General features: G+C 45.5%; 1 long non-coding RNA gene across 1 annotated transcript; it reads right to left on the bottom strand.

Moving 5' to 3' along the window:
• Window positions 1–17715: 17715 nt before the first annotated feature.
• LOC139044078 (uncharacterized) lies at window positions 17716–39144 on the bottom strand. Its single transcript, XR_011501135.1, has 3 exons — window positions 38992–39144; window positions 37619–37744; window positions 17716–17865 (listed from the first exon to the last, which is right to left on the bottom strand). It is a non-coding gene; the product is annotated as an uncharacterized lncRNA (long non-coding RNA).
• Window positions 39145–72089: the final 32945 nt, after the last annotated feature.

Raw genomic sequence — 72089 nt, 5'->3', positions numbered from 1 at the left:
TTCAGATCATTACTCTTTTGTGCCACTTACCCTTCTAGTTAATATAAAAATAAAAAAGTAATTGTGGCCTGATTTTTTTTGGTCCATATATCCAAATTCTAGACTTCATAGGCTGGTGCTTCTGTCTCTCTTGTCCCTTTAATATTTACTTGTTAAATTTTTTGGCTTGGTTTTCCTGGTGTTGTGGGGTGTTTTTTTTTTAACCATTTCCATCAATATGTGTTTATTAAAGTACAGAAGCCTACCTCTTAAATGATAAAGGGAAGGTGAAGGATGAGATTTGGAAATCTCGTTGCCTGTAGAGCTGGGATGACCAGTGACAGGGAGGCCTGATCTGTGTTCACTCTAATAACAATCGTAATAATGGCATTTGGATAGCCCTTTACATTTTGTGCTATGCTTTTATTTTCTCATATCTCATTTGACTTTGTAACTAACTTTTTCAGATGAGGAAACTGAGGCTCAGAGGGGTTAAGGCTCTTGGCCATGGGCACAGCCTAGTAAGCGGCAGCATTATTACACTGTTCTGATACTGAGGCTCACGTTTTTCACTGCAGAAGTTTGCCTAAGTGTTTACACTCCATTATATCCAAAGTGATATCAAAGAAAAACTCTGCTAGGTAGAAAGTAATGGCTGGGTGCAGTCCTCTTACAATGCAAAAATTGTTTGTATATGTTTAAAATCCAACAGTTAATGAGATTAGATATTTATCTACCATCCACTGTGTTAGGTAATTCAAAGAACTCGGAAATGATTATGAAATTTAAACTGGTAGGGAAATAGATGGAAATGCAAGTCATTAAGAGACATTTCTTGGACCGTCTCCCACATACCTTATGTGCTTACACAATACCCTGAATTGACTAAATTCTATATGCAGAGGAGAATGCAGTACCAGTGACATAGCGGACTCTCAGTGAATATTTGTCAAATAAAAGAATGATAATAGTTAAACAAGCAATTACAGTAGTAAGGTGGATGCTGTGAGAAGGGGTAGATGCTATGATAAGGATGCATCCTGGGGGCCGGCCAGGTGGCATAATGCTTAAGTTTGCACACTCCCCTTCGGTGGCCTGGGGTTCACAAGTTCGGATCCCAGGCATGGACCTATACACTGCTCATCAAACCATGGTGTGGCAGCATCCCAGATACAAAATACAGGAAGACTGGCACAGATGTTAGCTCAGTGGCAATCTTCTTCAAGCAAAAAGAGGAAGATTGGCAACAGATATTGGCTCAGGGCCAATCTTCCTCACCCCCCCCAAAAAAAAAAAAAAGAATGCAAAGTGAAGAGAGCTTCCACAAGAAGGACTTCTTACACTGACATAGAGTTTGCTGAGCAAAAAGCAGGGGTGTGGGGTTAGAAGGCAGCATACAGAATGTAAAGTCTCAGAGATGTGATGCATGGCAAGTTTGAAGAACTGAAATTTCATATGCCTGAAGTTTAGAATGTCAAGTGAAGAATGAAGAGATAGGCAGGGACAAGGTTAGCCCTTATTACAGAGGGCTCTGTAAGCTATGTTTAAGGAATTTGGACATTTTTCTTCTATGGGAAGCCATTGATGAATATTAAGCAGGAAGTTCTCATAATTGCCCTACATTTTAGAAGATTACTCTGGATTGTGGAAATTCCACTGGGGAGGACCAAGACTGGAGGCCCTTATGGTGTTTTGGGGGAAAGGTGCTTATGGCCTGGACTGAAATAACGGCAATTTATATGGAGAGAGATGGACAAAGTTTTTAAATATTTAGGAGCCTGATTTAACATGATCGAGTAACTCAGTGGATGTCAGCAAGGAGGGGTAGTCCATAGAAGGAATGACTCCTCGGTTTCTAGTTTGAGCAACTAGGTAGATGGTGGCTCCAATCTCTAAGACAGGAAATTCTCTGAAGAAGGAATAGGTTTGGTGGGGAAAGGTCTTGAATTCAGTTGTGCGTATGTTGAGCTTAAGATACTTGTAAAGACAATCAGGTAGAGATATCCAATGAATAGTTAAATATGCTAGTCAGAATCTCAAGAGAGCTTCTCTAGGCCAGGCTCATTAGCATACTGGTCACCATTAGAGCCACAGGAGTGAAATACATTGCTTAAGAAATGTATGGAGAGCAAGAAGAGAAGACGGCATAGGGCAGAATGCCGAGGAAGTCTAACATTTCAGTGCGCATTGAGGAATGGACAGAGGAAAAGAAGCCTGTAAAGAAGACCAAGAAGGGACAAGCAGAGGGAGAAGGAAGACAGAGCAAGTGACAAAATGATATAAGAATTCCAAAGGGGAAGACGACTGCCAGTTTGGTGGTACACCTGCAGGAAGCTTTCCTTGGAGTGACCCTCAAGCGATAGACAGATATCATTTACAAAGAAGAGATGCGGTGGGAAGGTATTCTGAGCAAATAAAAGAAAACAAATAATGCGTGGGAGAACATGTAACAGTTTAATTGACTGAAATGCAGGGTCCAGAGAACTCAAGAGAAAGCTGACAAGATAGTTTGTGCCATGTTGTGGAAAACAGATTCTGGGTAAGTTGTTGGCAACTGTTCTATAGGTGAGAAAAACCAATGTGTTTGGTGCTAAGGGAAAGAGAATAATATAAAGCATACTCTGAACCGTGGAATGCCATTTTATTGTGGAAACAAGATCTAGGCACTTGAAAAGAATATAAATTCAAGATAATATCTGATTATTGAGAACAAACACCAAATACTATAGGAATTTTAACAGTAGCAAAGTCTATTTGAATTGGAATAGTAGTTTTGCCCAGAGTTGTATTTTTCTGATTGAACAATAATGCCAGCTAGTCATTATCTTAAAAAAGAAAAAATAGATCTAGTTTGAATGCTCTTTATAAAGAATATTCTGTTTGTGGGTATGACTCTCAAATTCATTTGTTAAAAGATTTATACTGTAGTTGTTTTTAGTTGATGACCTTTGATGTAAACTCAGACTTGTCTGAAAGACAGCAACAGTTCCAAAGACTTCAAAGGAATACAGCCTCACAAACACAGAATTGATGCACATTGATTTGATTTTGGAATGCTGATACAACCTTGCATACCTGAATAAATTTCCTCTTTGTCCTGGTGTATGATTGTTTTACATTGTTGGCTTCAGTTTTCTAATATTTGTAGAAGACAGTAATTGCTCATTTCTGAGACTTGCTGTTCTCAAGTTTTCCCTACTTTTAAACTCTAGTTTTGCTTTTAGGGTACTGCTGGGCTCATAAGATGAGTTGGAAAGTGTTGTCTCTGGTTATATTTTCTGGAACAGATTGTTGGGAGCACTAGGTTTCTGGAGGGAGACCTGGCTGAGGCCCTAAAAGCTGCATCCCACAGCTTTCCCCTTGGATAGGCAACAAGCAGGAAATGGTATTCGGAGTCAGGGACCAGAAGCCCAGGGGGATCCAGTCTAGGTCAGAGGTGAACAGGGAGCCCCTAGTGGGCCCGAGAAGGAAGAGTCCTGCCTGCCCATGGTCCATGTCCACAGGACCTTCCTCTGGCCTCGTCCTCCCTATGTGCACGTTTTGAGCTTTTGACGGTATTTTCCCCACTTAGAGCTGAAGCCATTGCGGAGACTGAATCAGAAAACAAGGTCCTAATCTGTGTGCAAGAGAAACCGGGAAAATGTTCCCTCTTCCGGCAGAGTGTCGAAAGGCAGCCACTGTCCTGGGCAGGACGTGTGCTAGGGACAGGCACGTGCTAGTTTGACAGACACGCCCAGCTTAGTGGTTGTGGCTCTGCCTGAGAAAACGCCTCCAACCGCTTAGTCCCAAGAGGTCGGAGGGGCCCTCTCTGCTCCTGGACAGGGTGAACCACACTGCAATGATCCTGTTCTCGGCGGGAGGGGCACTTGGGCACGTCCTTCAGTAGCCAGGGAGGGGACTGGCACTTCTCCCTTCTCCACATAAACTGAGCCGCTCACTCTGGGAGATTTCTAAATTCGAGGAGGAATGTGAGTTTCTGGATCTGGTTTCCATGAGCGCTGCGAGCGAAAGACTCACACCTCCACTCCCAGGATTAGAAAGAAGCAACAATTTAATATAATACTCAAACGGAGCATTTACCATTGACAACAAAATATGGCCCCGCCAAATAGGGAAATAGGTGCTGGGCAAAAGGGGGGAGGGGGAAGAGGGGTTGGTGCCTTCCCTCGTGGCCAACAGGGGACCCCAAGAAATGGATCACAAAGTTCTCCTCATCAGAATCAGGGGAGGTGGCCCTGTGCACCCTGAGTATCAACGCTGTGTCCCCGCTGTAGCTCAGCTGGTCTCAGGAGGGTCATCGACCACCACCACTGGGCCCTTGGTTGGGGGTCTGGTGTCTGGAGAAAGAGAGGCATTTCCTGAGCGGCCTGCCCTGGAACCACAGTGCACACCGCATCCCGGCCCCCACTGCGCTCTGTGCTCCAGCCCTGTGCTCAGTGCTCAGTCAGCCAACAGCACCCCATCTGTCCCTGACACAGGGGCTGATATTTAGCGTCACCCACTTCACAGAGGAGGAAACCAGTCCCAGAAACGTGAGTGCAATCGCCCAGGACGGGACTGCTCAGCAGTGGAGCTGGAACCCAGGGCCAGCTGTCTGCCTCCCCAGGCCCACGCTCAGCCTGAATGTTTCCTGAGCCCATGGTTTCAGCCACTGCCGGTCTGGACACTCACTCTGGACTGAGCGGTTCTTCTTGCCTTTGAAGAAGAGTCGAATCTTTCTGACCCAGTGGTATCGGGGCTCCAGCTGGCAGGACAGGCTGTAGCTACGGGACAGAGCGGAGCTGGGAGCTCTCAGGAGCCACACATCACATGTGCGTCCTGGAGCCTGCCAGCAGCTGGGGTCGAAGGGCCCCAGGGGTCGCCATGCAGTCAGATCAGGGGCTGACCATGGAGCAACGGCCATGGGCTCTGGAGCTGGTCAGCAGAGAGAGGCTGCCCTGCCCTCCCCCAACTCCTGACCCGACTCACCTCTCCTCCTTGCTCAGGGGCTCCACGGCCTGGAACCAGGCCCCAAAGTGCTCGTCGGGCTGCACGGTGTACAGATTTGCAGCCTCCTGGAGCAGCTCGATCTCGTCCATCAGTTTGAATTGCTAGGACAGAGCAAGCACAGGATGCCCACAGGGCCTGAGTGGGGGACCCTGCAGGGCTCGTGGAGGGGGTGAGGAAGGGGGCAAGGGGCCAGTCTGGGGCCTTTGCCCACTTGGGAGCCCTCCCTCCCTGCGATTCCAGTCAGAGCTTGCCTGCTCTCACACTTGGCCCAAAATAGCTCCTCCTCCAGGAAGGAGTCTTTGATGCCAGCCCTTCCCCCACCCGCCAATGCCATAGGATCCCTAGCTCTGTATATCGAAGTGGGCAAATAAATGTTCCACCCTGGGGATTGGGCCAGAGGGGGTCCTGCCCACTGCGGGGGGGGTCTCTGATTTCCAACCCCCACCCTCCCCACCGGGAGGCCGCAGCCGCTTACCTCATTCCATTTCCGACAGTTGAGCACATTGCCCTGGAAAGCAGACAGCCGCAGTCCATCAGAAACAGCCCCCTGGGGCCAGCACTAGCCCCCGTCCACACCTCTTGCAATGTTGCACTACTGCCAGTGGGCAGGCCCATCCAGAGCCCGGACTTGGACCTGGGCCAGTCTCTGGGCTCCAGAGCAGGGGGCGCAGAGCAACTGAGGCAACAGACCTTGTGACCCAACCCTCTCTGATGACACGTGGGGAGACTCAGGCCTCAGGCAGGAAGGGACAGCTCAGCGTCTGATGTGCTTCCTGACTGGGAGGGGCCCGACTTCTCTTCCCTCACTGGCAGGGCCAGAGGGAGACGCTGAATCCAGCTCAGACACCACCTCCTGCGGCCACACAGTCAGGCAGCTCTGAGCCTCAGCAGCCCAGGGAACCTGGACGGTGGCTTATGCAGAGCCTGCATCACCCACTGGGGAGATGGGCCTGACACCCCAACTCCCACACGAGGCTGGAGGCCCTGCTGAGAGGACCTTTGCCAAACGCAGAGAGCTCAGGGCTCAGGACAGGACTCTCTCCTCCCCACCCTCAGGAGCCTGAGCCCCCGGACCCACCTCCGGGCTCACTCACCTCCACATAATCCTCCATCGTAACGTCCAGCAGCTCCAGGGAATGGAAGAACGTCACCAGGGAGGGGACGACACCCTGTGCCGCCATCGGGATGGGCATGGTGATGAGCTCCCGCTCTCAGGTGCCCCCATGAACCTTCCCCTGAAACCCCTCAGCCCAGCCTCCTGCCCACCCCACGCTCCCACACAGAGCAGCCTAGGATCCTCGGGACACCCCAACACACACAATTCCCTCCCCCGCTCCCCGCCAGGAACACCAAACTCCATCAGTCAAGTCCCAGGGCTGGCTGTTGGCCCCTCCCAGGGGCAGTGGCCCCTGCCCTTCCCCACCCCAAATCTGCCCTGCTGCCAGCCCTTCCAGGCCTCCTCCTGCTCACTGCCACTGCAGGCCCGTCATGCTTGGCAGCCACAGCAGATTCGCCTGAGGAGGAAGGCCCCTCTCCTGAGGGAGGTCTCCAGCTGGGAGGGGGAGCCCCCTCTCCTCTGACTCCTAGGCCCCTCCCCCACAGTCACCCTCACCTGCTGCCGCTGCCTCTCCTGGGCTCCTTGGCGGGCCCTCTCTGCAGTCTTTAACACGGAGGTCGCCTCCTGTCGGGGCCGAGGACAGGGTCAGTGCGCCCATACTCCCCTCCGCATGTCCCCCAAGGCCCCTGATCTCAGACCCTGGCCATCGGCTCCAGTCCCCTGCTGCCTCTGCTGCTCCCACCTCCAGGGTGCTCTGATTCTAGACCAGTCCCAGCTCCAGGACTCAGCCCTGTGTGACCTTGGGCCTGCCCAGGCCTCCCTGGCCCTCTTTCCTCAGCTGAAAAGTGTGAGGAGAATGTCACCTGCTTCCAGGAGTCTCCTGAGCACTCAGAGTCATCTGTGTGTCATCACTGCTCTCCCCTCACCTCTCGAGGAGGAGCCGGCACAAATCTCCTTGCGTTCCTGTCCTCCCTTGGATGGTAGCACCTCGCTGGGAGGTCTGCACCACTGATCAGTTCCCTCCACTTCCCAGAGGAGGAGACGGAGGCCCCCAGAGGGGCAGTGACTGGCTCAAGGACCCACTGGGAGAGGCTGCTCCCCGTGCCAGCTACAGGCCCTGTCCCCGCTGCCTTCACCCCAGCCCTGGCTCCAAATCTGACCAAGGCCCCGACCTCTGGACTCCAGGGGTGCGTCCAGACCCCAGCTGAACAGACAGGGAGGGGGAGGGCAGGGTGTCTTGGGGGACCTGGCCGAGTGGCCCCGGCCTGCCCCACCCTCACAGGGCTGTCTGACACCCAGCCTGGGCCAAGCCTTGCCATAGCCTCACCTCCTAGGATCCCCTCAGGATGCTCCCCTCCCCTCTCCTTCTGGCCTCCTTCCAGATCTCCAGCCTCCAGGTTACCTGCACTAGCAGCTCCCTGCTCACGCGTTTCTCTCTCCTGACCCACTTCTTCCAGGTTCGAGAACTCTCCCTGCGGGGTGGGGAAAGAAAGAAAGCAAGCAAGCAAGAAAAACTGTGGGATGCTTGAAGGCAAATCCCATTTGTTTGAGAACCCAGCAGATCCAAACTGCCTGGGGCCTGGATGAGGGATTTCACTGGGGTGTTCTGAGCTCTAAGGTCCCCATGGGACTGCGGAGGGGCCTCTCCTCTTGTCCCTTGGGGCCTCCATTCCCAGATGTCCCAAACAGATCTCTTTGGAACAGTGTTGGTTTCAGCTGCATAGAGGCTTCTGTTGCTGCAAAGGAAACACCTGAGAATCTCCACCTGGGCTCAAGCCAGGATCTGGTCTGGAAGGAAATGAATCCCTGGGACGGAACTGCTGGCTTAAGGGCGCTGAGAGACTCAGAGACCCAGCACCCAGGTCAGTCCCTGTGCCCGGCGTTCGCTGTCTCCCAGGTGGTCTCACCTGACTTTGGGGGACATGCCGGCCCAAATCAGGCTGCCTGGGCCACCTCACCCTCATGGTGTTTGGCTGGAGAGCAGACCACCCACTACCCACCTGGAAACTTGTCCCCAGGTGTCTTGGAGACGGGCAATGGCAGGGCTCTGCAGGGCAGAAAGGATTGTGTGGAGGGAACAGAAGTTCCCGAGGCCTCGACACTCCTGGGGAAGCGAAGAGATGGAGCCGTGAGGGGGAGCTGAAGCTCTGCTGCCTCTGGTTTCTGTCCCCTCACGGACTTCCCCTGTCCTGGAGGAGACACATGCCCAGGGAAGCCAGGGAGGGCACACCTGCCACCCGATGAGTAACACTGCCAGGCACAAGGATTTGTAGCTCAACACAAGGGAGGAAGTGAGCTTGTCCCCACTGGGACCTCAAGTCAAGGTCAACGTGGCCCTGGCATGAGGGTCAAGGGACAGTCCAGGGACTAAGACCCCAGACTTCAATCCTGAGAGCTGAGAAACAAGAGGCAATTCCCACGCATCCAGACAGAGCGTGCCAAGGCTTACCTCAGCCACCCTGATCCACAGCTCAACCACCCTGGCCCTGTCCCGCGCTGTCATGCTGGGGTCCCCAAGGCAGGTGACGAGGATGCAATTGGCCACGGTGTTGTCGTGCATCACACTGTCACGGACAGTGGGTGCCAGGTACTCTCGTTCCCTGTTGTCGCACTCGGACCAGATGGAGCCGAGGCAGTGGGCGGGCACCAACGTCTTGAACAGCTCCTGCAGAAGATTCGGAGTGTCACCCGGTCCTGCCGCACCCCAGCTCGGCGTCCACATTCCCCCATAGGCCCAGCAGGCTGAGATCAGAACTGGAGCTCAGGAAGCAGAGCATGTGGCCTGAGGCTTGTGGGAGTCCCTGGGTTTTGTCTGTGTCCACTGAATGCACCCAGTCCAGGATGACCCCGGACACAGTACTGTGGGGAAGGGAGGGGACATTTGCTCCCAGCCCCGTCTCACTTCCTCCAAGCTCCAGAAGGCAGCCCACACATGCCCACCAGAAGGGCCATCATCCACCCATCCCAGTGCCCCTGAGGTCCCACTCCCCATTCCCATGCACATTCCCCCTGAGGCAGGGACAACCCCCGGCTTTGTTTGACTGTCTCCACTGGAGTCAATACACATCACCTTCCTGCTAAGTGCTGAGGCTGTCCGGGCCACCTGCACAGATGGGGGATCCACCCAAGGACCTGGCAGCACTTCAGTGAGTGCCCATCCCCCACCAAAGGGCCAGACTCTGCCCACCTTCCACTCTCTCCCACCTCATTCACCGGCACAGCCACCCTGTACAGCAGGTGCTCTGAGTGTCCATCTCTACTGTCCTCTGTTCTCTAGGGGACAGTGAAGGCTTGGGGAGAAAGAAAGCTGCCCAGGTCACAGTGTTGATAAGGGAGGGAGCAGGGATTTGGACCCAGATCATCGGAATCCCGAGCAGGGAATGGCAGGTGTGGGGCGGCTCATGGCACCGGGAAGGCAGGGGCCACCCGCCCCGTGAGCTCCTCTGCTCACCGCAGCCATCCTCGTCAGCTGCTCTGCCACCAGCTGGGGAGGGAAGTCCAAGATGTTCAGCTTCTCCTCCCGCAGCTGGTCCTCGGTGGTCACGGCCCGGGGGCAGCTGGGCTCTGGGGCTGCCTCTAATGGTGGCCCTTGCTCTGGTCCTGGAGTGGCCGACTCAGGGGCTGCTGGCTCCAGCTCTACCACACGTGGTGAGACTGGAGGTGCAGCTGGCTCCAGCCCGGGGGCTGGCACTGGCTCTGGCTTTGGAAGTGGCAGGAGCTTTGGAGCTGGCTCTGGAGCAGGATAAAGAGAAAGTTGCACCCACACACCTGACAGTTTCTGTGCCTTTCCAAAGATAGGAAGGGCTCCACTGCCTCTAAGGGAACGCTAGCCCATGAACCTCAACACAGACAGTCTTCCCAGACTCCAGTCCCCTCACCTTTCCGTTCGGCCTCAATGGCCTTGAGATGCTCCAGGTGGCCTGGCAGAAGGTAGGCATGGCCCTCCACGTGGGAGCCACCAAAGCTGATGTGCAGAGTGGCCAGCTGCAGGGTCCAAGAGGGAAACCGCAGGGGCTCCCTGCAATCCTGCCCTTGGCCCAGCCAAGTTCCCAGCAGGAAATAGATAGCACTGCGTGGAGGCAGATGGGCCAGAGAGTCAGTGGCCTGGCCTTTCCTTAAACACCGTCCTCCCAAGGCACTCTTGTTAGCATCTGCGCCCCTTTGCCAGACCCTCCCCCTCCAGAGGAGGGCCCCATCCCAGCCCTGAGCCCTGGCTGGCTGTCCTGGCTGTGGCAGGCCTGCTCATCCAGCAGGCTGAACACAGAGTCTGTGAGAGTCTCTTGTTCCCACCGATACTCTCCTCCCCAAGGGTCTGGACAGAGCCCACCCAAGCCCTGCATGAATGTGGGCCACTGGAATGAAGACTCCAGCAGATTTGGGAGCAGCTTGCTCACACACCTCCTACTATGGACCTGGCGGTGGTGCTCACAAGGTGTGGATGTGGAGAAAGGGAGGCAGGAGGGGCTGGGACTCTTCTGGGAGTGGGTCTCTTGGGGACAACGCAGCCCAGCCTCCCTTCCAATTCTCAAGGGGCCTGGGACCCATGCACAGCTCTCTTTGAGTCCAGTCCTGCCGGAGTGGAAGCCACCAGAACTCAGCCCTCCCATGGGAATCACAAGATGGGTGAGATGCAGGTTTCTCCCAGGCCTGACCCGGCCACAGCCTCCATCCTCTCCCCACACCCTGTTTGCTAGAGACAGGAGGCCCTCCTTCTCGACCCAAAGACCACTCACTTTGGGAGGTGGTCCTGTCCTCCAGCATCCCGCACGCAATGGGCCAAGCTGCCTCCATGTGTCCCAAAGGGGATGAGGGCATCGCCCGGGATGGAGGGTAGATGGGACCTGTGAATGCTGTCAAGTGTGACTGTCTGACTCTCAGATTAGAGGGGAGGGCCAGGGAGGCTGTCTGCTTCAGTCACTGAGTGACACTTAGTGTGTCCAGAAGTCCTGCTCAGAGTAGGTCCTTCATAGACATTGTTGAATGACCTCCAACCAGAACCACCCCGGGTGTCTGAGTGGGCCTGTGGCCCCTCTGTGGCCCTAGAGATCCCTAAGTGGCTACACCAAGGACAAGCACCAGGACCAGCTGGATGGCATCTCAAACTCCTTGACAGGGTGCTCTCCAGGTGCTTTTCCAAACTCAAAAAGCCACAAGCCAGTGAAGGGAGAGGAAGACTACTTTCCGTGGGGGACAGAGAAATAATCACCACCAGCAACCACAGCATGGCCCACCACCCTCTCTGCAGAGCCGGGCACCAGGGCAGCACCTGGAGGGCTGATCCCATTCATCCCTGGGAGAAGCCTAGCAAGTTCATCCTCTCCCACCCCACGTTTCAGAGGAGCCAACTCAGGCTCAGAGAGATGCGGTGACATTCCCAAGGCAAGACACACAGCTGGCAGTGGGCAGAGTCACCACTGTGCTGAGGAGGAGGCGGGCAGTCACCTGGGAAACAGCTGGTCCAGCACCTGGTGGGCTGTGCTGGAGCCTGAGTAGCTGCAGAGGGAGGTGATGACACTGCAGAGGACTCTGCTGGGGAAGGCTGGCAGCACAGTCTCTGAGAGCCTCTGCATCATGCCTGCCCGGAGGGCACGCATCCTGCAGGCCTCAGTGACAGACAGAGTGGACTCATCTTCACTCTGGGTGGGACGAGGAGGGACACAGAGTCAGGGTCACCACTGCCAACCACCAGCGTTATCAGGGTCTGCAGCTGACCCAGGAACTCCTAGCCCCTCCCAGACGTGTGCGACAGGAGAGACAGGGGTCCCAACTCAGCAAAGTTCTGGGTTCTCAAAGCACAATCTGACTTTGGTCCTGTGAAGGATTCCACATTGATCTCCCTCAAGGCCATTTGCTCGCTGAGGGACAACAGACCTCCGTCTGTGCAGAGCACCAGCCCAGTGAATCCTCAACAGACACCCCTCTCTAGAGAGGAGAACAGAGGCTTAGGCATGCCAAGTGGCTTCTCTAGGTCCTGTGGCTCAGAACTGAGAACCGCCCAAAGTGAGGGCTGAGGGACATCCCCTGTAACTGCCTGAGGCTTTATCAGACCCTGACCTGGAGGGAAATGTTATGTGGCCACCTCACCCCTCCCAGGTCTGGAAACAGTGTACAGGGCAGTGACACGTTCTGAGAATCCCTTTGACTTTCAAACACGCTGATGGTTATTTCTTTTACATTAAAGGGAGTTTGGAGACCCTTGTTATCGAGGTTTCATTTTCCAAAAAAGGCGAAATTCAAAGATACTCAGGGCCTATTGGGAAGTGACAACGACATCAACGTTTTCTCTAATCTTCCTAGGAAAATGCAAAGAGTGCCCTCCTACCCTCCTCCTATGCAGCTGGTGGGGAGGAGCGGAAGTCCAGATTCCTTTGGGAATGGGACTGTGGGACACTCATGGGGGACAGCCCTGTTAGGGTCCCAGGAGAACGGCAGTTTGAGGTTGGATTCTGGGCCGGCCCTGGTCATCTCAGGGGCCTGGGTGGGAAGACCCCTCCGTGCCCACTCTCACCTCAGAGCAGCCCTGGTTATTGATGGTGGCGCGGTGCAGCTGGTCCCTGTCCAGGGAGATGGAGTACCCGAAGCCATCCGTCAGCTCTTCCACCACCTCCTGCGTGCAGCTCTGCAAAGACAGTGCCCGAGAGCCGGGCCGGGAGGCCTGAGGGGCATGCCTCGACTTGGCCACAGGAGGAAACCCCAGCACAGATCAGGTACCGAGCAGCATCTGCATAGACCTCTAGCCAGGGAGGGAATGAGATGACACCTGGATGGCTCGGGACTAACCTATGGGTAGAGGAGCTTGGTTCCCAGCACCCACTCTCCCATCCTGCTAGCCACCACCTAGGCTGGGGACACGACACACTGCCAGGCTTCCAACACCGAGCAAATGGCTCCTGCCCAGTGTGGGTCCCCGCTCAGCACCGCCGCCCATCTCTCACTCCCCTCCGACACACAAGGAGGCTCAAATTGTTGTGCGGGTGGCATCCAGTTGTGGCCTAACCCGGTTGGCTTTCCCTGTGTTACCTGAGTGCTCCTCCTGCCAGTTGGACAGAGGCGGTGCAGGTGAGGGCCAAGCCAGTGTCTATAGTGACTGAAAAGGCTCTTTTTCTTGGCTTTCCTGAAGCCAGAGCCTCCACAACTCGGGAGACAGCAGGAGAACATCCTCTTGTCTTCAGTGTCGCCACTCAAGTGGGCTCAATAGGATGCTATGTCTAGAATGTGGGCGCCTGGAGACCAGTGTGCTAAGTTCTGTTGGGGTCTGTCTCCAAGGAAGTGAGGTCACTTCCTCAAGTTTCCCTTACCTGGGCGCCTTCTTCAATCACACCCACCGAAAACCTCTCTGGGATCTTGGCTGCTCACCCTCCTTGCCCATGTCACCTCCAGAACTGTACACAAATAGCCAGCACAGATCCCAACACAGGACCTTGAGATGGAACCAGGGTTCCAGCTTGAGGACATGCAGCTGAGTTCCGACCTCTTTTTTCCTACAAGCTCTGTGTCCTGGAAATGCCAATGGGCCTCCCAGGGCCTCCTCAATCACCCAACCTGCACAATGGGGACGAGGCCAGAAATATCTCCCTCGGGACGTCCTCAGGTGTAGAAGAGACAATAGCAACAACACCTGTGGTCTGGTTTGCATGTGTCTGATGCACACACTTAGAGATGAAAGAATGACAAGAAGGGGTGGGATGTAGTGTGGAGTACCCCTCAAAACAGGACTGGGTTCCAGCTCTGTGACCTTGAGAAAGTCACTGCCCCTCTGGGCCTCATTTCCAGGTCTGCACCTTTAAGAGGTGGAAATTAGGGGAAATTCAGATACTTCCATTCACTGGCATGAAACCTTGCAAGGTCTCCTGTTTGACTTAGAATCAGACCCAAGTGCCTCGTGTCGGCCTATGTAGTGGGCAGCCTCCACTATGGCTCCTGGTGCTCACTGTCTTCTGCTGTGCACGTCCTTGTGGAACCACAAGTGGTCAGGAACTGCCTTCTGAATAGAATGCAGCCAAGGTGATGGGATGGCCTGCAACCCAGGGTTAAGAACAAAAAGCCTGGCCCTTCCTTCTTACTCATTGGCTTTAGTCCCCTCCGTCTTTCCCTCCTTCTGTTTCCATCTCTCTCTCTCTCTGCATCTTATATCTCTGGAACTGGGGGAGCAAGTGTGCATGTTTTCAGTTGCCCTATGAAGATGTTCCATAGGAGAGAACGGAGGGAATGATTGGCCAACAGACAGGCAGGAACTCAGACTTTCAGTCCAAACAAACCCCGTCAGCATGCATGTGAGTGAACTTGGGAGCAAACCCTCCACAAGTCGAGCCGCAATATAGCCGCAGCCCCTGCTTCACAGAGACCTTGAGGCGGAGGCACCCAGCTAAGCTGTGCCCCATTCCTGGCACACAGAATTTGTGAGATGTTAAGGATTTGTATTTTCTAGGTGCAATGTCTTAGAGCAGTGTCATCAGAGAGCGACGGGAAAAGCACAGTCTGCCAGTTCCTGCCCTCTGGCCCTGCCTGTCCCCATCTACCCTCCTCTCTCTTCTCAGGCTCCTTCCAGCTACACTGCCCTCTTTCGGACATTGGTCAGACCCACTTCTTCCTGTGAGCCTCTGCGCCAGCGGTGCCTTCTCCCTGACACTCAAACTGTTCCCAGACACAAGCGGGCGTGCCTCTCATCTGGCACCCTGCTGACAGCAAATGTCACCCCTATGATGCCTTTCAGAGCCTCCCAGGCACAGGCTCCACTGTCACAGGTCTCCCACCTGCAAGGGCATCTCATGATGTCCTCCTTCTTGGTCTCATCTGGATAAAGTGAGTCCATGAAGGAGGGCTTTCTGCTTGGCGGACGAGGAGGCAGCTTCTTCTGGTTTCCTCAGGATCATGACTGTCTCTTCTGGGCTGAATGTTTCCCCTCCCAAGTCCATCGTGAAAGGAAATTCTCATTCCCTTGCTTTCAAGGGTCTGGTTTCCCCAAGAACACAGGGAGACTGGCCTCTCCCTGGAATGCGGCACCAGCCCCTACACCCAAAGCCAGAAAATTAGCACCCAGCTTGAAACACCACCAGATCCTGAAGTCAATTCCTGCTGAGGTCCCCCATCCATTTTGTAACCCCATAGTATCTCCTGATCTCACCTTTCCGCTAAGACACAGCTCCCAGCCTGCCCTTGGCTTCTTACAGGAACAGTGGGATTTCCCAGAAGCACTCCCAGCCTGGGCAAGAAATGTTTTGAAATGTTCTCTATGTATTTTCCAGGACATGGGATATGGGGAGAAGTCATTTTGGTTGTGTATGTGCAGCAGTTTTGATGCGAATAGCATCTTTTTCAGACAGAGATCAAAGAGTGGGGCTACCGGGTGTAACAAGAAAATGGATACACTGAGCCAACGTCTTCATGGTGTGAAGTCATAGGGAGCAAAGAACATGGTTAAGAGCAGAGAATATGGAGCCACAACTTATGTTCAAATTCCACCTCAATCACTTCCTAGATATTGGTAGAGGGCAAAGTACTTACCTCATTGGTGCCTCAGTTTCTTCATCTGTTGTTGGCAAGAAGGATAAGCGTACCTAATTTGTGAGGATATGGAGACTGCTAAAGGAGTTAATGTTTCAAAACACTTGCAACATCCAGCACATTGCATGCCCTGTACGCATACATTACAAATGAAATGTAAATGTTCTTCTGACGCTGTCTGTTTGCTCCAGACGGGAGACTAGGGGCTGGAAGGATGTAGACAGCACTCCCTGAGACAGGATGAATCGATGAATGAACAACCCTGTTGAAGGCATTACCAATGGCAAATCCGCCTCCCTATGGACATTCCCAAGGACAATCACACCCAAGCATCCCTCCTCCGTCCTGCATCGTCTTCTGGGATTCTATCCAGGAATCACGGGGGCTTCTTGAACCCTGGGACCCACACCCACCACAGGTTCTCTTCTGTCTGACAGCAAACCCCAGGCCTTGTCCTAATGGCTGCAGCCCACAGGCTCTGAACTCAGATCCTTTTCTTCACTTGAGGGAGACGTGTCATTCCCAGAGCTGGGCACACAGAGTGTCAGCCTTGGAGGAAATGCCTCCCTGGCCAGTGGCAGGTGGAAGAGCGCCGTGACGGAGTAGGATTTGTGGAGAGTCCTCCAGGTGTGGTCAGAAGGGGCCCAGCCAGGGCATTTGTCAGCAAGGTCTGGTTGGTGGACCTTGGTGGCAAAAGAGTGGTGGGGACAGCATGTTTTAGAGTTCCTGGCATGAGACAATCCACAGGATGGTCATGAAGTCAGAATCAGCCTAATGAGGTCCAGCGCAATGCACTGTCATTTGTTCCCTGACTGGCTCACTAATCCAGGAGTGATTTACAAGGGCGATATTCGTGTTCTACCATCTTTTCGTTGATTGGCAGGAGCTAGTATTCTTTACGAAACTTGTGTACTTTTACATAGGAAAGGATAGGTGAGTTCTGTAACAACGCTTCTTGCAAAGTTCTCGCTAATGTATTGAGTCTCTAACAGAATCCACTGCTGGGAACTTCACCAAAGATCCTGACCTTTACTCTCTGGTTTTAGATCTTCCTGGTTGGTAAATTTTCTTGACTCCTGGCTCCTTTCTTGAGGTTCGTCCACTTAGAACAATGTAGGACTGCAAGCTCTTGCCACATGAGAAGTAGTGGTTCAACTCTATGATGATGTTGGTCTTGCTTTCTAAGTGTGTGTGTGTGTGTATGTATGTGTGTATGAGACTGTTGTCTGCATCTTGCCACGTGGGTCAGATTGACTCCTTTCCTGGGAAAAATTGTCCCTAACCACTTTCTCTGGGCTTTATTTTCACGTCTTGAACAGTGCTGTCCAACAGTAGAATTTCACACTCTATCTAATGAAATTTAAACTTTTTTTAAATACTGACATTGAAAAAAGTAAAAATAAACAAGTGAAACTAATTTTTAATGGGATATTTAAACCCATTATAACCAAGATATTACCATTTGTCCAGGCAATCTATATGAAAATTAATAGTGAGATAGTTCACATTTTTTTTTTTATTGGGATCAACAAATCCATTTACATAGTCTCCGTTTGTAAGTTGAAACTTTTTACATATGTGGTTTCTGTGTCCCCCACTCAGAACCTGGGCTGACGTGTTAGAGAGGAAATAAAGCAGAACAGGCATAAGTAACGATCACTGTCAATCCAGCTCAGCACGAGCACTCACCACCGACAAAAAGGCTGTCCCTGACCAGGGAGTAGAGGCCCCTCGGGGTCACATGGTGGATCAGCTGGTTCCGCACCCAGGAATGCTGCTCTCTGTCACATGGGGTCTCTGTCACATTCTCCATCATGAGCCATGGGGTCAGGGTGGTAGGTGCAGACAGCTTCCATGCTGGAGGCTGCCCCTTCCTCCGCAGGCCCGGGGAGAGAGGAATGTGGGGACTCTAGAGAGATGTCCTGAATCCTCTGATAATGGGGGCCAGAGGGAGGGAGGAGCAAATTGGCAGTCAGTGGGAAGAGTGATAATTGGGGTGGTCACCAAAAGTGTTCATGACTCTCAAATGCTCAGAAAAGGGACTTCCCTGAGGGAGATCAGTCTACAGCCCAAGACAAGGGGCCCAGGCTGCTCTTCTTGAACAAGGATCCAAGCAGGGGAGGAGGCAGGAGGAGGACGAGCAGGAGAGACAGCAGGTGGGGTGCTCCTGGCTGGGACTCATCCTGCCGGGAGCTGCTGGCACCAGGGTCTCATCAGGTGCTGCAGGACTCTCTCAGTGGAGTTCAATGTGGCTGAGCTCTTGCTCATGTCTGTCAAATACTGGATGTTGGAGATGGTGGAGTTGAGTGTGAGGGCCTTCAGGTCGTGCCCCTTGGCTGCAAGAAGAGAGGGAGAGAGATGGCCATCACTGAGAGCTGGGCTGAGACCAGATCAGAAGCCTGAACTCAGTATCATCTGTTGCCTTTGCTCCCAGTGGAACCACCACTCAATGCTGCGCTCATCCAAGTTGAAGCCAGCATATCTCTCAGCTCCTCCTCCCTCCCCTGCCGGTAACACCAACTGCACCTACAGATTGCTCCTCAATGCATTCCTTCTGTTCATTCACGTCCCAGGTAGGTCTTATCTTTTCTCACCGGAACCAACACCCTAACATGCTCACTGGATGCATTGTCTAAAGGATGTTCTCTGCCTTGAACATTAGAAGCATTTTTCTGAAATGAAGATCTCACTAGAACACTCCTGCTCTAGCATCACCCATGGCTCCCTAAGGCCTTCAGGGTTAAGTTCAAACTTCTTGACCTGGCACTCAAAGCCCTTGCACATCTGGCTCCTGCTGACTCTTCAGCCTCATTGATGCATTCACTCTGAGTTAGGCTTTGTGCTTCAGGCAAACCAAATTCCTGTCACTTCTCCCGTACACTATGCTGTTTTTGCCTACAGGGCCATTGCTCATGCAATTTCCTCTGCCAGGAACACGCTCCACACCTTATTTCCCTATATAATTCCTACTCCTTCTTAAAGACCCCAATTGGGCAAAACTCCCTCCAGAGAGCTCTTCCCACCCAAAGGATGCCAGGTGCTTCTCCTCAAAACATCCCACCTTGTATTAGAATTTTCTGTGACTTTCACAAGACCAGGGGCTCTCTGAGGGCTGCGTCAGATTGAAATATTGGTATAATCCTTGTGATCAGCATGCTTGCCCTCAAAGCAGAATTGCACACCTCGGCTTCCCAGCTGCCCAGTAAGAATTGGTCAGTTGAGGTGTGGGGCTAGAGAGCTCCTCTGGGGAAGGAAGAGGGGCCCCCTAGGCCTGTGGTGGCTTCTGGTTGCTCAAGCAATGAGGAAGTAGGCAGGAACATGCTGCCCAGCTCAGGAGCTGTGGAAAGGGCTGTCGTCTGGGAGACACAGAGACCCCACACAGTGGGTGAAGCCCCACAGGCTCATCTGCACTCCAACAGTGGCTGTCCCAGGACAACCATTCACAGGTGAGCCATAAATGTGAGTGACAGAAGGAGGGATTGTGTGAGTAGCGGGATGTTCGAGCCTGTGAGTGAGATGAACCCAAGAGAGACAGTGTGCTTGAAGAAGAGAGAGACGCAACAAAGAGACAGGTAGAGGCACAGATAGAGGGGATACCTGGATGGACAGAGGAAGAGCGGACAAATGGAGGGTCACAGGGAAAGCAGGAAGAACAAAGACAAGGAAGAGAAGTTGAGACATGGGAGGAAAGAGGATGGAAGGAGAGAAGAAGGACAAACCGGCGAACAGGCAGGAGGACAGTTGGACAGATTGATACCTGGACAGATGCTCGGGTGGATAGATGGAAGGAAGGAAGGAAAGAATGGAGGGAGCGAGGGAGGGAGGAATGAAGGATAGGAGGAAGAGAGGAAGGAAGGAGTCTGAGAGGAGGGAGAACTGGGAAAGTCACCTGCCCACGTTCAGAGGGTGCTTTAAAGGGAGGGTAAGGCTGAGAATACAGGACCCCTAACTCCCAGGCTTGTGTCCACCTGTCCCAATGCTGCCTGTTATTACTCGTAGAGACGGGCATATGGATGTAAAGGAAACCTTGAGCCCTACCCTCACAACACACAAAACTCAATTCCTGGACACTTTGACCTAAAGGGGAAAGGTAAAATAATGAAACTTCTAGAAGACAACATAAGAAAACATCCTCGGGACCACAGGGTAGAAAAAACTTCTCAAAGAAGACACACACACACTCTCCATACAAGAAATATCGGTAAACTGGGATTCACTAAAATTTAGGCTTTCGGTTCATCATAAGACACATTACAAGAGGGAATTTGCAAGTCACAGGATGCGAAGAGATTGTCCCAGTTCCAATATTCAACAAAGGATTCACATGCAGAATACAGAAAATCTTCAGCATATTTATTAGATAAAATGCCGTGAAAGAGATACATATTAATGCTGCTTATTTTAATGAGCCACATTTATTTGACAAGGACAGTGAACAAAGCAATCTGAAAAGCAGGGGGTGAAAAACGAACAGTAGATAAACAGAATCCCAGGAGGGTTTGGAAAAAGCAAGAGAAGCCCCTTACATAACAGTTCATTGGCCTTAGAAAAGGAAAGTACTACTGGATTCTGTTAGGAAGTCAGAAAGATTGAAATATCTAGTGGCTTCAGCGGAAAAATAAGATAGGAAAAAATAACTATGATAGTTATTTGATTTTCCTCCAAATGACTTTATCCCTTAGAGAGCAAGGCACTTTCCTTTTCAATCATCAACACATCAAAGTTTAATTTCCCTCCATTTAGCCTTTTTCGTGGCCATAGGTTAGAAGCAGCAAAGGGGCTCAGCAGGCTGAACCAGTCTGCAGACATACTCTGTCCTGTTCCACACTGGCTCACACATGTGCAAAGTGGTCGCTTCTCACAAGGGAAAAGCCTGCAGGGCTGAGGGGCAGCCACCCCTTGGACCCTGTTTGTTAGTACCATTGGAAATTTCTCCTGAGTCCCTACTCAAAAAGGAAGTGGGTGGGGGGTAGAATAAGAAGGCCATATATTTGAAGGAAATAGGAGAAAATATTTCATTGTGAAAGTAATAAATGTTGCTTTTCAGAAGTCATGTGTATGTTGAAAGTCTATGTCTTAAGGTACCATAATGAAACAACGTACACCTCATCTTCTCCCTCTTTTATCTGAGCATTAGGTTAAAATCCATGAAATTCCTAAGCTTAAAAAAACACACAAAAATCACAAGGAAAGTTTTGGAGGTCATGGATGTGTTCAGCACTTGGTTGTGGGGATGATATGATGGGTGTATGCATATGTCCAAACTAATCAATACACATATAGAAAACGTGTGCATTTTTTGTCTATTACTCATACCTCAACAGAGCTAAAAATTCAAATAAATTCCTAATTACTTTTTGAGGGTGCATAAAAGTCAAAATTTCTAATAAAATTCAGATTGTTAATTTCTCAACATAAATAGCATTCCTGCTTTGATGGGTGACCCCACAACTCTCAAAAAAAATCAAGAGCAGTTGCTACTGTCAATCTCAGTGGAAGTTATTTTCAACACCTCACCCCCTCCTTTACACCTCATTATTTAAAAACCAAGGAAATAGTCTTCAGCTTTTAAAATGAAGGAGTAAATGAGTCAGCTTGACATTATACTTTATTCAAGATTTAATGTTAAGTAAAGGAAATAACTGAGCATGAGCAGAATCCCTTCCATAACTCATCTTTTCTCCTATGCTGATAATAAAAATGACACTCTACTGAAACATAGTTTGCATCATATATTCTCAAGTAAATATATTTCACTGCTGGAGATTTGATTTCGTTTTTTTTCTTTTTTTAATCAATAATTTACACAAAAAAATCAATTTAGGAGATAAAACGTATTGCTATTTAGAATTACTTCCTGATTGTAAATTACTAGAAGTGTAAACATGAAGTCAACGCTAAGGACGTTTTAATTCCTTCAATTCATTTTGCCAAATTTCTTTTTTAGAAAATAATGTTAATATAGGACTTTGAGAAACCTGTTTCATGACACCCTAATCTGTTGAAGGATAATTTTGAGATTCTCATTCAATTTCTTCATATTCATCTATAAAACTTATTTGGCATCTTTCATCTTTTTAACATTTTCATCTTTTTAACTTTCGAAGGTTTAACTTTCCAAGAGACTATTTTTTAATGACGAGCTAACTGATGAATTTGTGCACCAACTGTTTTTTTGAGACTGAATATACAAATGGACAAAGGACAGATCATATATGACAGTATAACTCTGACCCCCCAACGTGGGAAGCAAACATCCCAAGAAGCCAAGTCACAGCCCCTGCAGCATTCAGCACAGAACAGTCAGCACTTGGTCAGTAACTGCCAGTTTCCAAAACTCTCGTTCTGCTTTCAACACAGGACCGCCAGAGAAAGCCACATGTGCTCCCTAAACCATCACATAGGATGCCTGCCTTCTATTTAGTGAGCTCCAGCTTCCCCGTGTCAACAAATTCCAATCAGGCCACCCCTCCCCCACTCCCCTGACCTCTGCCACCCTCTCCCCTCCCTTTCCCTTCTCTCCTCTTCTTGTGCATGCGACAATCCTCTCCTGTCGCATTACAGTCTCTGCAATATTTTTAACGTGTGATAGACCAGCTCCTCCCTCAGAGTTCTTCCTGGTCCATATTTTCCTAGCTTAGCTTATGCGTTTATTTTTTCCATGTAGGATCATTTATCTAACTCAACAGAAAAGCTCGTTAAAATTTTTATTGGCATTGTATTCAATTTATAAAGTAATGGGACTGACCATTTAATGAAACTTCCTAACTTAAAACATAGACTGACTTTCCATTTGCCAACTATTTTTAATTGAAATTTATAGTGTGATCATTGTAGATTCTACACTGCTGTAAGGAATAACTCCAAAAGTTCCAGTGTACACTTTACCCAGTTCCTTACAATGATAACATTCTGCAAAACTATAGGACGATACCACAGCCAGCTTGTTGGCATTGATGCAATCCACTATCTTATTCAGATTTCTCCAGTTTCACTTGTACTAATTTGTTCCTGTGTATTTAGTTCTGTACAATTTTATCAGATGTGCAAGTTTCTGTATCCATCACAGCTAAAATAATGACCAGTTTTATCACTACAAGGTATTCTTGCATTGCCTATTAAAAAATCAATGGATGTTATTTTTTAGAGCAGTTTTACGTTTACAGCAAAATTTAATGAAATACACAGTGTTCTCATATAGTCCCTGCCCCCACATATGCATAACCTTTCTGTTGTCAATACCCCTCATCAGAGTAGTATACTTTTCACAATTGATGAACATACATAGGCACATCATTATCACTCAAAGTCCATAATTTACATTAAGGTTCACTCTTGGTGTCAGAGATCACTAGGGTATAACTCTGTGGTCCATTTCTGGATTCTCTACTCTGTTCCATTGATTTATGTAGCTGTCCTACAATGAAAATGATGATGCTGTGATTACAGTATGTACAAGGCAATACTAAATATTGTTAAAGTGTTTACTGCTGCATTATTCTTCCTGTCATGATTGTTTTAGCTACTCTCAGCTATGTGCCTTTCTATATAAATTTTAGAAAAAGGTGTCTCTGTCTACAAACTGTGGTGGAATTTTTATTAGAATAATATTAGACCTATAGATCAATTTGGGGATAATTGAGACCTGTCCTCATTATTCTATCCAGTAACATGGTGAGGACTGCAGAATTCTCAGCACATAACAACTCCTTCCAAACCCCCACACCAGGAGGAGACTCAACCAAACTCTGGCGTGGCTTCTAGCTGCATAAGTCTGTGTAACCGGAATGACTCCAGCCCACCATTAAAATGCCTTCCTGAGAGCTCAAAGCTGACAGAAAAATTTTCTATTTATTTTAGTCAACACCCAATTATAGGCCTCTGATCCCCCTTCTTAGAGTATTTACTAAAGAGGGCTTACAACTGTAGATATGTATCTCTCACAATTCTCTAAAGGACCTAAGAGCCACTCCTTTGAAATACGATCATTAAGACAGATAGAGCCTCTTTCTCTCAACTTCTGAGTGAGGATAGAATCCTAACTTTGATAACTGCAAAGTAACGAACACAGTGGGTCTAATCACAGTTACACTGACCAACCTTTGTACTTTTTTACTTCTTTGACTCTACTGAGCCCCTGAACCCTGCTCCTTCATTCCGTCTTTAAAATTCTAGATTCACCTCCGTACAAATCTGAGCGCAGCTCAGCTTCTGTCAGCTGTTACTGAATAAAATCTGCTTTCACCACTTTAACTAATTTCTGCTGCATTTGTCTTTGACAATAGTAAGGCTCTCAATTTATTTGCATCTTCTTTAATCACTGTAATCGGTATTTTATAATTTTCAGCATCAGATCCTGTACACATGTTCTTGAATTTATGCCTGAATATTTCATGTTCTTCGGAGTGGTTCTAAATAATACAGCATTTTCAAGTTTATCATCTGCAGGTTCATCATTAGTTGTAGAAATAAAATGGTCTTTTGTGTGTTGATCTTGTACTTGGTGAACTTTTTGTACTCATGTATTAGTTCTGATTTTTTTTTTTTTTGTAGATTCCCAGAGTTTTTTTACACAGACAACAATGAAACTAGGAATGGTTACATTTTTTCCTTTCTAAACTCTATGGCTTTTATTTCCTTTACTTCTGTTATTGCCAGAAGCTTCAGTATTTTGTTGAATAAGAGTAGTGAAAGTGGTATTCCTTTCCGTGTTCCTTATTGTGGGGAGAATCATTTAGTCTTTCCCTGTTAAGCATGAAGTCAACTGTGCATTTTCTGTAGACGACCTTCAACAAGTGAAAGTAGTTTCCATCTATTTCAAACTTGCTAGAAAATTTTATGACAAACAGGAGTTGGATTGTATCAAATGTTTTCTCTACATCTCTTGCCTATTAACAAGTCTTGCCCTTAAACAAATAGACAGCCAGTTATTTCTCTGGCAAAAATTGGTTTATCTGGGATTAGCAAAGAATAGCCATTTGGAGTGTGCAACCATGGCAAGCCATGCAGGAGCACCCAGCAAGGAAGAGAGGAGAAGCTCTTTTATCTCAGAGTGGGGAAAACTGTGGGGGCTATTGGACACAGTCTTGAGGGCAGTGGCTTTTCATCGGCAGAGTTGTGACAGTCTCTCCTTGGGTTAGTTTCTGACTGGTCAGGAAGAGGATGTCTTTATTCTTCCTGTTGCACTGCGCCTTTGACATAGGGCATGAGAACTCCCTCTATTAGCCTTCCAACACTATTTCAACTACGTTTCCGTTTATTAACTTTCACATGTCCCCATTTTGATTGCCATCTTTCTCTGAAAGCACTGTTGATCTGCAGTCAGATTTTTCCACTTTCAGTAGCCTCTCGTCCCTCGAGGCCAGGAAGGAGCTTCTCTGGGAGTCATGTCCCAGGTTGGAGGAAAAACACACAGATTGGAAACCTATTGTGGCCACATTTGAGGAACACGGAGTGAGAGGAGGGAGAACTCTCTGGCACTTTTTACCTGAAGTTTGCATGTTATCAAGATCATAGGCATTGGAGATGATCTGAAGTGTCATGTCATCCTCAAAGGTTTGGCAGACAAACTTCCAACAGACCTGGTCCAGACACCTTGGAAACCTTCGCATCAGATACTGTCTGCTTCCATTTGGAGAAATCTTTATTTTTAAGTCACCAAATGATGTGCAGTTCCCCCCAGAGTTTGTGCTTTCTTCAGGTGTGTCCCATGAATCCAAGTCTTGAGTTTTGTGGCAAAAAGCTTGGCTAGCAGCGCCCGATTGAGGAAAATACTATCATCTTGGTTGAGTTTTGTTAGTTTGAAATTTTTGGTAAGTTGTTCCTTGTTTTCAAGTTGTTAAATTTATGAGAATGGAACTGTTTATATTATTTTCAATGGCTGAAGAACCTGCAGTGATCTATCCCTCTCGTGTGTCTCAGGCCTTTGAGGGTGAAGAGGCTTCCCCAAAGCTTCTTGAGGCAGAACCCTGTTTGCTGTTGGCCTCTAACAGCTTGAGTGCATCTGGGTTGGGGAGGAGACAGAGACTTCCAAGAACAAGTTGTTTCTTCTTGAAGGAATGCTGAAGATGCCCAAAGTATGGTACTTTGACATACAAATTATTTGGAGCCAAAAGCAATCGAGAGCCCGCAGATGCAGGAAAAACTCTTGATCTCCACCTTGACTGCTTTAAATGAAGGATAGACTTCCTCTTTGGAAAGGAAATTTATGTTTCTAAAGGAAATTTCCATTAGTAAAAGCATCTGCACCAGAAAGAGAATGACTCTTAGAGAATTTTTTTTGGAGGAAGATTAGCCCTGAGCTAACATTCCCCACCAACCCTCCTCTTTTTGCTTAAAAAGATTGGCCCTGAGCTAACATCCGTGCCCATCCTCCTCTACTTTATACGTGGGATGCCTGCCACAGCATGGCTCAATAAGTGTTGTGTAGGTCCGCACCTGGGATCTGAACTGGTGAACCCCAGGCCATCAAAGCAGAATGTGTGAATTTAACCCGTGTGCCACCAGGCCAGCCCCTACAGAATTTTTTTTTTTTTTTTTAGGAAGATTAGCCCTGAGCTAACTGCTGCCAATCCTCCTCTTTTTGCTGAGGAAGACTGGCCCTGAGCTAGCATCCACGCCCATCTTCCTCTGCTTTATATGTGGGACACCTGCCACAGCCTGGCGTGCCAAGTAGTGCCATGTCTGCACCTGGGATCAGAACCGGCAAACCCCAGGCCACCAAAGTGGAACGTGCGCACTTAACCAGTGAACCACCAGGCCAACCCCTAGAGAATTTTTTTAACTGAGAGATTTATCTGCATAACAAGGCAAGCTTTATTTATTATACATTTTCTCCCTTCATCTTCCCATAATTTTCCTTCATCCACTTCCTGCTGCTGCTCACCCAGATGGCTGCCTGCTTCCAAGCTCCCCCATGTGCACCCAGTGTGGACTGGACTTGCAACTGGCAGCTGGTGTGGAGCTGCCTGCTCGAGGGCTGCAGAGCCCCATCCTAAGTCTCATCCCCAGCATGACCTACCTGGCCAGCAATACTCAGGATCTGCCACCACTGCACAGGATTGGGGCCGCGGCACTGATGGTTCAGATTGTGGGCAGTACCCAGCCCAATTCCCACTCACTTTTGTTGACCACACGCCTGTGCTGTTTGCAGATGGTACAGATTTAAAAGAGAAGTCATATCCTGCTGTTAAAGTGGAACTGTTGGACTGACTTGAGGGATTTTTCAACACCTGTAAAACTAAAGAGAAGCTGGGAGAATTATCAGAAGAGTTCTACAAAAATGAACTACTATCGATTGAAATGTTGAATATACATGTCCCTGCAGTTGCTAAATTGAGACGTCTTTTAGACAGTTCTCCTAGGGAAGATTTACTAGACATTCTGACATCACTTATCCAAACAAGCAACAGAAATGCTCCAAATTTTAGATACTGTGACTCTGGAGGAAACTGTCCAAGATGATGATACCACTGCTGGTGAAACAAATGCAAGAATTGAAATTGCTTTAAAAAAACAGAAAACTTGGGGCCGGCCTGGTTGCACAGTGGTTAGGTTTGCGTGTTCTCCTTCAGTGGCCTGGAGTTTGCCGGTTCAGATCCTGGGTGCAGACCTATGCACCATTCATCAAGCCATTTTGTGGCAGGAGTCCCACATATAATGTAGAGGAAGATGGGCATGGATGTTAGCACAGGGCCAGTCTTCCTCAGCAAAAAGAGGAGGATTGGTGGTAGATGTTAGTCAGGGCTAATCTTCCTCAAAAAAAAAAAATTATAACAATAAAACAGAAAAAGTGAGAAAGATGATAATAAATGCATTATATGAATATGCCTCAATAGGATTTCACACATCCTAGGTACTTTATTTTCTGGCACATTGTTATGGGATATCATGCAGGTGATTTCGACATATCCTGTGTGTTTTCCATGCGTGTCCGACACCTGATTCTGGCGTGTCCGGCAGGTAGTTTCAGTGAATCAGGCACCTGGTTCCGGCGTATCCAACAGGTGGTCCCGGCATGTCTGGTAGGCGATTCCAGCACATGTGACATGTGGTTCCGGCGTATCCGGCAGGGGATTTCGACGTCTCCGGCAGGTGGTTCCAGCATGTCCAGCACCTGGTTCTGGCATGTTTTGCAGGTGGTTCCGTCATGTCGGCACCTGGTTTTGGCATGTGCGACACCTGTGTCTGGTGTATCTGGCAGGTGGTACTCACAAGACTGGCAGGTGGTTCAGATGTGTCTGGCACCTGGTTTTGGCATGTGCGACACCTGCGTCTGGTGTATCCGGCAAGTGGTTCTCACAAGACTGACAGGTGGTTCAGCTGTGTCAAGCAGGTGGTTCTGGCATTTCAGGCACCTGGTTCTGGCTTCTGCTGTACCTGTTTCTGGTGTATCCATCACATGGTTCCAGCGTGGCTGGCACATGGTTCTGGCATATTCGGCAGGTGGCTTCAGCGTACTGGGTGCCTGGTTCCGGCGTATCTGACAGTGGGTTCCATGGTTTCTGGCAGGTGGTTCCTGCGTGTCTGGCATGTGGTTCCGGTACGCTCTGAATGTGGTTCCAGCATGTCCGTCTGGCGGCTACCATGTGTCCAGGACCTGATTCCATCGTGTGCGGTTGGTACTTTCAGAGTGTCCAGGTGTTGGTTCCAGCATGTCTGGCCGTTGGTTCCCGCATGTCCAGGGGTGATTCCGGTGTGTCCAGCAGGTTGTTCCCGCCTTTTCCAGAAATTGCTTCTGGTGTACCCAGGACCTGGTTCTGGTGTATCCGGCAGGAGATTTTGGCGTGTCCAGCAGGTTGTTCCAATGTGTTACGCTGATGGTTCCGGCCTCCGTGGCAGGTGTTTGTGGCATGTCTGGCACCTGATTCTGGCGTATACGGCAGGTGGTTTCAGAGTATCTGGTACCTGGGTGCGGCACATCCAACAGGTGGTTCCGAAGTGTCTGGCAGGTGGTTCCGAAGTGTCTAGCATGTGGTTCTAGTACGTTCGGAAGATGGCTCAGGCGTGACCGTTGGGTGCTTCAGGCATGTGCGGGAGTTGGTTCTGGCGTGTCAGAGTCATGGTCCCAGCATGTCCGTCATTTGGTTCCAGGTGGTTCTGGCTTGTCTGGTGGGTGCTTCTAGTGTGTCTGGCGGGTCGTTCTGGCATGTCTGTGTGGTGGTTCCAGAGTGTGTGGCGGGTGGTTACGGCATGTCTACCAGGTTTTTCCAGCACCCAAGGTGCCTGGTTCCAGCGTATCGGGCAGGTGATTTTGGCGTGTCCAGCAGGTGGTTCAGGTCTGTCCGGGAGATGGTTCCGGCGTGTCCAACATGTGGTTCTGGCATATCTGAGAGGTGGCTCCGGTGTGTCCGGCAGGTGGTCCCATTCTCTCTGGCACATGGTTACGGGGTATCATGCAGGTGATTTCAACGTGCCCTGTCGGTTGTCGAGGCCTGTCTGACACCTGGTTCTTGTGTGCCCGGCAGGTAGTTTCAGTGAATCAGGCACCTGGTTCTGGCATATCCAACAGGTGGTCCCGGCATGTCTGGTACGTGATTCCCGCCTGTGCAGCACATGGTTCTGGCGTATCCGGCAGGTGATTTCGACGTGAGCGGCAGGTGGTTCCAGCATGTCAGGCACCTGGTTCTGGCATGTCTTGCAGGTGACTCACTCGTGTCTGGGACTTGGTTCTGGCATTTCTTTAAGGTGGTTCATTCATGTCCAGCACCTGGTTTTGACGTGTACAACACCTGTTTCTGGAGTTCTTGGCAGGTGGTTCTCACAAGACTGGCAGGTGCTTCAGGCGTGTCCAGCAGGTGGTTCTGGCATGTCGGGCACCTGATTCTGGTGTGCCCAGCATGTGGTTCCAGACTGTCTGTCAAGTGGTTCAAGCTGGTCTAGCAGGTGTTTCAGGTGTGTCCAGCAGCTGTTTCAGGCGTGTCCGGCACCTGGTTCTGGCCTGTGCTGGACCTGTTTCTGGTGTATCCGTCACATGGTTCCAGCGTGTCTGGCACATGGTTCTGGCATATTCGGTAGGTGGCTTCAGCATACTGGGAGCCTGGTTCCGGTGTATCTCACAGTTGGTTCCATGGTGTCTGGCAGGTGGTTCCTGTGTGTCTGGCATATGGTTCTGGTACATTCGAAAGGTGGTTCCGGCATGTTCAGCAGGTTGCAACAGTGTGTCTGGGACCTGATTCCATCCTGTCCGGTTGATGCTTTCAGAGTGTCCTGGCTTTGGTTCCGGCCTGTCTTGCAATTAGTTCCCACATGTCCGGTGGGTGATTCTGGCGTGTCTGGCAGATTTTCCAGCCTTTTCCAGAAATTGGTACTGGCGTATCCAGGACCTGGTTCCGGTGTATCTGGCAGGTGATTTTGGCGTATCCAGCCTGTTGTTCTGGCGTGTTAGGATGGTGGTTCCAGCTTGTGTGGCAGGTGTTTGTGGCGTGTCTGGCACCTGGTTCTGGCATATTTGGGAGGTGGTTTCAGTGTATCTGGTACTTGGTTCTGGGATATCCAACAGGTGGTTCCGAAGTGTGTGGCATGTGGTTCTGGTAGGTTCAGAAGATGGTTCCGGCCTGTCCGTTAGGTGCTTCCAGCATGTCTGGAAGTTGGTTCTGGTGTGTCAGACTCATGTTTCCAGTGTGTCCAGTGGGTGGTTCCAGGTGGATCTGGTGTGTCCGGTGGGTGCTTCCGGTGAGTCTGCTGGGTCATTATGGGATGTCTGTGTGGTGGTTCCAGAGTGTTTGGCGGGTGCTTTCGGCATGCCTGTCGGGTTTTTCCAGCCTCTAAGGTGCCTGGTTCAAGCATATCCAGCAGGTGAGTTCTTTCTCAGCTTCCTAAAGAGCTGGAAGCAAGACAGTTTGTGGCTTGTCTCCGCTTGAGGGATGGAGGCAGTGCTTTGTGCCATCCACCTCTCGAGCAATATAGGGCATGGTTGAGAGCAAATGGGCCTTTCTGACATAGGGGCTTTCTGACACTCTCTCCACGAATGCACAAGGACAGTTGGTTAAAAGCCTCTTGTCTCTATCCTCCTAAGCTTGTGGAATCACAATCATTCGGGCCTTGGCCCCCTTGCTTAAGGGGAAGATGTAGCCATTACCCCTGAGCCGGGTTGGCAAGAGGGAAATGTGGCAGAAGCAGAAGTTCTAAAGCAGCGAGTTAAGGGCTGGGAGGAAATGGCGTTCAGCTGCCTGTGTATGAGAGGTTCCCAATATGCTATAAGAGCACTGTGGAAAGCGACTTCTTTCTCAGCTTCCTAAAGAGCTGGAAGCAAGATGGTTTGTGTCTTGTCTCCCCTTGAGGGATGGAGGCAGTGCTTTGTGCCTTCCACCTCTAGAGCAATGTAGGGCACTGCTGAGAGCAAAGGGGCCTTTCTTCCATAGGTGCTTTCTGACACTCTCTCCTCCAGTGCACAAAAGCAGTTGGTTAAAAGCCTATTGTCTCTCTCCTCCTAAGCATGTGGATGCACAATCATTCGGGCCTCAGCCTCCTTGCTTAAGGAGAAGATGTAGGCATTTTGTCTGAGCCGGGTTGGCAAGATGGAAATGCCCCAAAAGCAGAAGTTCTAAAGCAATGAGTTAAGGGCTCCAAATAAACAGCATTTCAGGTGCCTTTGTATGAGATGTTCAAGGTACACTATAAGAACAGTGTGGCAAGTGAGTTCTTTCTCAGCTTCCTAAAGAGCTGGAAGCAAGATGGATTATTGCTCATCTCCCCTTGAGGGTTGGAGGCAGTGTTTCGTGCCTTGCAATTTTAGGGCAATGTAGGACTCTGCTGAGCAAACTTGGCCTTTCTTCCATAGCTGCTTTGTGAACACTCTCTCCACCCATGCACAAGGGCGGCATGAGAGGTTGCCAGTATGCTGTAAGAGCACTGTGGAAAGCGAGTTTTTCTTAACTTCCAAAGAGTGGTTGGTTAAAATCCTATTGTCTCTCTCCTCCTAAGCATGTGGAAGGACAATCATTCGTGCCTCAGCCGAATGATTCGGGCGGGACTTGTGTGACCCACCTGCCTTAAATGCTGGAACCAACTGTTGGACACTTCAGAAGCATCATCTGGAAACGGTGGAACCACCCATCGCAGATGTGAGAATCAGGTCCAAAACGTGCCAGAAGCACCTGCAGGACACACCAGAACCATCTGACTCAAACGCCAAAATCACCTGCCGGATACACAAGAACCACTTGATGGACACTCCAGAATCACATGACGGGCATGAAAGAACCATCTCTCAGAGTGCCAGAACCATGTGCTGGAAATGCCGGAACCACATCACTGACAGACATGAACCACCTGCTGGACACGCCTGAACCACCTGCTTCACTCGCTGGAACCACCTTCTGGACAAGCCAAAATCACCTGCCGGATACACTGGAACCAGGCCCCTTAGAAGCCGGAAAAAGCCAACAGACATGCCAGAAGCACCTGCCGCACACTCTGGAACCACCATACAGACATGCCTGAATGACCCGCCATACACACCAGAAGCACCCACCAGACACGCCAGAACCACCTGGAACCACCCACCGGACACACTGGAACCATGACACTGACACGCCAGAACCACCTTGCAGACATGTCAGAAGCACCCAAAGGACATGCTGGAACCATCTTCCGAACGTACCAGAACCACATGCCAGACACACAGGAACCACCTGTCACACACTTCGCAACCACCTGTTGGATATGCCGAGACCATGTGCCAGATACACTGAAACCACCTCCCGAATACGCCAGAACCAGGTGCTGGCCATGCCACAAACACCTGCCAGACAAGCCGGAACCACCAGCCTAACACGCCAGCACAACCTGCCGGACATGCCAAAATCACCTGCTGGATAAACCGGAACCAGGTCCTGGATACGCCAGAACCAATTTCCAGAAAAGGCCAGAGCAGCCTGCCAGACAGCCTGGAATCCCCCGCCAGGCATGCGGGAACCAACTGTCAAACACGCCGGAACCAACACCTGGACACACTGAACGCACCAACCACACACAAAGGAATCAGGTTCCGGACACATGGTAGCCACCAGTCGGACACGCCGGAACCACCTTCAGAACATACTGGAACCATATGCCAGACACACAGGAACTACCTGCCAGACACCACGGAACCAACGGTCAGATACGATGGAACCAGGCGCCCAGTACGCTGAAGCCACCTGCTGAACACGCCCAAACACTGTGCTGGACATGCCAGATCCATATGATGGATACACCAGAAACAGGTCCAGCACAGGCCAGAACCAGGTTCCAGAAACAGCTGAAACAGCGGCTGGACACACCTGAACCACCTGTTAGACCAGCCTGAACCACTAGATGGAGAATCCTGAACCACATGCCAGGCACACTGTAACCAGGTGCCCGACACGCGAGAACCACCTTCTGGACACGTCTGAACCACCTACAAGTCTTGTGAGAAACACCTGCCGGATACACCAGATACAGGTGTCGCACACACCGAAACCAGGTGATGGACATGACTGACCACCTGCAAGACATGCCAGAACCAGACATGCCAGATGGGGAAGAGGTGATTTTGGGGGAGAGGAGCTTTGTAGATTTCTCACTTGGGCACTTACCTGTTTTGTTCTCCATCCAGGGTTTCTCCTGGGAGCAAGTTCTTGAGAAATCTATAATGAAAAGTATGAGCTATCTACATAGGGAGAACTCAGACTTCGTTCAGCAATTTCCTGGGCGTCTGGAGACTCGATAGAATACTTTTTTCTTTTTCCATTGCCAACACCCATGCCCATTCAGGCCTATGTGAGTTTTTACAATGCTCCTCCAACTGGTCTCCAGGCCTCCAGCGTGCCTCATTTCTCTTCATCGTAGAGGACAATAGCAGATCAATGTTTCTGAGGCATGGCTCCACCAGTGCCCTCTCTGATGCGGAAACCTTCCTCTCACTGCCTACCTGATAGACTCCAACTCTCTGCCTTAGCACTCAAGGGCCCCTCCGCCTTTCATGTATCCCACAGTCCTGCCAAACCGAACAGTACCCACTACCCAAAAACACACATTGCATTCTTCTCTTTCACCTCTGCCTGATCAGATGATGGACTTGAAACAAAGCCATCATTTGCTAGTTAAGTGACTTTTGCACAGGTCATTTCACCTCCCTGACCCTCAGTTTCTGCATATATAAGTGATGAATAGTAAGAGTCACCTCATATTGTTCTTATAAAGAATTAAAATTGACTTAGAGAGCATATGCAAAAACAGCTGGCTCCCTGCCTGACATGCTGCAGTCACCAATAATTATTCGGATCTAAATATTGGCTCATGCCATGCCCTGCTTCTTTTCCTATTAAAACCTTATCCTTCAAAAATCGGTGTGTACCCTTTCTTGAAGACCAGCCCAAGGTGTAAACTGAAGTTCATTTTCCTAAGCTGCTCAGTAACATTTATAACGCAAAGTCTAATGCGTTAGACCGTTGTTTTTTTTTTTTAAGCAAAAGAAGCTAACTCTGGCTAACTTCAGTTTTCTTATTAAAGAAATTGACTAGAAGGATTTACGGTAACTCACATAACTGAAGGGAATTTTTGAAAAAATCAACAAACAAAAAGCAAAAATAAGCTTTGGAAGACACAATAGAGCACAGTGTATAGTTATTATTACTGCCGTTCACCAAATATTGTCGGCTCTTCTCTGGCACACAGAAGGGATGTATCTTCTTGGCCCCTTAAAGTCAAATGTGACTTTGTGAGCCTTTGGCAAATGAAACTTGAGCAAAAATGAGGCTGTCTCTTCCAGACAAACCTTTGGCAAACAGTAGGAGTGTGTTTTTCCTGCCTGGCAGTTGTGCAAGAAGTTGGATCGAGCATCTTTTAGCTGCCATCTACTCAATCCTCCAGACTGAGCAAGGATAATACAGAGCCAGCTCCTGATGACATGGAGCATGTTCGAGAAATAAACCTTGGTTATTTTTAGCTGAGACTTAGGAGTTTGTTGTGAATACAGCACAACATGGACTATCTGACTGGTGAAAACATATGTAGGGGAGGAAGACATTTCCTCTTCCCAAATGTGGGTTCGTCTGGCTGGAGAACGAATTAAATTCACATGAGACAGAAAAGCAAGAGAAAATTGGACAAAGCTTTATGAGGAACCGTGGCCCGGTGCCTTTCTTCCCGAAGGAAGAAAGGGCACCAAAGAAGTGGGGTGCACATAGTGGTTATATACCGCCAAATGGGGTGTTTCACATGTGATTGAAATGTCCCTCCCACAATAGTCACAAGATTGCCCTGTCGGCACTTGATGGACACAGCAGGTAGTGGGTCTGCTATCTCAGTGGGCATAGCAGGACTCAAGTCGATTGTCTGGAGCTGGGCGGTCACAGGTGAGCTCAGCAATCAGTTCCTAGCCTAAGGAAAGATGCTTAATCCTTAAGAAATGCCAACGTTGGGAGGGGGAGGAAAGTCAGTTACAGGAGGTTACCAGACTAGCACAATAAAATGCAGATTTAAGTCCTTGCCTTTGGTATTGATTAAGAGTTTTTAGAGAGAAGGTCATCTCCTTTCTTCTTCCTGGTACAGGGAGGGAGGCAACTTTTACAGATAGAGATTTACCTTACAAATGTAAATGTGCCCTAACAAAGGGCAAGTTCCATTCCTCCTTCCCTGTCCCAGTTTCTCAAAAGCAATCAGCCTCAAATAATCCTGATGCCAAAGAGACATATCTTGGGGTGGCCATTTCCAGGTCCCCACACATACATATTACCAATTTCCTGTGCTGTTGACCAAAATGACTTCAGTGAGCCAATATTAGAATTCCTTTTCACAAAGGTGGATAAGTGACAGATTAGAAGTCTACACTGTCCCAGGAGTGTAGACAGATACCATGCTTATATATAGCAAAAATATTTCCTCATTTTGTCCTTTACCTGTCAATAAAAAAGCATATCTATAGAAATCTGGAGGTAAAGCTCCAGACAAAACCAACATGGTGACAAGGAGGAACATTACATACTTGTAAAAGGAGCGACAGATGAGAAAATAATAATAATGGCTGGGAACTTATAGAACCTTGCATTGAAAGGGATCTCATATGGAACTCAGGAAATATTTATAGCTGAAAGCACTACATGACAAAATCTGGTGGATGGAATTAAACAATACTTAGAAGAAAGATACCTTCAACATACGTATCTAAAAAGAAAAATTAGAAACCAATGAGCTACTTGTTCAAGAAGCTAGACAAAGAGCAAGACAGTAAAGTCAGGAAGAAAGGAAATGAGAAAGAGAAATGCCAAACCTTTGTTTCTATTTATTTGCTCTTTATTTATTGCTATGGACTGAATTCTCTCTCCCCACCATTCATATATGGAAGCCCTGACCCCCCCTTGTGACCATGTCCAGACACAAGGTCTTTAGGAAGTAATTATGGTGAAAATGAAGTCATAATGGTGGAACCTAAATCAGATAGGACTGCGGCCTCATCAGAAGTGGAAGAGATCTCTCTTTCTGTTTCTTCACACGCATACACACACCCCACCATCTGAGGACTCAGTGAGAAGGGGACCTTATGCAAGCTGAGGAGAGAGCCCTCGCCAGAACCTGACCATGCTGGCATCCTGCTCTCAGGCTTCCAGCCCCCAGAATGGTGAGAAAATAAATTTCTGTTGTTTAAGTCACCCACGCTATGGCATTTTGTTATGGGAACCCAAGCTAAGATGCTTATCTTTCACAGTTTGTTCCTAGGTTCTGGTACCAATTCCAATGTGTGTGGGGTTGTGGGTCGGGGGAGTCCCCCCCACCAACAAGCAATTCTTGGGACACCAGCTGGGTGTCCTACAACTCAACTCGATTCTGACACTATGTACCCAGAGACAGCATCACACCCCACAGGTTAAGGGTTCAGCCCCACAAGACTGCCCCCACTGCAGGTGCCAACAGCAAGTCTAGGTTGTCGCCTATGCTTCTGAGCAACTGGCTGTCAGTAGGAGGTTCCCAAGACTCTCTACTCCGGTTCGACGAATTTGCTAGGGTGGCTCACAGAACTCAGAGAAACCTCTTACTTACTAGATTACCTGTTTATTAGAAAAGGATATGACTCGGGAATAGCTCGATGGAACAGACGCACAGGGCAAGACATGGGGAAAGGGCACTGAGCTTCCACGCCCTCTCCAGGTAACCACTCTCCCAGAACCTGCACGTGGTCACCAACCTGGATGCTCTTGGAAATCTGTCCTTTTGGGTTTTTATGCATAAGCCGTTTATTTATTCTCTTACCCTCGGCTGCTGTTTTTCCTTCCCCATTTATAGCCCAAAGCCAATCAAAGAAGGACATGTGCAGTGTGATGCTGTTCCTGCACATTTTTTAAGTGCATAACAATGTAAGAATTTGTTAACGGAGACATACACATGTATGTCTTGACTCTGCATAAAAATGTAATCTTTTGTTAATGGAGCCATGCACATGGATATTCTTGGAATCATAAAGAATGTAATTAATTTTAGGATATTGATACCTATGATGAGGGAGGGAGGAGAACGGGATGGAAATGTGAATTTTAGGTGTGACGGCAACATTTTGCTTCTTAAAAACAGAGATATCGTTGTGGGCTGAATCATGTCCCTGAAAATTCATATGTTGAAGTCCTAACTCCAGGACCTAAAAATAGGGCTGTATTTGGAGAGAGGGCCTCTAAAGAGGTAATTAAGGTAAAGTGAGGTCACATGGGTAGGCTCCAATCCAATGTGACTGATAGTCACGTAAGAAGAGAAGATTAGAACTCAGACACACACAGAGGGAAGACCGTCTGAGGACACAGGGAGAAGCGGCCGGGGAGAGAGGCCTCAGAAGAGACTATACCGGCCAACGCCTTGATCTTGAACTTCAGCCTCCAGAACCGTGAGAAAATAAATTTCTATTGTTTAAGCCACCCTACGTGTGGTATTTTGTCATGGCAGCCCCAGCAAATGAATGCAACATCGGAAGCAAATAGGGCAGAATTTAACGTCTGTTCTTTCTGGGTATTGGGGCCGGAGATAGAGGTCATACTATGTACTCTTCTGCATATTTGAAATATTTCCATAATAGTTAAGAAAATAACAAGCAGATCCCGAAAAAGAATAACCAGAGAGTAGAAATTTATGTGTGATTACCTTACAGGCCAAGGTGGGTTTCGTGTTGGGCAGGTGGTTCTCTTCCACAGGGTGTGTCAGTCACCCATGAATTCCCGTCTCTTGGCTCTGCCATTCCTGATGCCTGTATCATTGTCTGCAACCAATCTGCACAAGGAGAAAGAAGGAACACGGAGAAGACACACCTGCTTTCAAAAGTTCCAACCTGGAAATGGCACACACCACTTCCACTCCCATTGCATTGGCTGAAACATAGTCACACGCCACACCTCACTGCAAGTTGCTGGGTGACTGCCTTCCTGGGCACCCAGGACAAGGATGTGGACAAACAGCCAGTAGTCCCACCCACAATGTCATCAGGTTGACCCTGGTCTTCATGCTGCTGCTCAGTCTACAGCGTGTCTGCCAGCTCTATGGTTAGGGTTTAGATATTTTACAAAGTCGCGGGGTTGGGGGTCATGGTTTGGGACTTCAAAGAGGAGGAAGCCGATTCACAAGGAGACAGGAAACCAAATGTTTGCTGGGCCATCTCTAAACAAATGAGAGAGAACTTGTGTAAAATGGGCCCGGCTAGGTACCTTCTTCTCTACCACATCTAGAGTTCCCTACGTTGACAGCTCCTTCCTGGAACAGGCCTTCTGTCTTAAATTCTTTTAGGCAGTTAGGGGCGAGGCCAAAGTTTCTTTTATATATAAATTTTATGTGTATATATGTAATTTATAGAACTAAATAAATGAATTTAAATATAGATACAATGGATTATATATTCTATTATATATCAATATTAATATATATTATATATATATAGATAATCTCCTTGGTTCTCCAGAGAACCCTGACAAATACAGGAGGAGTTAATATTCTTTTCTCGATGGCATTTACATTTAATCATTTGAAATTCTTAGTTATGACATTGTTATGGCTTGCAAGGAAGTGTCCTTTTCAGTGTTTCATTTAGAGGCCTCAAGATACCAATTTTAAAAAGTTTCCCATTTTATTTGTTTGGTTTGATAGGCTTTTTCCAATTGAGTGCACAGATAAACCAATTTAGGTATTTCAAAGGAGCCCCATTTAGGCCAGCGAAGCTTTAAATCACCCTGAGTAATCTGAGCCCAGTGGGACAGAAATCTACATGTAGAAGGTCTGTATTCTTTAAAGACAAAACCAGCAGGAGTCCCAGAGTGGGGCTGTTCTTCGGTGGTCCTCTTAGAAAATGGACTTCTCATTTGTATGAACTTACCAAAGGATCAAAGGCCCAGAAAAGGAGTGAAAGAAACAGAAGTTTCTAACAAAGCTGACAATGGAAGGATGGCCAGAACCAGTATCAAAGGACGCCTACATAAAGAGTCTGGACCTCTACCAAAAATGGGTGGTCCAGGCCCAGGAGGACTTACCACCAGGAACCAGAGCCACCAGGAGGAGACGACAGAGCACAAAAGATTCTTTGCAGGCACCTTGCTTGTGTCTGTGAAGTGGCACCAGAATTGAAGGTCAGTAGCTAGGGATCCCACTTCTGTCACCACGTAAAGTCAGCAAATAAGAGGCATAAACTGCAAAAGAACCAAAAAGTTTATTTGGGGTCTCAAGAATTGCAATTCAGGAGATGTAGATTCGAGTAGAAGCTCAAATGTGCTCCTAGGAAGACAAAGGAGGCAGGGGTATATAAAAGGAAAGGACACAGGCTTACAAAGCTCTACAGTGAACAGTTAATGACTGGTTCTGGCATGGGGTGAGCTGACTTGCCAGAACATAGTTGGTCCTAGGCAGACTGCCCCTTCTTGGAATGAGGAAATACTTCAAGATGTGACCTCTGCTGTCAGGTAAAGCTCAAAAGTTCAGTTAACGTCTGGTGGTGGATGTGGTGTACAAGCATAAGCCCCACTTCCTTAATGGCCTCCCAGCTCCATTTTAGAAGCCTTGAAAATGGTACTCCATTTTGTCATTGTCATCCACCACAGTCACGCACCATGTAACAATATTAACGATGTTTCGGTCACTAATGGACCACATACATGAGAGTGGTCCCATACGGGTAGCACCACATAGCCTGGGTGTGTAGTAGGCTCTACCACTTAGGTTTGTGTAAGTACACTGTGTGATGTTCACACAACAGTGAAAGTGCCTAATGATGCATTTCTCAAAACATGTCCCTTTCATTAAGTGAGGTATGCCCGTACTGATTTTAGTCTTGTGAATGTTGAATAATGAATTATTCATTTCAATTATTTGAGCCAGCCCCACTGGCTGAAGACGGTAAAGGCTGACTGAAGCAAGAAACTAAAATTTGTTATTCAACATTCACAAAACCAAATGAGTAAAGAACTTTAAGTTCTATATCAGGGTTCATGTAAGGCAAAAACATTCTAAAGGAAAGATGGATTTGAGGACATATATGATTCTGAGTATAAATGTCTGGGTACTAGCAAAAATTCCAGGGAGCATTTCAGACTTTCGAGGCAGTGGAATTGGTGAAACCAAAGTCAAGCTCTCCAAACAGTCAAGGGGGCCCAGGCAATATCTGGAGTACAGGTGGAACAGGCAGAAAATTCCATTAATGTAATTGTATGATATGATGAACGGACAGAGTTGGAAAATAGGATGGCAGGGTAGGGCAGAGGGACCTGGAGGGCCCAGGATGGATGGAGAGATCAGCTGGGCTGGTGGGGGGAAGGGGCCATGGGCACACCCTCTTCATGTCCCCTCCCCCACCCTCTGAAACCCTTTGTGACTCTTCAGTGCTCTGTGATGCAGGCCTGGGATTATAGGCAAGTGTGGACACTCTCAGAGCTCAGTTGCCTCAGGCAGCCTTGCGATTCAGAAAATGGAGTTCAGTCAATGGAATGTTCTCTCATTTCTGAATAGCCATATTGAGTTGTTGTTGAGCATCTGCTCAACATTCTTAGATAGTGACCACAACCTCACCATCGTGTGTGGGTTGTGGTTGCTTCTTCTGTTCCTGTGCTTCCTGGTGGGGATTCCATCTTTACCAACCTTCTGGAAAACCAAAATCTACCAAAAGGTAAGGATCCCTGGGCAAGCCACCAACAGGGATTTTTTATTGTTGTTTCCATTTCTAGTCCCACATTTTTAAATGAGTTGGTCCAGAGAGACTCCTAAGATGGCAAGTCTGAATAGAGGATAGAACATCATCCTTCTAGGGGAATAGGCCAGGCAGGACTAGGGGTTCAGCTGGGACTGTTTCCCATTTAAAACTCACAGACCATCTGGGTGTGGTGGAGGATTCCTGGATAAAATCCCATCACTGATTTCACGGCCCTGCATTAGGTTATTTAGAGAGTTTGGGATCTGTGTAGGAGAACACTGTTCCCAACACTGGATCATGAGTCACGTTCCCATGTCGGGCGTCATTCGACCAAACTGTCCTTTGTATTGGGCAGATCAGGAGAGCAGGGCTGAGCCTCTGAGCAGACACTGGAGTGTGAGCTCTGTCCCAGGATACAGGGTCCTATCTGAGGAAGCACAGATGTGACTGTGGGCCTCAGAGTCTATGCCTTCCTTGAGCAGAGGACTTCTGACTGAGAATATCAAGTGTGGACTCTAGCCAAAAATCCTCCTTCGAGTTTTTCAAAGAAGGAAAAATTGAAAGTATCTTATCACCTTTAGAAATTCAGAAAGGGAAAGAACACAAAGTGCTAGTAATAAAAATGGAGAGTGACATTAATCTTGGATGAATATCTGAGTTTCCTAGAGAGAGGAGCAAGCCAACTAAGTCCTCGCTCCTCATTCTTTTCTTTTTGTTCTCAGCGTCAGGGCAGAGCCAAGAGGAGAAGAAGAGGTGGAACATCAAGTGGTAAGGTTCCACCTATCCCACCTGAGCTCTCCAAGGGTGACCCTTCCTGTCCTCTCCATGAGGTCCCAGGTCCATGGTCTCTGAGGATGTCAGTCGCTAGATAGAGTCCCTCTCAGAAGATAGAGGCCTCAGAGGAAAGGCTCATGGGAAGGTAGTCAGAACCCGAGACATTTCTCAGATTCCTGCTCTGCCCAGCTCTGGGCATGAAGCAGTGATGGGCCTGGACAATGGGTGTTGCCCAGTGGGTGGCCGTGGGAGACGTCAAGAGTCAGAACTTCTGTCTCCTGACCTTGTAGAAACTACGTTGACTTCCTGGATGATCAGACTCCTCGAGGTAACCATTGACCTATGTTCCTCACATGGTGGTTTTGAACATCCCATGGGATAATGTATGTGACAGTACTTTATAAATGAAGCAACAAACACATGTGAACCTTATTAATATTATCATTGACCGTTTGACCACATCTACTGGTTCTTGGGGCTTTCAGAGTTAACAGCCCGTTAATATCCCAAGGGTCTCCCCTAAAGGGACTCCTGTGTAACACCTATGCTTCTGCCTTTATTACATGTAATTCACTCTTCTGGTTTCCCAGGTTGGAGAAATTACCAGAGGGAAACAGAGGAGAAAAGGAGGCTAATTTCTATTCTGAAAAGGTGACTAGTCTTTTCTTTCCTGATCCCTCTTTGACATGTTCTCTGCAATTCCAGGGATTCAGTACAGCCTGCAGTAGTCATGGGAGGGGTTTGCCATAGGAGTGGGTATGTGAATGAAGGCCTTGGGGTGAGGGCTGCTGAGTGTATGGTGAAGTCATAGACGTGGGGCATTGTGAAGGGGCAGCAGGCTTCAGGTGGCCCCTCCCCTGACAGGCCAGCAGGTCCTCCTTTCCTTGTTCTGGTCCGGGCTACAGTTTTCTACTTCCTGTCTCCCGCAGGCCCCTAGGCCGGCCTCTCGATACCACCCGCTTTCGTCAACTATTATGCCCAGACCCCTCCTGTGAGGTGTGTAATAGCACAACTGCTGAGATCAATCGGCTCCTGGAGGACCTGGAAGATGATAACGCCTCTGTGTCCTCTCTGGCTTCCACAGCTTCTGGGACTGAGTCATCATTCACTCTGTCCTCTGCCTTCTCAGAAGTCCCTCCAGGAGACCTAACACCATCCCCTCCACCTGACCCTTCCCCACCGCCCCCCTCCGTCCTCTCACTTAACCCAATGACACCCTTAGCTGACTTTCTTTCACCCTCACCACCGGGTCACTCTATGCCACCAGAGCCTTTTCCTCCCTTGGAGTCCAAATTCCCAGCAGACCGTTCCCCACCCCAACCCCTTGCCCTTCCCCCTCTGCCACCACATGACACCCAGGCAACGGGTCCTATTCTCCAACCAGAGGCCACTCTGTCTCTGAATACGATCTTCTCTCTTGACCGCACCCTTTCCCAAGATATTAACCCCTTACCAAATTTGTCCCAGATAATCAATCCCACTGATTCACTGGCTTGTCATCACACACCACCAAGGCTGTCTGTCTCACCACCGACAGACCACCCTTTAACTGTGACTCAATCTAAATCGGTTTCCATCTTATTGAAGTCTGTTCCAGAGAACTCATCTCCAGATAGCCCTGGTGGGTTGTCCACTTATGTCCCAACAGTCAGAGGCACTGACCATTCAAGCCTGTCAATTTCAGAATTATCCTGGTGGCAAGCTTCTGCCAAAGACTTGTTCTTAGCACCTTCCACCTTGGCACCATGTGATTTTAATCGAGAGTTTCTTGCCCTCCATTCTTCAGAGTCCTCTCTGGAGAGACACCCTACAGCTAACCTTATAGAGCCTGGTAACCTCTCATTTCTCAGCCCTCATGTCCTGGCACTCCTGGAGAGACAAGTCTGAAAGAGGAGGGATTTCCTGATGTGGAAGGAAAAGGAGAAGGAGAAGGGTTCTTTTCCAAAAAAGATTAGGCCAGACTACCAACTAAATCCTTCGGGGAAAATGCTAGAGTCAAATGCTGATGAGTGTGACTCAGCATTCTCCCTTCCTTTTTGGAGCAGTGCAGGCAAACCAAAGGAGCTGCACATGCATGAGCAGCCCCCATATCCTAAAATCTGGGAGGACCATTTACAGGAAAAATGTATGCAGCTCTTCTGGGGTCTCCCATCTCTGCACAGCGAGTCCTTGCCCTCTGCTATCCGTGACTCAAGTGACTGCACCACAATCTTCCTTTTCAATACCATCTCAAATGCCTCCATGGGCCAAGAATCCCCAGTACCTCTCCAGCGCCCACCTCCATCCTTGCCTGAGATCCAGCCCCAACCCTTGCCTCAAACCCTGCCCCAATCCCAGCCCCTACCTCTCACTCAGGTCAAGTCCCAGGCCCACCTTAAATCCCCACTCCCAATCCTACCATCTGGTCCTCTACCCCAGATAAGGATCTGTGGAGTGTGTCACCATAGACCCCAGGATGAATCAGAGTCTCTCACCTCATCTGAAATTCAACAGCTGGAATGGAAAGTGTTGCAGAAGCAACAGGAAAGTTTGTGGGGTTCCCCCTCTGTAGTCCAAAGATCTCAGGAAGAATTTTGTTCTTCAGCTCCCAACTTTCCTTACCATCGGGCCTCCCAGGCCCATGCCTCCATCTCCATCCTTCCCGTAGAGTTTCCTCTCAGTGATGAGCTGAGGAAGAAACTGGAACATCACCTTCGAAAGAGGCTCATCCAACACCGGTGGGGCCTGCCCCGCAGGATCTGTGAGTGTCTGTCACTGATGATGCCTCCAAGAGATTTCTCAGAGATAGCTAAGGCAGAGAGCAATCGTGGACTCTCACGGATCTCGGTGAACAAAGATCTAAATGTTGGATTGAGCCAGTCCAAAAGCTTCCATGAGAGGGGTTCAGAACTGCTTCAGGTAGAGAAGGAGATGGGGAAGGATCAGGGGCATGGCCCAGAGAACGGCCCAAAAGCTCATCTGTTGAGTGACCCAGAGAGCTCTTCAGATAAGGATCCGGCATATGACTCTGAGAAAGACCTAAATAGTCACGTGGCAAGTCTGTCAGGGAAAAATTCAAGGGCCTTGGAGGAAAGTCTAGATCAGAAACAACTTGAAAATGTCCTGAAAGCACATTTGAGCAAGAAGTTTGAGGAAATCAGTGAGGCTCGGCTCCCTGGGACGGTGCGCAGTTCATGGCATGCCAGCAAGCAGACATTGCTGCTTTCTGACAAATCCCGCACCCAAATAACACAGAGGAGTTTGCCTCCTTCAGTGGGTGGGGACTCCTCCCTGAATACCTTCCAGGAGCTTTGCTTCATTGATTCCAGTGCGCAACAGATGATGGAAACCCATATTAAAAGCTTTCGTATGAGAATGGAGTGGGGCCTTCCCTGCAGGGTCCTTGAATCCATACAGGCGTTTAAATTGGAAGATGCTGCATCCCAGTCCTTGACCTATTTCTACTGTCCCCCCTCAAATAACCCAACTTTGGAAGTGGACTCCAAATCCGAGGGCTTCGAGCCCCATAGAGGAAGCTCTAAATCTGTTCTTCAAGAAAAAGCAGAAACAACAAATTCAGCCCTGGTCCTGGATCGTCTTTGCCCTGCTACTTCACCTATGGGCAGGCAAGGACAAGGGGTGCCGAGACAATCACCCTCTGGTATCAACCAAGAGATTGCAGAGGTTGTTCAGAGGAGTAAGGGTGCCAGGCAGACTCATCTGCCTGTCACGTGTGGCATCACAGGCAAAGCGAGTCAGAAATTTACTCAGCTAGGCAACAGATGCCCCCCAGAGCTGCCTGCAAGGCAAGCTGGTGCCAAACATGAGACAAAGGATGAGAGAGTGAGTCCCAGTGATAGAAGAGAAGGGCGACAGGACAAAAAGATGAAGTCGGAACCCTTTTCCGTGCACAGCACGGCCAGGGACATATTCAGGGCCAAGGAGCTCAACGCTCTGCAGTCAAAAACTGCTAATGTGTTGACAACCAGCAAGCCAGGAAGCTCCCAAAGGATACGTGAGAATCACAGTAAAATAGAAATTACTGGGACCATTGAAAGCCCTGCACCAAAAAGACAAGCTCCCCAAGACCCGAAGTCATCGGATCTTAAGGAACATCTGTTTAGGGAATTAAAGTCGAAACTAGAGAAGAGGAATCAGAGCCAGGTCCAAGGCCAACACACTGACAGGTCCCCTGCCTCAGAGAGCTTGACTTACAAGGCCTCACTGACTCATGCCCACGGTGTCTCCAGTGGGGACATGGGAGCTTCCCAGGTGCTGCATGTCCATCTGGAGGACACTGGGATCAGCAGGCAGCAGCGGCAGGAGCCTTGGGTCCCTAAGAAAGACCGAAAGAGGTACGAGGATAAGAAATTCCCACCAGCTACAATGAGAGTGAGCCCTCCGGGCAGCAACAAAGAAGAGCTTGGTGGAGGGGATGCAGGGTTGGGGACATCCCAACCTACAAGAAAGAGTTTCCCTACTCAGATCACAGCATCAGAGGAGACGCTTGGGAGCAAGTCTTCCCAGACCTCATCACAGAAAGCACAGCCGCCTCCTGAAAGTCTGTTCAGAAAAAAGATGAACCACATTTTTCAATGGCTTCGTCCTGGGACAAAAGGCAAAAACCAAGAACATCCCCAGGAAAAGGGCAGCCCCATATCATCTGCACAGAGCAGAGGCCTGGTTAAAGGGAGAGCTGCCGTTACTGGGACCACCACGGCTCAGAAGACCAGGACGGTCCCTGGGAAGTTCCCAGTGGAGAAACTGGGGCAGCGGTGTGCAGCAGAGGTCACCCGCCCTCAAGAGCCCCTTCCTTCCCTGAGGAAGTTTGTGAAAACTGACCAGAAGGCAGAAGAGCAGGCCCAGGCAGAGCCCGTCCAGGGACATCCTTCCAACTACAGGGCTCCCTCCTGTAAAGTGCCAAGCACCAAGTCCCGCCACCAAGAAGTTGTCTTTGCTGGCCAGAATTATCCTACATGTTCTAGACGGATCAGGGACCAGAACAGACACCCTCAGAAAGTCATGGCGTTTAAAGATCAGCTATTGGATCAGAAGCGTCCCTTATCTGTGCCCCGCAGGGAGCATGTGCCCCATCCAAGCTCCACCTGCAGGCGTCAAGCCGGCCCAGGGGCCTCCAGCTGTTCTCACCACTGCTAAAGGCACTATGTTTAGGGATCCGTCTCTATGTCAACAGAAAACGCTTTTCCAGCGTTTCGAGAGCGGAAAATTTCCCACCGCAAAATAATTCCTTCTTGTGGAGAATATTAATTCTCCCCAATAAATGATTCTCTAATAATAGTGATGTCTTTTCTGTGTCCTGTGTTGGGGGCATGGGTTTCAGGTAACTCAGGGCTTGTGCTTAGGGAAAAGGAGGAGTGAGTTCAGCTCTTACTGATTGCTTCCTCTGGCTTCTAAAAGGTCACCAGTGCTCTGGAGCTCTTGTTGACAAAGAGATATCACGTGCCCCCAAAAGCCCATTTCCTCCCTGATGAAGTTTGAGGAGGTGGGCTCTGCCTCCTGCCTCTTCGCTTAGCCTTAACGAAAGTGTAGAGCAGCTCACACCTTCCGCTCACTGAATGTTTTACATCCTTCAGAGAGTAGGGAAGACAGGTGTTCTCTATCCGAAGAGGGTCAAGAATAGGTATGCAATTCATAAAACAACAATGAAGAAAAAACAGTGGCTTCATCATGATTTAGAGGTCAGTGACCAGAGGACCCCACAGGTGGGTGAACCCTGAATGGGATTTGGGGGGTGGGGGAGGGTATTGCTGCAGTGGATCCTGGGCTGGTGGGGGAGGGGCTAGGAACAGCACAGACGCGGCTTAAGAATCTGTCATGCGAGTCATATTAATGTGTTAGGGAAGAATACTTTAAACTTTACATTGAGGTTTCCCTACTGGAAAGGCACCTGGGGGAAGTGGTTCCCCTCTGTAGGTATTTCTTCAGACTGCCAAATGATATTTTGTTGCAGAGCAAAAGCATCACTCAGCTGCCAGTAGTAACAATGTTGACCAGGTAGCCACCTACCTCCCAGGATAAAATAAAGCGGAGAGTGAGGAAAAGATGACTTGGAGTAAGCGAGGAGGGAAGAAAAAATGAAGAGGGGAAAGGAGGACCTTGCTGGTAGAACAAAGCTTTATGCCTCATCATCCATATGGTGACCCTGTCCTGTTCCCCCTGCCCCCTCCTCAATCTGATCCAGGCATCACCACCTTGAGGCTGATCCAGGCACTGCACAGCACACTGATGCCTTATTCCAAAAAGGCACTGGGCTGTTCTTTGAATACTAAACAATATCTGCAGGGAGGTCATCAGGCATGGCATCCCCCTCTTTGGGGAAGGTGATCTTGCTGCCTTCCTTCCATCTATGCTTAATAGGAATATACAAGATCTTGCCCTTAGTGTGTACAGTTCACCTATCAGGATGGAAGTGCCGCCTCTGATATTCACGGTCTTGGTGGAGCCATGGCTGGTCTCCCCCAGAACATCTGCAGCTCATGAACCAGAGGTGAGTCCCAGACTGTGCACCAGGTTACAGATATATGGGGGTCTCACCATGGACTGCACACATACCCACCCTTAAAATAGGGGTTTGGAGGAAAGGCAACTCCACTTAGACAGACTGGGACTCAAAAATTGGCTGAGTGTCAACTGGGGCAAAATTCAAACAGCATTATGATGGTGAGCATTAAATACATTAAGTTGTAGACGTCTAAGTAAAATAAAGATGGCTACAAGGGTGGAAAAATAAAATACCAATTTTGTTTTCTAAAAACAACATGATTTTAAAAATGGAAGGGAGGAGAAAAATGGAAAAATAGAATAAAATGATTGTTCTATAAGTAATAAGAGGGGGTCAAGATATAGGTGACAAACGAAATAAGACTCCGAGTAAGGGAAAGGAATTTGAGGACATTAGAAAAGATACAAGTATAATGGTAACTATTGTAACAAAACCGAACACGCACGCGCGCACACACACACACACCACACAAATGGGGTGAGTATCCCAGAGGGCACTGGAGGTAGTTTTCCCAGAAAGGCTTGTGAATGCTAGGTGTTAAAACAAAAACCAAAAACAAAACCGGTGTCCACTACAGCCTCTCTCACTCCACACTTGTATCTTCTTGTCCAGAGTTATGCCATTGAACCCACAATGTCTGAAACTTGAGGTCAAAGAAAGAATGCAGATTCTGTGGAGGTCCTGGGAGGGGGATGGGGCCCAGGGCAGGAGACTTGAAGAGGTGAGGCGGCCATGGAGGGCTCTACCATCGATGTGGATAGACCAGCCAAAGACCAGCCTCTCAGTTTCTACATCATCTCATCTTAGGGTCCTTTACTTCCATTCCAGTGTAGTTACTGCCACACTGCAGAGCTTATCACCAGGAACACTTCAGCCATCCAGATTATTACAGTCGGACATTCCACCCCTTGGCCTCGTCTCTCATTCTTCTGATTCATATGCCCCTTGTTAACTTTTCAACTCCAGGCCCTTCATTTTTCCACTTACTCCTTGTCTGTCGGTCAAGCTCTTGTTTACATTTCCTCCCTCTCCGGGGTAGACTCGATGGTCTGTCAGCTAACCAACATTTAAAAAGCTCCGCTACTAATGGGCCCCATCCAATCCCTTTTAATCCTGCCTGTCTGGCAAAATCCCATCTCTCTGCCTTTCCCAGAAATGCCTTCCTATAACTAACTGATCACTATTGGATTAAATCTCACAATGGAGTCTACCGATGCCACAGTAAATTCAGCCCCAGCACTAGCTGGAAATCACTCACTCATTCCACAAAGAATTATCCCATGCTTACTAACATGAGAACAAGACAAATGGAGCTTAGGTCGCTGTTTCCTTATTCCATTCTCTCTCCAGGGACACTCAAATTTATTTCAAATCTCCTTCACTTTCCTCAAATTTAGGCTGTCTCCATTTGCTCAGTAGATGTGCTGGACCACTGATCACAGAGGAACTAGAAGTCAGGAGACAGGAACTTTCCGTCAATAAACCTTCACAAAAACCTTTTCCCGTTCCTCCTTTCCTTCTTTCCTGTTATATGAAAAGAGGTTTCCTTCCTAACCTCAATGATTACACTTCCTGAAATGTCCTTATTGAGAGAGCTAAACCCTCGTCTTGACGGACTGAGCCCCCTTGCCAGGTATCCTCTCGTCCCCTCCCTCTCTTTAGGAGACACCCAGCTTCTTTCATTATTTTAAGCTTTCTATTACAGAAATGTTTAAACATGCACAAGAGCAGTGGGACTTCCCAGGTACCCCTTACCCCACTTTCACAGTTATCATCTGGCACGTGTGATACGGCCCGTCTCCTACAGTACGGTTAAGGGGCAAAAGCCCATGGGAACATCCTGCCATCCGTCTCTCAGGTGTATGCTTTGTGCCCATGTCACAGCTCTCACGTTTCTTTGACATTTACTACCTGTGGAGCTCACTGACCCAAAACAGATGGACAGAGCCATGGGGAGGAAACGCACTGAGCTTCAGATGCTCTGGCCATCAGTTCTGCTCAGCCCTGTAGTCAAGCCTGAGAAGTCACTGAGTTAACTCCTCCCTCCACCCCACGCAGAAAGGAATCTTCCTAAGCAAATGCAGTGCACGGTGTTGCAGTCCCTCAGTCACACAGTGACTGCAGCACGTAGAGAGCACAGAAGGAGAAAACTGTACATGTGATAAGGACTTCACATCACCATGCAAGTGCTTTCAAAGATTTAGAAGAAAGTTTCTTTCCTGTAATACATTTAAAACGAGCTACTGTATGATGAGTTAAACACAGGAGATCAAACACTTTTTTATCTCCTCTCCTTCCCCAAAAGTAAAATATTACATGAAAAGATGCTCCACATCATTAGTCACCAGGGAAATGCAAATCAAAACCACTGTGAGATAGCACTTCACACACAGGATGGCTAGAATCAAAAAGTTAGATAATAGCAAGTGTTTGAAGGCCGAGAAACTGAAACCCTTCTATGCTGCTGGTGGGTATGAAAAATGGTGCAGCTGTTTTGGAAAACCATCTGGCAGTTCCTCAAAAGTTAAACACAGAATTACCATATTACCTAGAAATTCCACTTCTAGCTATACACTCAAGAGAAATGAAAACATATGTCCACACAAGAACTTGTACACAAATGTCCATAGCAGTATTATTCATAACGGTCAAAAGACGGAAACAACCTAAACGTCCATCAACTGACGAATGGGTAAATAAATTACGGTATATCCACACAATGTAATATTTTTTGGCAATAAAAAGTACTGATACATGCTACAATATGCACAAACCCTGACAACATTATGCAGAAGTGAAAGAGGCCAGTCACAAATAACCTCATATGATTCCATTCATATGAAATGTCCACAACAGGGAAATCTAGAGAGAGAGGAAGTAGACTAGTGGTTGCTTAGGGCTGGGGGGATGAGAGGACAGGGGAATGACAGCTAAAGGTTATGAAGTTTCTTTTTGAAGTCATGAAAATGCTTTAAAATTGACTGTGGTGATGGTTACCCATCTGTGAATACACTAAAAATCATGGAATTGTACACTTTAAATGGGTAAGTTGTATGGTATGTGAACTATATTTCAATAAAGCTGCTAAAACAAGTAAAGGATTTAAAAAGAATAAGGCCCTTGAGGATGACAAGAAGGGGAGAAGATATGACAAAAGATGTCAACACAATTTTTGAAGACGGAAATCCGGTGCAGGAGTGGTAACTGACTAGCAGAGCAGAGGCAGTGCCGGCAAACCAACTCACACCACAAAACCCCAGAAGACGGACGACCCAGTGGCACCAGATAAGGAAGAAATTAAGGGTTTCATGCTGTACACATGTTGAATATTTTGTTCTTTCCTTTGGTTCTTGTTTTATATTATGTATAATTTTTTAAAAAAAAATTGGGGGGGATGCTCTTTTCCAGTATTTTGTGAAACCCTGTTGAAATGTTAGCACACTTTAAATGTGCAAAGAGGATCCAGGGTTTCTTGCCTGGGACAGAACCTGCGACAACTGTTTTAAAGTCACCACTGCACACTTCTGGGGTCTGGGTAGGCTAGCGATGGCAGGTGCGGGAATCAAAGCCAGAAATTTCAAAGGTTAGGCAAAATTTGGGACAACAGCCAATGGTCCATTTATAAAATGTATTTATTTAAAGATAAACTTGTGGAAAAGTTGCATGGATGGTAAACAACCATATACCCTTTATCCAGGTGTACCCATTAGTATTTTGACCCATTTTCGATATCTCTCCACTTTCTCTCTGTCTCCGCTCCCTCCCTCCCCTTTCTCTCTATATCAGCACACACACACACACGCACACATGGATGTCCATGAATGAGCCATGTCCGCGCCCGGGATCCAAACCGGTGAAACGCTGGGCCACCAAAGCGGAGTGTGCAAACTTAACCACTTGACCATGGGGCTGGCCCCACCTGAAACTATTGTTGGTGGAGCTGATCTTGCTCAGACTTTAAAGGATGATTTGACAATCATGAGTCCTGGGGACCTTAGGGGCAGTCAGGACCAGACTTGCTATAAAAAAAAAACAATGCCAGAGAAGCAAAGATACATAGAGGGATTTGTCTGAACAGAGACCTCCTGCAGTCGAGGGAGGGTACATGAGAGGGGTGGGCTTGAAGTGTACCTTCCTTTTGGGTAGAGACGATGGTGAAGCTGTGGATGAGGGAGAAGACAGGGAAAGAAAGGAGCTGTCATTACTGGTAAACCCTCTCACATGGGAGGGAAAGGATTGGGTGTCTGCGGCCAAGATAGATTCATCAGACTCAGCGAGGGAATGCGGGCAGGCAAAGGGAGGACATGACACAGGGCTTCATTCCAGCAGTTTAGCACTGAACAATGAAGCTGTAAAAGTTATAACTATTAAATGACTAGCTAGTGTGGGGGGAGATGAAATAAACATATATACACCATCAACAAAAAGGACATTATTGTTTAAAAAGCTACAGAGATGTCAATGGGAATTTTGGGGAAAAGATAGAAAGTAGATGGGGAAAAAAATCATAAAACCTTTCATGGAAGAAGTAACCATAGGTGTGATTCAAAAAAAATCTAAAGGTACTGTCAAATATGATTACAACTGTGCTCACTAGAAGTTATGCTAAAGAGAAGCCTAGTCCCTAAATCAAGATGAGTTTGACCCTGCAGGTCATGGTCCAGCACAATTGCTCTGTAAAATAATGGAAAAGTTTAAAATTTTGCTGGGAGGACGGGCTTTGGCAGAGAAAAAGAGGGAGCAGCAGGGTGAGACACCGTATGGGTGGAGGGGGCCAGATTTGAGAACCTTTAGAGGCTGACTAGCCTAAGAGGGATTCGGGGAAAAGAAGAACTACCAAACATTTTCAAGTTGTTTGCCCTGGGTCCACGGATGTGCCACGCCCTTGTGGCCCTCTTTCTCATGCTTTCTGTTGGTTGATACAGACTACTCTGTTCTCTCATGCTTTTGGGTGATAGTGGATTCTTTTGAGGAGATAACGGGAGGTGGGGCTGCTGCTGAGTGTATTTGTGGTTTCATACAGGTAAAAACACATCATGTATGAGGGGAAGTTTTAGTTGAAGGCCGAGTAGATCTTGGGGATGTAAATCCCTGGGCACAGGACCGACTTTCAAAGATGACGTGGGGGTCCAAAAGGAGATCACCAAGCAATAAAAGGCTCTTAGGTAACAGCTGGGTAACAGAATAAATAGAAAATTTCACCAAGGTGAAATATATGCTATGGTGAACATGTGGAGTTGGAAGGTAAGTTGGAAGGATCTAAAGGGCCTCAGAGGGGTGGACTGATTTGCTGGCCTGGATGGTGGGGGAAGGGTTGTGGGTTCATCACTTCTGTGTTTTCCCCTCCCCGACCTTCAAGAACCTTTGGTGTCTATGCTAAAGCTCTGTGATGTGGGCCTGGAACTCTAGTCTAGAATGTGCACTCTTAACGCCCAGCTGCCTGAGGTGGCAGTGCACTTCTGGTGATGCAGATCACCCTCTTTGTCTGAGGAATGTTAATGCACCATGGCTGAGCTCCAGCTTGAGTTCCTAGGTATTCCCATCCCTGCCTTCCTGTGTGGGGTGGGGCTCCTTCTTCTGTCACTCTGCTACCTAAAGAGGAGTCCATGTTTCCCAATATTTCGGAAAGAGAGAGACATCAATCAGGTAAGTAAATCAGGTCCCTCAGAAATATCAAATCTTTCTTTTCAAATAGATGCATTCAATGCTATCAATTTCCCCCTAAGTACTGCTTTTGCTATACCTTATAAATTTTAATAAGTTCTATTTTAATTTTCATTTAGTTTAAAATACTTTGAGACTTCTTCCTTGACCAATGTGTTTAGTAGCGTGTTGTTTAATCTCCAAACATTTTAGGATTTCCAGCTATCCTTCTGTAATTGATTCCTAGTTTAATTCCATTATGGTCTGAAAACATACTTTGTACAATCTCTATTTATTTTTGTTAAAGTGTGTTTTGTGGCCAAGAACGTGGTCTATCTTGGTGAATGTTCCATGAGCGTTTGAGAAGAATGAGTATTATCGGATGAAGTACTCTACAAAATGTCAATTAGACCACGTTGACTGATGGTGCTGTTCAGGTCAACTGCATCTATACTGATTTTCTGCCTGCTGAATCTGTCCATTTCTGAGAGAGAGGGTGAAATCTCCAAACATAACAATGGATTCAGCTATTTCTCTTTGCAGTTCTACCAGTTTTTGCCTCATATTTTGACACTATGTTGTTCGATGTATACATGTTGAGGACTGTGTGTCTTGTTGGAGCATGGACCCTTTATGGTTATGTAATACCCCTCTTTATCCCTGATAGTTTTCCTTGTTCTGAAGTCTGCTTTGTCTGAAATTAATATAGTTACTCCTGTTTTCTTTTGGTTAGTGTTAGCAGGGTACATTTTTTTCTGTCTTTATTTGTAATCTATCTGTATCTTTATTTTTAAAGTGGGCATTTTGTATACAACATTTAATTGGGTCTTGTTTTTTTATCCACTGACAGTCTCTGTTTTTTAATTGGTGAATTTACACGATTTATATTTAGCGATTTTTTTAAAATACGGTAGGACTCATATCTACAATGTCTATAACTGTTTACTATTCATTATATCTATTCTTTTTTCTTCTCTTTTTCTGCGTTTTCTGGTTTTAGACAAGCATTTTCTATGATTCCATTTTCTCTCATCTCTTACTATATCAATTGTTCTTTAAAAAAAATTTCAGTGGTTGCTGTAGAGTTTGTAATATACGTTTATAAGTAATGTAAGTCCTCTGTAACATTGTTTTCATTCCTTTCACTTATCCATATACTATAATCACCCAATACATCGTCACTATTATTATTAGCTCAATTGAGAATAAGAAAAATAAAAGTTTCATTTTACCTTAATTTATTCCTTCTCTTCCTCTTTTTAATGAAGATCCAAGTTATCATTTTCCTTCTCCCTGAGGAACTTTTAAAAACTATTTATTGCAGAGCAGGTCTGCTGCTGATGAATTCCCTCAGTTTTTGTTTGTCTGAGAAAGGTTTTATTTCTCCTTCACTTTTGAATGATAATCTCACTAGATATAAAATTCTAGGTGGGTGGTGTTTTTTCTTCTTTCAACACTTTAAATATTTCACTCCACTCTCTTCTTGCTTGCGTGGTTTATGATGAGAATCCCACAATTCTCATCCTTGTTCCTCTAGATGTAGGGTGTTTATTTTCCTCTGGATTCTTTCAAGATATATCTTTTGGTTTCCTACAGTTTGAAGACGATATGTCCAAGTATAGACTTTTTTAGTATTTATCTTGTTGGGGTCTTTTCTGAGCTTCTACAATCTATGGTTAACCTGTCATTAATTTTGGAACATCCTTGGCCATTATTACTTCAAATATTTTTCTACTCTGTTCTTTCTCTTTTCTCCTTCTGGTATGCCAATTACACATGCGACATATTTTGAAACTGTCTCACAGTTCTTGGATAGTCTGGGCTTTAAAATTTTTTTTCTTTTTCTCTGTGCATTTCAGTTTGCAAAGTTTCTATTGACATATATTCAAACTCACATATTCCTTCCTTGGCCGTATGCAATCTACAGATGAGCCAATCACAGGCCTTCTCCATTTCTTGTAGTGTTTTTGGTTTCTAACATTCCTTTTTGATTCTTTCTTAGAATTCCCCTCTGTCTGTTGACATTCCTCATCTGTTCTTGTGTGCCATCTATTTTTTCCATCAGAGCCCTTAACATACTAATCATGGTTATTTTGGATTCTATGTGTGATACTTCCAAAACCTGTGTCAATGTGAATGTGGATCTGATGCTTGCTTTGTCTGTTTAGACTGTTTTTTCTTGCCTTTTAGCATGCCTTGTAATTTTTGGTTGAAAGCCACACATGCTGTATTAGGAAATAGGAACTGAAATAAATAAACCTTTAGTGTGAAGTTTTATGCTCATCTGGCTAGGTGTTGGGCTGTGTTTAATATTTACCGTAGCTGTGCATGTCAGAGGCTTCAATTTCCTCTAGTGTCCTTGTTTTTGTGTTTCCTGTGTCTTTAGGTTCCCCTAAATCTCCTCCTTAAACAGAGCCTATGCCTTGCAACTCTTTCAGCTATGATCCCATCACTATACTGCAGCCCTGGGGACACGGTAGGAAGGTGTTAAGGGAGGGGATATAATTAAATCTTTTAGTGGGCCTGTGTCCCTGGGTTGTGACCTTCACAAGTGTTTCTAAGCTTTTTTTTTTCTTTTCTTTGAACTCTTTAGATGAGACAGGAAGGCTACAGGGGGCTGCAGTTGGTTAATTGCCCTTCACCCACGTGGGATAAGGCTTGGTACTCTTTTCCCCTGCTGTGGAGGCTTCTATTACGGATCACACTCAGGGGATATTTCAAAATCCTTTCAAAATGGTAACCTTTCTCCCCCACCCTCCCGTGCCAGAAACATCAGAGTTTCTTCATGGTTCTTCACTGTGAGAACTTAGTAGGGCTCCTGGAAGTAAAACTCATGATGCTCCAAATTTAAGATACTGTGACTCTGGAGGAACTGTCCAAGATGATGATACCACTGCTTGTGAAACCAATGCAAGAATTGAAATTGCTTTAAAAAAACAGAAAACTTGGGGCCGGCCTGGTTGCACAGTGGTTAGGTTTGCGTGTTCTCCTTCAGTGGCCCGGGGTTCACCAGTTCAGATCCTGGGTGCAGACCTATGCACCGCTCATCAAGCCGTGCTGTGGCAGGAGTCCCACATATAACGTAGAGGAAGATGGGCATGGATGTCAGCACAGGGCCAGTCTTCCTCAGCAAAAAGAGGAGGATTGGTGGCAGATGTTAATGAGGGCTAATCTTCCTAAAAATAATAATAATAATAATAATAATAATAATAAAACAGAAAAAGCAAGAAAGATAATAATAAATGCATTATATGAATATGCCTCAATAGGATTTCACACATCCTAGGTACTTTATTTATTTTTTTTATTTTTTGAGGAAGAAGAGTCCTGAGCTAACATCTGCTGCCAATTGTCCTCTTTTTGCTGAGGAAGACTGGCCCTGAGCTAACCTTCATGCCCATCTTCCTCCACTTTACATGTGGGATGCCTACCACAGCATGGCTTGCCAAGCGATGCCTGGGATCCGAACCTGCAAACCCTGTGCTGCTGAAGCGGAACGTGAGCACTTAACTGCTACACCACCGGGCTGGCCCGCATCCTAGGTACTTTAAAAGATGAACATGAGGAAGAAGATAATCATGATATTGTCATGCTAGAAGAAAAAGTGAGCATCCAATATGTCAGAAGAAGCCCATTAGGTCTGTGTCAAAAAGAGAAAAAGACTAAAAAGATGCTTCAAGCAATGCCAGAATATGTTCAGATTAGAAATTATTTAGAATTTATGGTGGAACTTTCTGGAACAAAAGTACAACCGACCATCCAGACATTCAAGAAGCCCAAATTCTTCTGGATAATAAGCATTTTGCCTTGAAAAATTGAAGGACAGAATTTTGGAATATTAGGCTGTCAAACAGCTGAAAACCAATCTGAAGGGCCCACTCTTTGCTTTGCTGACCCTCCTAGAGCTGGTAAAACAATGTTGGAAAGTCTGTGGCCAAGACTCTAGATCGAGATTTCCACAAGATTGTATTTGGATGAGAACGTGAATAGTCTGACATTGGAGGACACAGGCACACCTATGTTGGCAGTATACCTGGTCATACAATCAATGACTTGAAGACCGTTGAGGTTAACAATCTGGTGTTTCTATTAGATGAGGTTCACAAATTAGAAAAAGTTGTGTCCAGGTGATCCTGCAGCAGCTCTGCTTGAGGTATTGGATCATGAACAAAACCATAGCTTCACAAATCAGTCTCTAAATGTGGGCTTTAACCTCTCCCAAGTTATTTTAATGACTATCGCCAATACCACTGCTACTACTCCACCTGTCTTCTTGGACAGAATGAGGACATTCAGGTGCCAGGGTATACACAAGAGAAGATAGATTGCCAGCAAGCACTTGATCCCAAAGCAACTGGAACAGCATGGGCTGAGTCCTCAGCAGATTCAGATCTCTCAGGTTACTCCTCTTCACATCTTCACCAGGTGTACCAGAGAGGCAGGGGGTCATTCTCTGGATAGCTGGTTTGGGGCCATTTGCCCAGCTGTTGCTGTGAAGGTGGGAAAAGAACAATATAAGGAAGTCAAGTTGGACCATTTTGATGTGAATGAGAAAGAAATTTACAGAGAAAACATCTTAGAAGACGCAAAATCTGAATCTATCAATGACAGCACTTACTTGGCCCTACCACCTGAAATGCCAATTTTGATTGATTTCTATGCTCCAAAAGACATCTTTGGGCTCCAGATAGATAAAATGGGCATTTGAGTCAACCAGGAATGGCAATAAGTTTGGCTTGGACTCCCTTAGGTGGAGAAATCATATTTGTGGAGGCAAGTTGAATGGATGGTGAAGGTCATTTAACTCTAACTGCTCAGCTAGGGGATATCATGAGAAGAGTCCACCCATCTTGCTATTAGTAGGCTCTGCAGCAATGCCGAGAAATACCATCTGCCCTGTGCTTCTGGAAGTTTTGATCTTAACAACACAGACATCCATGTGCACTTTCCAGCTGGAGCTGTCACAAAAGATGGACCCCATGCTGGAGTTATCATAGTGACTTGTCTTGCCTCACCTTTTAGTGGGCTGCTTTTACATTCAAATGTAGTTATGACTGGAGAAATTTCAGAGGGGTCTTGATCTTCCAGTGAATTAAAGAAAAAGTGCTGGCAGCACACAGAGCAGGATGGAAGTGAATCATCATTTCTCAGAGGAATGAAAAGGACCTTGAAGAAATCCCAGACAATGTATGATAGCATTGAAGTTTTGTCACAGCAAACTGCCTGGATGAAGTTCTTAATGCAGCTTTTGGTACTGTCTTTACTGTCAAGACCCACCTGCTCTCTTAAATAGCGTTTTGTAGGCCCAAATCTCAACTTTACAGAATTTTCAGTTATGACGTGCCAACAGCACTGACAAAATTGATTTTATTCACAGCAGTAGGGGTAAGTAAACTGTCTCTAATTTGTGAACACAATCACAAGAATGATTATGAATCTCACTCAAGTGGCGGTTAGTGTTTATTAGAGAAACATTACTTTAATAAATTGGTAAAAATTGAAAAAAATCTGAGTCATCTGGCTACATTCTTGAGTGTTATATTTTATGAAATTCAAGCCATAGTTAAATTACTGTGTAATCAATTTATTTTCTTTTGTTAATTTGTCTCACGCAAACTTAATCTGCAGAGCAGCCACAGAACCTAAAAACCTAGGAGGAAGTCATTTTGTCCCCTCCAGTGGGCAAAGTGCCTCTTGCTGCTGCCCAGCAGGCTTGGTACCTCCAGGGAAAGGAGGAAAGTCTCATGGGTGACAGGGCAGGAGAATCTTCTCTTTGTTTCCTTTGTTAGTGACACTTTCCAAAGACCCCCTTGGGAGTGTTGCTGTGCTAATTTGGAACAATTCCTGAGACTCATTACATCTGGAGGAGGACAAGCCTACCTGCGCTGAGTTCTGTTGGCAGGTCAGGATCTGAGATTACTGAATCTGGGTCTCCTTCTAAAGTTGGGGGGTAAGACACCCTGTCACTGTGTTGTTCCTCCAGTCCTGAAGTCCCAAGTCAGTTTGCCTTCTTCTTACCACCTTTCAGAGTTCTCACTAAATTTCTTCTTTTATGGTTGTCCAGGTTTTATGGTTGAACTTAGCAGAGAGGACCATCCTGTCTCTGTGTTTGTTATGCATTTATAGGTTATTTTGTACTTTTGTGTATAGAGGTCCAGGTCATTTCTTGGTAGCTTTTTCAGTTTATCTTTCCTTATTTCTATTGTAAATAAGGTCTATTCATCTATTATATGCTGTGGCTACTGTTTGTTACATGAATGCTACTGACTGTTGCATGTTAGTTTGACATCCTGCTACCTCATTGGATGTTTGAACTGTTGGCATTAGTTTTAACATTGATTATCTGTGGTTTGCCATGTTTCATGTCACATCATTTTTAAATGGAGCACATATAGGAGAGTTCGCCAGCCAAGGGGAAGCAGGCCTGTCATAAGGAGTCACATACAGTTCACGCCTCCCTCTGTTTCCTTCACTTGTCCTCTGTGGTGTTTTCACACCCTTCAAGAGAAGGCTGAGCAGTTGCTGTGTACAATTCATTTTTTCATGGAAGAGGGGCACAGCCAATTACTTCTTGAACCAGGAGGGCCACATTTGTATGGAAAAGGGAGAGCCCTCCACTAAGTCCCTGGGGGATGGGAGGGAAGGGGTCTGGCAAGGGGTGGCCCAGATGATTGTGCAGGTGGATATGGTTGCCGACTGAATACTCTGCTTATAGCGAGCTTGAACCAGACTGGAACAGCTGGCTTGCAAAGATCCAACAACAGGAACATCCCCCCACCTATGTATCACCTTTCTCCCCCACTTCCCATTATGCCTTAGCCAGATTATAAGGAAGACCGAGTTGCAGTCTGCAGAATGGACTTTGAAGCAGTGTCTCCTGCTTGTTATCATACTATCTTTGTCCTGTGATGTGAGAGCGGCCAGGACAACCAGATGTTAAGCTGCTACGTGTGGTCAGAGAGCCTGTGTGGGGGGTTAGGGTCTGCCTTCTCCACTGTCTCTGGTTGGGTGTGTTTCTGAGACTAGTTTTTAAGTTGATTATGGGAGAGAAGCTTATATAAGATGCTTACCACCCTGCTTTCACCCTCCCCTCAAAACTTGAGGGAACCTTTTGTTCTTCAGAGAAGCTTTGAGGAAGAGTGAAACAAGACCATAGACAAGATTTGGATTTGGAGCTGTGCTGGAGTATACACTGAATAGTTTCCAGGTTTGTGGTGACTTCTCCTTCCTTAGCATAGGAAAGAACTTGTCTAGTGTCCCGTCATATTTGGGGCCGTTATCACCAGCTTCCCCTGGTGAGCGATCAGAGAGACCTTCTCCTTATGACCCAGACATTCCCAGCTCTGAACTGTTTCTACAGTAGGCCCCAAAGCAGCAAATTGTCGACATTGCATAATTTCTGCATTCCGCAGTTTCCCTGTCTGCACGTCTACCTTGTACTGGGGGCTGTGATCTTTTCCAACTTCTCAAAGGATACTTTCCTTGGTGTAAGTCCATTCAGCTGCTATAACAAGAATTCACAGACTGGGTGGCTTAAAAAACAAAAATTTATTTCTCACAGTTTTGGGTGCTAAAACTACAAGATCAGGTCTTGCAGATCTGATGTCTGGTGAGGGTTCATCGATGACCATAGTCTTGTTGTGTCCTCACATGGTGGAAGGGGTAAGGGAGCTTTCTGGCATCTCGTTTACAACAACATTAATCCCTTTTAAGAGTTGCCTCCTTATGACATAATCATCTACAAAAGTATTATATTGGCAGCTAGGATTTCAACATATTCATTTGAGGGGATACAGATATTCAGTCCATAGCACTTAGTTCAACAAAAGGGCTCAGATTTGGGCAGAATCTCCACACGTGAATGGAGTACATTAGCAGGTATTCATACATGCATGCATGATCTCCCCTCTTTTTGCCACAAAAATAATTTTATCTGTGGCATTTTCCTTTAATAGGCTTCATTTTTTCCCAGGATGGAAGAAGTGTCACTCTAAACCTAAAGAAGGAACTTCCACCACAGAGTGAACCTCATACGGCAGTATGCCAGAGTGTGACCAGTGAGAAGAGGGGCATGAATGAGCCCAAACTGCCAAGTTGAATTAAAATCCCTACAGAGAAGACTGGTTCAGAAGTCGGGGCTTAGTAACACAACTGGACTCCATTTCCCGTCTCACCCCCTCCCCACCACCATCTCTTTTTCAGGTCATGGTGTCCGTCCCAGGTAGGCCGAGTGATGTTTATGATGGGCTTCATGGTGCCGGCAGAGAGCTGAAGATGAGGAGGTTTTCCCTCAATATTTAAGTGCATATTAACATAATTATTGCAATCAGCAGCAATAACAACTAAGACAACATATTCAAAGTCAAAACACAAAAGACATATCAGAAGAAAATATAGACAACATACGTGATGGAAAAAGGATTGGTATAAAGAACAAGCCTTTTAAAACTCCAAAAAATTCAATAGGAAAAGATGAATACCTAAATAAATAGGAAAAGAGAAATGGATACCAACATGCAATTCACAGAAGAGGAAGATCAAAATGTTACCAGACATTTTAAAAGCATGTCAAGCTCACTAGAGGTCAAGGTGATGCAAATTGAACAAACGAGGGATTCAAGTATGCCCACACATTACTTTGGCAACAATTAAAATTCTAACACTGCTGGAGTTTGTGTAAATTGGAGAGAACTATTTTGGGGAAAAATGTGCCTCAAGACTTGATACCCTGTGTACTAGATTCGACTTTTTAGTTTAATACAAGGAATAGTGCAAAACGTGCAATGGAATATTCTATAAAATTGATAATCACAAACAGAGCAGCATTAATGAACCTAAACGAAGAACACAGACTTGAAGTTGAGTATTAAAATCAAAATATAAAAGAATACTTTATTGCCATGACATTTATAAGACATCTCCAAATATGAAACTAAGCAGCATACAGTTTTAGCAGGATATCTTGTAATCTGTATTGATATTCTAGGTGATGATAAGCAAAAAGAACCATATTGGAGGCTAACAATGGGGTTACTTTGGAGTATTATTTTAACTTTGGGTTTATGCTTTTATTCTTCTGGATATATTATCAAAAGTGAAATTGCTGAATTATAATGTAGTTCTATTTTTAATTTTTGAGACTCCTCCATACTGTTTTTCACAGCGACTGTACCAATTTACAATCTCACTAACAGGGCACAGGCATTCCTTTTTCTCCACATCCAGGTCAGTATCTCTTAACTGTTGTCTTTTTGACCATGGTCATTCTAACAGGCATGAGATAATATCTCCTTGTGATTTTCCTTTGCATTTTCCTAATAACAAGTGAGGTTCAGCATATTTTTATGTACGTTGGCCTTTCGTATATCTTGGGACAAATGTTTATTCAGATCCCTTGCCCACTTTTTAATTTCGTTGTTTGTTGCCACTGAGTTGTATGAGTTTTTATGTTTTGGATATTAATGCTTTATCAGATACATGGTTTGCAAATATTTTTTCCAATTCCAAGTGTTGTCTTTTCACTTGGTTGATGGTTTCTTTTGCCATGCAAAAGCTTTTTTGTTTGATGCAGTCCCACTTGTTTATTTTTTATTTTGTTCCTGTGCTTTATGCGTCAAAAAAATCCATATACAAAAGTTTATTGCAAGATCCGTGTCAAGGAGCTTTATTCCTAAGTTTTCTTCTAGGAATCTCCTTGTTTCAGGTCCTACATTTAAGCCTAATCCATTTCAAGTTAATTTTTGCAAGTGGTGTAAGACATGACCTCAGTTCCATTCTTTTAAATGTGAATATGCAATCATCCCAGCACCATTGATTGAGGAGACTGTCTTTTCACCATGGAGCATTCTCAACTCCCTTGTCAGATATTAGTTGACCACACAAGCTTGGGTGTATTCTGGGCTCTCAAAGCTCTTCTACTCATCTGTTTTTATGCCAGTATTGTAATATTTTGGTGACGATAGCTTTATACTATATCTTGAAATCTGGAACTGAGATTCTTCCAGCTTTGTTCTTCTTTCTCAGAATTTCTTTGGCTATTTGGGGTCTTTGGTCATTCCATGTAAACTTTAGGAGTATTATTTCTATTTCTGTAAAAATCGCCATTAGAAACTTGATAGTGATTCCACTGAATCTATAGATAGCTTTTGATACTATTGACATTTTAACAATATTAATTCTTCAGATTCATGAACACAGAATACTTTTCCACTTGCATTCTTTGATTTCCTTCATCAATGTTTTGTAGTTTTCAGCAGAGATCTTTCACCTCCTTAGTTAAATTTGTTCTTGAGTATTTTATTGTTTTTGATGCTATTGTGAATTGGATCAATGTCTTTGTTTCTTTTTCAGAAATTTTACTGTTTGTGTAAGAAATGCTACTGATTTTTGTATATTAACTTTGTATCCTATAACTTTACTCAATGTATTGATTAGATTTAACAGATTTTTGGTTGGATCTTTAAAATATTCTCCATATAAAATCATGTCATCTGCTACTAGGAACAATTTTATTTCATTCTTTCCAATTCTGATAATTTTTGTGTCTTCTTCTTGCCTGATTGCTCTAGCTAGGATTTCCAGTACTCTGTTGAATAGGAGTGGTGAGAGTGAGCACTCTGGTCCTGTTTCTAATCTTAGAGAAAAATCTTTCACCCTTTTGCTATTGAGTATGATGTTAGCTGTGGACTTGTCATATATGGCCTTTAATATGTTGAGATATGTTCCATGTTTAAATTGTTGAGTTTTTATTATGAATGGATGCTAAATTTTGTCAAATGCTTTTTCTGTGTCTATTGAGATGATTACAGGATTCTTTTCTTTCATTCTATTAATGTGATGCACCACATTGATTGATTTGCATATGTTGAAACGCTCTTGCATCCCAGCGGTAAACCCAACTTTAACACGGTGAATGATCTTTTTAATGCGCTGCTGGATTCAGTTTACTAGTATTGTATTGATAATTCGTGCATCGATATTCATCAAGGATATTGGCTTGTAATTTTCTTTTCTAGTAATATCTATTTCTGGTTTTGGTATCAGGTTAATGTTGACCTTGTAAAATGAGTTTGAGAGTGTTTACTTCTCTTCAGTTTTGGGGAAGAATTTGAGAAGGACTTTTTTAAAGTTTGGTACCATTCACCAGTGAAACTATCTGATCCTGGGCTTTTCTTTGCTGGGAGATTTTTGATTACTGGTTCAATGTCCTCACTAGTAATTGGTTTATTCATATTTTTTAATTCTTCCTGATTTGTTCTTGGTAAGTTGTATGTTTCTAAGAATTTTTTTTTATTTCTTCTAGGTTGTCCAGTTTGTTGACATATAGATATTCATAGTAGCCTGTTTTGATCCTTTGAATGTCTGTGGTATCAGTTGTAACGTCTTCTCTTTTAATTCTGATTTTCATTATCTGAGTCTTTTTTTTCTTGGTGAATCTAGGCTAACTCCTTTCTAATGTATAATTTTCTTGATTTGGGTTCTTTCTCTTTTCTCCTTGGTTAATCTAGCTAAGAGCTTGTTTATCTTTTTAAAGAATCAACTCAGTTTGGCTAATCTTTTGTATTGTTTTTCTGTCCTCTTTAATTTATTTCTGCTCTAATCTTTATGATTTTCTTTTTTTCTGCTAACTTTGGGCTCAATTTGTTCTTTTTCTTGTTCCTAAAGATGTAGAATTAGGTCATTTATTTGGGATCTTTCTTGCTTCTTAATGTAGGGGCTCATTGCTTTGAAGTTCCCTCTTAGAACTCTTTTTGCTGCTTCCCATAAATTCTGGTATGTTGTGTTTCCATTTTCATTTGTCTCAAGAAACTTTTCTTATTTCCTCTTTGATTTCTTTTTTGATCCATTGGTTCTTCAGGATAATGTTATCTAATTTCCATGGGATTTTGGATTTTCCAGTTTTCCTCTTGTTTTGATTGCTGGTTTCTTGCCATTGTGGTCAGAGAAGATAGTTGGATGATTGCAATCTTCCTAAATTTACTATGACTTATTTTGTGGCCTAACATATGATATGTTGAAAAATATTTCACATGAGCTTGAGAAAATGTGTATTCTGCTGTTGCTGGACAGAATGTTCATTATATGTTTGTTAGGTCCATTTGATCTATACTGTTGCTCAAATTTACTGTTTTCTTATTGATTCTGTCTGAATGATCCATCTGCTGTTGAGAATGTGGTATTAGAGTCCCCAATAATTATTGTATTGCTATTTCTTTCTCTTTTTAGGTCTGTTAGTTTTTGTTTTATATATTTAGCTACTCAGATCTTGGGTGCATAAATATTTACAATTGTTCTATCTTCTTGATGTGTTGATCCCTTTATCATTATGTAATAATCTTATCTCTTTTGATCATGTTTAGTTTAAAGTCTATTTTGTCTGTGATAAGTATAGCTACCACTTCTTTTTTTGTTTAACTTTTGCTGAAATGTCTTTTCTCATCCCTTCACTCTCAGCCTATGTGTGTCCTTAAAATTATGATGAGTGTTTTGTAGGCAGCATATCACTGGGTCTTGTTTTTATCCATTCACCCTTTCTTTATCTTTTGATTGAAGAGTTTAATTTGATTAAATTTTAAGTAATTATATATAGGTAGGACTTACTATTGCTATTTTATTAATTGTTCTCTGGCTGTTTTATATATCCATTGTTCCTTGTTTCTCTTCCTTTTCCTGCTGTCCTTTTTTTGTGTTTTCAGGTTTTTGGTAACTGTATGCTTTGACTTTTTATCATGTTCTTTTGAAGAATTACTATGAGATTTTTCTTTGTGATTACCATGAGGCTTACATAAAATACCTTAAACTTATAACATCCTGTTTTGAACTGTTAACAATTTAACATCAATATATTTTACATTCTTTATATTTTGGTTTCTTCTCCTCCTCAAATTTTAGATTTTTGCTGCTACAATTGAAATTTTTTTAGTATTGTGTAACTAATGACAGATTATTGAATTTTTGGTTATTTTTGCCACGTTGACTTTTTTACCTTGTAAACTAGAGTTGTGAGTTATACACCACCATTACCATATTGCAGATTTAACTATGGCTATACATTTACCATTACCAGGGAGATTTGTGCTACTTTTTTGAGTTTTAATGATTTTTTTCTTTTGAGGAATATTACCCGTGAGCTAACTACTGCCAATCTTCCTCTTTTTGCTGAGGAAGACTGGCCCTGAGCTAACATCCATACCTATCTTCCTCTACTTTATATGTGGGACGCCTGCCACAGCACGGCTTGACAAGCAATGTATAGGTCCGCAACTGGGATCCTATCTGGCAAACCGCAAGCCGCTGAAGCAGAACATGTGAACTTAACTGCAGCACCACTGGGCTGGCCCCTAGTAGTTGCATTTTTAATTTTTTAAGGAAACTTCATAGTGTTTCCCATAACGGCTGATCAATTACATCCCCAGCAACAGTCTTCAAGTGGTCACGTTTCTCTAGATCTTCACCAAAATGATGTATTTGGACTTTTTGATAGTAGCCATCTTAGCAGATTTGAGGTGATGTCTAATTGTGGTTTGGACTTTCATTTTCCCTATGATTGGTGAAATTGAGCATCTTTTCACATGTCTGTTCGCCTTTTGTGTATCTTCCTTGGAAAAATGTCTATTTATGTCTTTTGAGTGTTTTTTAATCAGGTTATTTATTTATTTACTTAACTTTTGAGTTGTATGAGCTTCTTATATATTTTGGATAGTAATCTCTTATGGTATATATGGTTCACAAATATTTTCTCTCATTCAATAGATTACTTTTTTATTTGTTGATTGTTTCTTTTGCCATGCAGAAACTTTTCACTTTGATGTAGTTCCATTTGTTTATATTTTTCTGTTTTTGCTTATACTTTTGTGTCGAAACCACAAGGTCATGGCCAAGAACAATGTCAAGGAGTTTTTCTCTGTTTTCATCTAAGAGTTGTTAGCTTCAAGTCTTACTTGTAAGTCTTTAATCCATTTTGAGTTGATTTTTGTACATGGTATAATATGGAGTCTAATTTCATTCTTTTACATGCAGATATTGTGTTTTCTCAACATCATTTATTGAAGTGACAATCCCTTCCCCACTGTGTATTCTTAGTGCCTTTTTCTTTTTAAAGATTGGCACCTGAGCTGACATCTGTGGCCAATCTTCTTTTTCTTCTCCCCAAAGCCCCCAGTACATAGTTGTGTACTCTAGTTGTAGGTCCCCTGGTTGTGCTATGTGGGCCGCCACCTCAGCATGGCCTGAGGAGTGGTGCTAGGTCTGCAACCAGGATCCGAACTGGCAGAACCCTGAGCTGGCAAAGCTTAATGACTCGGCCATGGAGCCAGCCCCTTCTTAGTGCCTTTGTAAAAATGTTAGTCAGGTTTATTTCTGTTCTCTTTTTTTCTTTTTTTAGTGTCCTACGTCTTTTTTATGCCATTACCATATGGTTTTGATTACTATATCTTTGTAACCCAGCTTGGAATCGGCTTTGTTCTTCTTGATCAAGATTGCTGTAGCTATTTGGAGTCTTATGGGTTCCATGCAAATTTTAAGATTTTTTTTCTATTTTCTTGGAAAAATGCCATCGGATGTTGATAAGCATTGCTTTGAATCTGTAGACCATTTAGGGTATAATGGACATTATAACAGCATCGATTCTTTCCATGCTTGAGCACAAGATATCTTTCAGCTTATTTGAGTCTTCTTCAGTTTCTTTTATCAATATTTCATAGTTTTCAGTGTACAGATTTTCACCTCCTTTAGTAAATTTATTCCTAAATATTTTATTCTTTTTGATGCTATTGTAAATGAGATCTTAATTTCTTTTTCAGGTAGTATATTGTTAGTGTATAGAAATGTAACTTATTTTTGCATATTAATTTTATATCCTGCAAGTTTATTGAATTCATTTATTGGTTTTAACAGTTTTTTGTGGAGTCTTTAGGGTTTACTATATGTAAGATCATGTCAACTACAAACAGAAAAAATTTTACTTCATCCTTTCTTATTCAGATGCCTTTTATTTATTTTTCTTTCCTAATTGTTTGGCTAGGATTTTAGTCCTATGTTAAGTAGAAGTGGCAAGAGTGGTGCCCTTGTCTTGTTCTTAATCTCAGAGAGAAAGTGTTCAGCTTTTTCTGTTGAGTATGATGTTAGCTGTGGGTTTGTCATGCATAGTCTCTATTATGTTGAATTGCATTCTTTCTATATCTAGTTTGAGAGGTCTTTTTTCAGTTTTATTGAGATATAACTAACATACATCACTGTATGAGTTTAAGGTGTACAGCATAAATGTTTGACTCACATATATTGAGAAGTGATTACCACAATAAATTTAGCTAGCATTCATTATCTCACACAGATACAATAAAAATACATGGAAATAAAATAATATTTTTTTCTCGTAGTGATAACTCAGAATTTACTCTCTTAACAACATTCGTATATATCACACAGCAGTGGGAACTATAGTTATCATGTTTGATCCTGAAATGATGGTAAGTGTTTTTCACATACTTTCTCTGTATCTATGGGAATGATTGTATGATTTTTATTCTTCATTTTGTTAATGTCACATTTATTGATTTCCACATATTGAAACATCCTTTCATCGCAGGGATATGTCCTACTCGATTATGGTATATGATCCTTTTAATATGCTGTTGAATTCAGTTTGCTAATTTTTGTTTGAGACTTTTTGCATGTATGTTTATCAGCAATATTAGCCTGTAATTTTCTTTTCTTCTAGCGTGCTAATCTGGCTTGGTAACAGGATAATTCTGGTCTTATAAAATGAGTTCGGAAGTGCTCCTTTCTCTTCCGTTTTTTGAAACAGTTTGAGAGGGATTGGTGTTAATTCTTCTTTAATCGTTTAGTCAGATTCACAAGTGAAGCCATCTGATCCTGGACTTTCATTTGTTGGAGGATTTTTGATTACTAATTCAATCTTATTCCTTGATATTAGTCTGTTTGGATTTTCTACTTCTTTTTATTTCTACTTTTTTGTTCAATTCATTTAAACGAGACAAAAACAAACAGCAATTTAACTATTTCTCCCATCTCCTTCCTCCCACCCCTGGCAACCACCAGTCTGGTCTCTGTATCCATGAGCTTATATCTATCTATTTATCTATCTATCTATAGTATATAGCATACATATCTAGCAGACATATTATAGAGTATATACATGGTGTATAGTACATAGTGTGTATAAATAGTGTGTGTTTGTATAGATATATTCCACATATAAGAGAGATCCTACAGTATTTGTCTTTCTCTGTCTGACTTATTGTATTTAGCATAATGTTCTCAGGGTCCAACAACATGGTCACAAATGGCAAGATTTCACTCTTTTTTATGGCTGAATAATATTACATTGTATATGTAGATATCATTTCTGTTTCCTCATGACAGTCTTGGTAGATTTTACATTTCTGGAAATTCATCCATTTCTTCCAGATCATCTAAATTGTTAGCATATAGTTGTTCATAATAATATGTAATGGGCCTTTTTATTTCTGTGGTATCATTTGTAATGTGTAATCTTTCATTTTTGATTGTATTTTTGACCCCTCTTTCTTTTTTTTCTTGATTAGTCCAGCCAAATTTTCGCCAATTTTGTTTCCCTTAAAAAAAAGAAGCATTTCTCAGTTTAATTGATCTCTTTTATTGTTTTTAGTCTCAGTTTTATTTCTACAACAAACTTAGGACTTAATTTATTCTTTTACTAGTTCTTTGGAAACTTCAAGGTTAGGTTGTTTATTTAAGGTTTTTTTTTTTTAATGCAGACATTAGCCCCTATAAAATTTCTCCTTTTAACTATTTTCATTCCATCTCAAAAGTTTAGTATGTTGAAGTGTAGTTTGAGATTTTAAAATTTATTATATAAATTTATTATACTAAACAGAATAATTTCAACTAAAGCTTGCATGGTAATAACTTTATATTAGTCAACTTTCTCTTTCACCAGTCCCCTCTTTTCTAGTGTTAAAAAATATACAAGATGTTTCCATTTCCAACATAAAAACAAATTAATTAAAAATGGTCTAAGTTTTGGGAATTGTTACATTCAATGACTTGAATGAATCTCCAGACAAGTATGCTCAGTGAAAAAAAGCCAATCCTGAAAAATTATATAGTGTATAAAACTCCTCTCATATAATATTTATGTAATATACATAAATTCATGTAATTCATGATGGAATTATAGAGTTGAGAATAAATTAATGATTTCCACGAATTAGGGGAGGGTGTGTTGGTGTGGCAGTAAATGGCAAACTGATGGACTCTCATGGTAATGAACCTGATCTCTATCTTGACCACAGTGAAGGACACTCTAACCTACATTCATAATAAACTTACATAGAACTAAACGCACACACCTACACACATACTTTCGAGAAAAGTAAAACTAGGAAAATCTGAGAAATATTGATAAATTTTATCAATGTCTCTGTGTTGGTTATAATTCTTGTTCTTTAGTTTTATAAGATGTCATCCTTGAGGAAAGATGGGTAAAAGTTACTTAGTATCTCTCTGCATTATATCTTACAATAGCATATGAATCTAAAATTACTTCTCAAAAGAAAAGAGTTTAAATTAAACAACAACAACAAATCAAGTATTTATACAAACAACATGGGTGAATCTCAAAAACATGTAGAATGACAGAATTCTTACTCAAAACTGGATGCCATAGAACTCCACTAGTATAAACTTCCAGAAAACAAACTAATCCAAGATGGTAAAAAGTCAGAACAATGTGGAAGCTTCTGGGGTTTGGGGCAAGGATTAACGGGAATGGGCGTAGGAGGAAGAAATTTTCTGCAGGATAAATTCAACACACTACGTGGGTGTATGCATTTGCCAGAATTCATTGAGTGGTACATTTAAATTTGTGTATCTGACTGTATTTAAGTAAAAATATAGCATATGTAGTTTTACATACCAATTTTTTAAATTGAAAATATAGAAATAAAATTTAAAAATAAGCAAACAACTCTAGTTAGTTAATATTATATATCTATCCTCAGATGTTCAGGGGCTAAAGTGTACCAGTGTCTGAAATTCACTTTGAAACAAATAAAATAAATAAAATGGACTAAATGGAGAAAGGCATTCATAAATATATAGATATGTGATAAATAAAAAACAGTTAAATGAAGATAGAAATATGAGCATTGACGGTATATAAGTCTTTCAACTTATTCATTTATAAAGTAATTTTCATACTCCAATGTTGGGAGAAAAACAAAAATATCAAAGAATATATAAAAACAAAAGATGTAGCAGCGTGGGCGGGTCGCGCGGGCTGCGGAGAGGCGGGCCGGGCGCGGAGCAGGGGAGAGGCCCGCGGCGGCGGCGGCGGCGGCGGCGGTGGAGACTGGCCCTGGCGGCTCGGGCCCCGCATCGGAGCAGGCCTCGCGGCGCTCCCCCGGCCGGCGCGCTGGTCAGCGAGGCCCAGGCCGCCCGCCGCGGCGCGGGGAGCGATTGTTACTTTAGCTGATGGGTGCTTATCGGACGGCCCACATGGAGAAGAGCTTCATCGCTGCAGAAAGTGC

This window comes from Equus asinus, unplaced genomic scaffold (assembly GCF_041296235.1).
Source record: "Equus asinus isolate D_3611 breed Donkey unplaced genomic scaffold, EquAss-T2T_v2 contig_583, whole genome shotgun sequence".
Taxonomy (NCBI): Eukaryota; Metazoa; Chordata; class Mammalia; order Perissodactyla; family Equidae; genus Equus; species Equus asinus.
This window is presented reverse-complemented; position numbering and strand designations above follow the sequence as displayed.